Source organism: Lissotriton helveticus, chromosome 10, assembly GCF_964261635.1.
Source record: "Lissotriton helveticus chromosome 10, aLisHel1.1, whole genome shotgun sequence".
Taxonomy (NCBI): Eukaryota; Metazoa; Chordata; class Amphibia; order Caudata; family Salamandridae; genus Lissotriton; species Lissotriton helveticus.
Genome location: NC_136071.1, coordinates 38401766 through 38473854, shown reverse-complemented (window position 1 = coordinate 38473854; position 72089 = coordinate 38401766). Strand labels below are relative to the sequence as shown.

General features: G+C 42.9%; 1 protein-coding gene across 1 annotated transcript; it reads left to right on the top strand.

Annotated features, from left to right (window-relative positions):
- The first annotated feature begins 14313 nt into the window (after nt 1-14313).
- On the top strand, nt 14314-62201 carry LOC144785846 (myosin-4-like). The gene is made up of 40 exons (XM_078664691.1): nt 14314-14361; nt 24024-24242; nt 24353-24496; nt 29237-29393; nt 29480-29507; nt 29616-29736; nt 29827-29919; nt 30018-30081; nt 30200-30298; nt 30797-30900; nt 31040-31178; nt 36749-36867; nt 36993-37142; nt 37229-37399; nt 37481-37787; nt 37901-37980; nt 38140-38227; nt 38333-38450; nt 38755-38878; nt 38964-39100; nt 39195-39450; nt 39538-39780; nt 39866-40042; nt 45553-45698; nt 46167-46257; nt 46370-46759; nt 46840-46966; nt 48020-48138; nt 49855-50051; nt 50141-50324; nt 50414-50579; nt 50892-51016; nt 51139-51447; nt 54111-54314; nt 54409-54534; nt 57157-57327; nt 57408-57512; nt 57734-57829; nt 61273-61407; nt 62051-62201. The coding sequence occupies exons 2-40, from the start codon at nt 24039-24041 to the stop codon at nt 62069-62071; spliced, it is 5835 nt and encodes a 1944-aa protein (XP_078520817.1). The 5' UTR covers nt 14314-14361; nt 24024-24038; the 3' UTR covers nt 62072-62201.
- Nucleotides 62202-72089: the final 9888 nt, after the last annotated feature.

Sequence of the window (72089 nt, the reverse complement as noted above, 5' to 3'; positions counted from 1 at the left end):
GAGTGGGTGTTGTATTGCGTTTTAGATTCCGAATGAATTTTCCCGATTCATGCCCTTATATGGGTACAATTTGCGTTGCCCTTAAATAGGCATAGAAAACAAGCCCTTATTTGGGCTTAGCCCATGCTACCCAAATACAGGCATGGCTACTTTCATCCGTTCATCAATGTCACAACTATTTCTTGGAAAACTAGACTCTTAAGGAGAAGGGACTTCCCCTAGCCTGGATATTGATTTCTCCATGAAACTCTTTTATTATGCATGAACAACTATTCCTTAGGGGTTCATCCATGACGTTCATATGCCCGACTTTACGTCAAAGCTGGCATTCCTAAACACCTTCAAGGTATAAATATACCTTCACTTGCTATAGCAAAGCAGGGTGTGGTTCGGTGCAGTTTGACTACCCACTTGCCCAACGCAGCTCGCTACAGCAAGTGCCGAAGGAAGCCGACTCTCCAGCTGACGCACTGATCAGAAGCTGTCCTCCTCTGCCGAGAATCTAGCTCCAGTGTTTCTGACCCCCCCTTGCGGGGTTTTGGGAAATCGAGTCTAAGACAAAGATCCCAACCTCGTTCATTCTAAAGGTATGGAGCTGATTAGAACCTAGAGAAACCTTTGGCAATTCCTGGCAGAACTAAAACCTATGCTAAAGACCACACTTACTTCTTCCCTAGAACTAGATCTAGGTTAGGTACATTGGGGTAGGCATATTTTAGAAGCACCAGTTGAGCATTTCAGCATGTGTTATTTATGTATGTATTTTTATATGTCATAGCACTAGACAATGTTATTACAGTATTATTTCATAATACTATTCTCACTGTACACATTATACTTTGCATTCTGTCTAACGATTGTAGCAGTTCACCTCTCTTGCATGAGAAAGAAGACTGTTCAATAAACCTTTTATGGAAAACGCCCGTCCCACTATTTCTCTGCAACTCTGTAGAAACGAAGCATGCACGATTGACTGAGTAAAATAGTTATCTATTGTTTCCACGACTCTGAAGATATTTGTTCCAGTCCTAGGGAAACAAAGTTGTCATGTTTATGCGGTTTTCAGAAACTAATCCCTTCTTGTGTATTCGAGAAAGTTTCTAGTGACATCTGAGCTAGCTGGCACTCACAATTAAGTTTAGCATATTCGATAGAGACATACTGACCTCAGTCCTATGTCACATCTATAGGATATATTATTCCAATGCGCAGAGCCTATTGGGAATATAGGAACTACACTACAGTATATCATGGTAGGAGTGGATTCATGCTCAAGATTCCTATGGGTATGTCCTCAGCGTTCTGCTGACACTTGAACTGTTATAAAAGATTTGCCAGTGTTTATCAGTACATACGCAGTCAGCATGTTACACTCAGACTGCGTTTAGCTCTCTGACTTACAAAGAGGCCATGGAATGAATGGGTGTAGCACTGCGGTTCTCATCTCCATACCATCCTGAGGGAGATTCGGTTAAGGAGAATAAAAAATTGGACTTAAAGCAATCTTTAACAGCTAGGGTATTAGGCAACGGCGGTATTTGGGTCACACACCTATATGGGGTACAGCAGGCTTTAAACAACCATCCAAGAATCTCTCTAGGGGGTGTCACTCCATATGAGGTCCTCTTTGGAACACAAATAAGGGTACCTGATCTTGATTGTGAAGGTGCAGTGGCGGATGAAAAACCATTTGATATCCATGATCGTTTGACTGTTTTACAAGATCTAAATGAATCCAGGGCAAAACAAAGCAATGTCCATCTAAAGCAGACCACCACTGAAAAAGTCAAGATAGTCGCGGCAAGACCAGTCCGGATCCCAGAAGTCGGGGATCTGGTCAGAGAGAAAATAGCGGACAAAAAGGAATTTGGACCCTCTTACAGAAAACCTGAACCAGTCCATACAGTACATGGAACACGCACTGTGCTGCTCTCGCCTCTTACTGGAAAAAAGATTTGTCTCAATTCACTTAATCAAACCACACTATGTGGCCGATACTAAACAGTAGGCCAAGTGGACTCCGCTGTAGCAGACGTCTGCCTCTATCTACAATCCAAGAAGTTCACACAGAAAGACTCATCACGTTTGAGGAGCAATCTGTAAGGATTGAAGGACTAAGCAGCAATGCTATGAAACTTGTTCCACTTCAACCAGACATTCAAAACGAAAAGGAAAATCTGAAAAATTCACATGGTGCAATTAGACCGAATACAGACTTCTACATCAACATGCCTCGTCAAGAGGAAAATAACATTTCAACCAATCCCGACGCAATTCCAACAACTGATCGAACAGCTTCTGGCTATTTCATTAACTTTGATACATTTTCTCTGGATCCAAGTGAGCCGGAAACACCGCCACCCAAAACACCATTCAAGCAAGAACTAAAGAACTTTCTTCTCTTTCTTCAAAAGACATATTTGGTATCACCTTGGATTGAACTCTGGGTAATTTCTGGGATATTGTTTTTTTCTTTTCTGGTTAGGCTTAGTATTGACTTTAGTATGATTTCAACATATTCGGACCGACCGGACTTTTAAAAATGAATCATGTATTTAAAATCTCATTAAGTGATTTCATTACCTCCAGTACATTCTCTGATGAGTGGGACACTGAAACAGTAAATAATATGTTGTCTAGTTTAGAGAAAACTGCTGCATTTTCTAATAATGAAATATTAAAGGGTTCTTCAAACTATGACAAATTGTACTGTTATCAACATTTTGGTAATCATTTCCTGCACAAATCCACTTCACCTAGGAGTATATTTGAGTACGATCAGTGGGAACATTGCCCAACACCACCAAAAAGTAGTTCTCAAATGTTTGCACAGGAATGTGCATACTTTTCAGGGTTCAACACCACAGATCCAGACTCATTTTATTATAAGGTTGTACCAAAATCAGCACTGAAAATTATGTTGACAAACACCAAACAGATTTACTCTGCTTCCTTTTTAGCCCAATTATCTGTACAGGGTTTCAACCTATGGAAAGACGAAATTGACTCAAAATCGATTTGGGGTTCAAGGAACTGGCAAGTCCAGGGTACAGAGGCACTATTTAGAGCATGCCTCATTCCACAGCAGGTGATCTTTTTAAATGATACTGTGCAACAGACATCCGGTCTTGGAATAGCCAAGATAAAGGACCTGAACACTCCAAAGTTTACTACACTATCACAGGGGTGGCAGAATTCTTCTTCAAGGGAAGGGGCAACAATTGTTGACGTACTAAAGTACAATAGATCAGACCCACATCGGAAGGAGTGGGTGGTTTGGCCCTTAGACACTAATACATGTCATAAACGGTTCCTGCACATCACTGACGGACTCATTATGCATAGGCCAGATCCAGGTTATGTACAGAGAGAACATCCAGGGGTAGTGACATCCAATAGTCTTGGGAAGTTGTGCCTAGAATGGCTAGAAACCTTAAAATTTGCAGAAGTGAAACAACACTTATCTTTACTCTCACAAGACATGGATCTTAGGGACTTTTTACTAGGACCTAGGAAACAACGTCAAAAACGTTTCATATATGCAGGCATTTACGCTTCCTATAATGAAATCTGGAAGATTTCCCAACAAGAAGCCGCAGATAAGAATGGTGTCAGCCACATATTTCGCTGTTCTGATGATTAGAATTAACCAGTCACGCGTACAGCACCGCGCTATTAATGACCAGTCTTTCAGAAACGTTTTGTCTTGGAGGAAAAGCCATTCTTATTGAGATTCAACATTTGGAATCACAGATTAAGGCTACCATTACAGCTACCTCTTTAAAAAAGAACCAGGAGGAATCGAATAAAACTAATAAAGAATTCAAGGATACGATCTTATTTGCCAAGATTGAGAAATTTAAGAAAGACTTGGCACGGTTCACCCATGAGAGGGTGTATCCGTATAAAAGTGATAATTATATTCCCCCTGAATTCAATAGTAAAAGACGGGAACATGGCTCCTCCTATGGAACATCTAGTTCGGAGGAAGGATCAAGTGACTCCGATTCCTCAACAAGAAGTGGCCAACAGAACAGAGGTCGTGGGAGAAACTATCAAACTAAGTGGATGGGAGGACTGCCGAACCAGTACCAACCATGGTGGCAACACAATCCGTAGGGCTTTGCTGCCCCTCCTTTCCAACCACCCATGGGACCATTTCCACAGGCACAATTTCCTACTAATTTCAATAACCAGCCTTTTTTAGGGTTTGGCCGAGGGCGCTTCAGAGGAAGACGGCAAAACCAACAGGCCCAAGTACATTGGAGCCCCCCTCCGTCTCCTAGGAGTCTGCACAGCAGCAAGAAGAAAACCCCACTACAAGCAGGGACCAGCGAAGAGACGGACTAGTGGTAAATTTGAGCTCTCGATCAATATCTACGGATGGACAACTAGTTCTGAATAGAGGCTTAGGGTTTGTCTATACTTTTAGAGGCGATCCCTTTCAGACCCAATGCGAACTTGCTAAATTCTTTCGCAAAATCCGTTTACACTTTTTCTTTGAGAAAGAACAACAAGAGCTCTCAGATGCAGGTGACATGAATACTGGTTTAAAGAAACACTCAACCTGCAATCTACCAGCTCATCTAATACCAGCACAAGTTTTAACCTTCGAAAAAGCAATGAGTGAAGATTTAACAGCACTCTGCAAAAGAGAGAACAATCCTTACTGCAACCTTCCCAAGCAGGAACAGATGACATTATGGAAGCTCACTACAGACGACCGGATTACAATAAAACCAGCGGATAAAGGCGGTGCAATCGTTGTGCTTGACACTGACACCTATCGCACAGAATGCTTACAACAACTAGGTGACAGAAGACCTATCGCCCATTAAAAGTCGATCCGACTGAGAAAATAAAAAACACCATCTCAAACATGGTAGAAGAAGCAGTGAATGAAGGTTGGATAACCACCCAGGAGGCAGCCTTTTTACAAACTGAACATCCAGTTATACCCTATTTTTATGTACTACCCAAGGTGCATAAACCACAAAGGCCACTGACTAGGCGACCTATTATTTCTGGACTGGGCTCAGTTCTGGAACCTCTGTCTACTTTTGTGGATCATTTCCTGAGACCGATGGTCAAGGAAATGCCCACATTTTTGCAACACACAAAGGAAGTGTCCCGTTTATTGCCACAGGTGAATTTCGACATGGAAACTGATGTTTTAGTTTCATTCAATGTAGAGTCTCTCTATACTTCAATTTCTCAGGATGAGACGCTTGGTGCCATTGCATTATTACTGACTGAGAGAGATTTGGACTCCATCACCCCGGTGCAGTTTATCATGGCCTGCGCCCAACTTGCAATGAAGGAGAACTTTTTTAAGTTTGAAGATACTATTTATTTACAAGTCTCCGTTACCAGCATGGGAAGCGTTTTCGCTCCCATTCTGGCTAAATGGTATGTTCATGGATTCGAGCAGGAACATGTGTTGGCACAGACTAACCCCTTCCGGTCCTCAATAAGTCTATGGAAGCGCTATATGGACGATGTCCTTGTGATTTGGCGAGGCAATACAGAGTCTATCGGACTATTCCAAAGATGGCTCAACAGCAGGAATGAATTTCTTAAATTCATGGTGGAATAGGATAAAAACAAATTAGCCTTTTTGGATCTATTAATCGTAGCTACAACATCAAGCATCGAGATAAAGTTATACAGAAAGCCGATGGCCAGAAACTCGTTACTGTGCTACGACAGCCATCATCCAAAGTCACTTTGTGACAATTTCCCATTTGGCCAATTTCTTCGGGTTCGGAGAAACTGTTCGACCAAGGAGAAATTTGTGAATCATGCAATTACACTGTCATCCCAACTGTGTGCTAGGAAATATCCCAAAAAACTTGTGCACCGCTCACTTAAACGGGACATGAATAACAATAGAGTGGCCCTGTTGGACCTATCAGGACCCAGACCAGAATTGACTATGCTAACATTATGGCGATCCATTTGGGCAAAACCAGAAACGTTGTTTACACAACAAATAATAAGAGATTGTCTAAAACTTGATTACTTTCTCCATATACCATGGTTGAAATATATTCACCATTGGTACCGTATTTTATTTAACAACGACATTCTGTTAAACCCAGACTTTGCCACCTCTATCTCCAAGAAGGAATTAAAGGAGAAATTTCTATTATACAAGAGAGAGAACAGAGTAAGGCAGTCTAGGACGCTATCAACGGTTGTTTTTTATCAAGAGCTTGATTTAAATAAAGGCTTCCAGTCTTACTTGTCTATGGTTACACATAATTCACATCGATTTGTTTTAACGCGTCTTAGATTGGGTACTGTACATCATCTGGTGGCATTTCCTGTTATGCGAACTGGCTCAAACTCTGTTTGCCCCTGTGATCGAATCTCACGACAAAGCAGCTGCCATTTTTTTACTGTTTTGTAAATTTTACGATTTCTTAAGGCTTTTTTATCATAAACCAATTTTTATAAAATTTAACGCTCAATCCACAAAATTTGCAATGAAATTAACTATGCGCCTAGAAAATCCAGATGTCTGTTTTTCTGTTGCTATGTATATAATGAAATGCATAGACGCCAGGAAATCTATTATTGTTTAACTTGGCAATCAGTATATAGTCGAAACACATAAACTATACATTTACCATGCTGGCATATTCTTCCCTTCTTAGAAGGGTTTTAATATTTATATCTGTATACAGTTGTTTGTTTTAATTGTTGATTTGGCAACATGATTTTATATATTGATGGTACATTTCTATTACAGTGTATTAAGGCCTTATATCTCTGAATAATATGTAGCACTTTTGCACTTTATGGACATACCTTTTGCACAAGAAATTTAAGTATCCTTTTTAGGGGACTTAATTTGTACATATGTGTAACACGTCGCCAGTTGTTATGTGCTATTGTGATTAATTATTATCGTAATTTGCTGTTTTAATTCTTGTCTGTGCTTACATGGATTGTTATGACAACCTGAATAAAAGCTTTTGAAACGAAACGACTATGCTTACCTTTGTCAACACTTTTAGCACCATGTCTAACAACATCCAAAAGAGTGTACGTAAACATTGGTGCATACTAAACATTGGTAACAAACAAATCCCACCCCCTCTCTGGTCTTTTAAAAGGAGCACAAATATTTGGGACCAACTAATCCATACCAGACCCAAAACCAAACCCCCACGAGGTGTACGGGCCCTCTGAGACCTACCTGCTGTTCGGGGCCACTTTCGCTGAGGGTCCTGTGCAGCCTGTCCCCAAACACAACAATCCAAATCTGTGGACATAGGGACTAATAGAAGGTGTGTACAAAATAAGGTTACCGACTGTAATAGTGATAAACTTATTTATCTCATCACATGTCCATGTAACTTACAATATGTGGGCATGACCACTCGCAGGATCAAGTTGAGGATCTTGGAACACAAGAGTATGGTGAGATGTAAGAAACAAGCGACAAGACTGACAAGACATTTCCTTGAAGCAAACCACCGACCTGATGACTTTAGGTGGACTGTTTTGGAACAACCATTCATTCCCGAACACATTACAGATATCTCCAGGTTCCTATTTGTTAGAGAACAAAATGGGTTTATAAATTACTGAGTGCCAAATTAGGGTTGAACGATGCAATACCATGGATTGCACTGTAATCTGAACCCGAGGTTTTACAACCATATGCGTTATTTTGCTTGATATGAGGAGAGGGGCTATACATATTTTTGGGCCATGAGATATAACCATATCAGAGAAAGGGGCTATACATTTCTTTTAGCCATGAGATACATCCATACGAGTGATGAGGACCCGTTTTCCAGGAAGATGCCTGATAAAACTAGTCTTCATGGGTGTCTATATGTAAGAGGTGTGTATCTAATAATGTCTAGCGTCACACCCGAAAAGAGCCTTAGTGAACATGGTGCATTTCAGGTAACCTGTGTCATCAAACTGTGCATAAATATTGCACACTTCCCTCAGTCAGCTGACCACATCACTGAGCCAGAACCCACCTGTCAACACCCCCGACGCCAACGACGCAGCACACAATCTCGCACAGTGGATCACCTACTGCGCCGACGACCTCGCTCCTCTGAAGAAATCCCCAGGCAAGACGAGCAACAGAAAAAAACCCTGGTTCACAGACGCCCTCAAAATCGCAAAGAAATCATGTCGAACCCTCGAAAAAGCTTGGCGCCACAAACGGACATCAGAATACATGACAGCCCTCAAGATCGCCACCCGAGAATACCACCAGATGATCCGCACCACCAAAAGGACATCATTCATAGAGCGGCTGGACAACAACGCCCACAACAGCAAGGAACTCTTCAGCATTGTCAAAGAGCTCTCCAACCCCAACGCCAGCAACAACGACATCACACCGTCGCAAGACCTCTGTAACTCCCTCGCCACATTCTTCCACCGCAAGATCGCAGATATACACAACAGCTTCGGACCCCAGACTCCGCCTCCAACCACCAAACCAACGACCCCCACCACACGCCTCAGCGCATGGACACCCGTCAGCACTGAAGACACCACCCGTATCATGAACACCATCCACTCCGGCTCCCCCTCCGACCTATGCTCTCATCATATCTTTAACAAAGTCAACACCATCATCGCAACCCACCTCTGGTACGTCATTAACAGCTCCATCACATCAGCCACCTTCCCGGGAAGCTGGAAACACGCAGAAATCAACGCCCTTCTGAAAAAAACAACAGCGGACCCCAAAGACCTCAAGAACTTCCGCCCCATCTCTCTTCTCCCCTTCCCGGCTAAAGTCATCGAGAAGATCGTCAATAAACAGCTCACTGCATTCCTCGAAAAAAACAACTTGCTCGACCCATCCCAGTCAACATTTCGAGCCAACCACAGCACCGAGACCGCCCTCATCGCAGCCACCGATGACATTAGGCCTCTAATGGACAACGGAGAGACGGCTGCTCTCATCCTCCTGGACCTCTCGGCGGCCTACGACACCGTCTGCCACCGTACCCTAATAACCCGCCTCTACAACACTGGGATCCAAGGAAAGGCCCTGGACTGGATCACATCGTTCCTCTCCGACAGAACCCAGAGAGTCCGCCTCCCTCCCTTCCGCTCCGAGGCCACCAAGATCATCTGCGGCGTACCCCAGGGCTCCTCACTCAGCCCAACTCTCTTCAATATCTACATGAGCCCCCTCGCCACCATCGCCCACAAACACAACATCAACATCATCTCCTACGCCGACGACACCCAACTCATACTCTCCAACACCAAAGACCCTCTCACCGCCAAAGCCAACTCCCAGGACGGAATGAAAGAGGTCGCGGAATGGATGAGGCACAGCCGCCTGAAGCTCAACTCAGACAAGACGGAGGTCCTCATCCTCGGACAATCCCCTTCTGCGTGGGACGACTCCTGGTGGCCCACGTCGCTGGGCACCGCACCGACACCCACTGACCGCGCAGGCAACCTGGGATTCATCCTCGACTCCTCTCTCACGGTGACCAAGCAAGTCAACGCAGTCTCGTCCTCGTGTTTCAACACCCTGCGCATGCTCCGAAAGATCTTCTGGTGGATCCCCACCGAAACCAGAAAGACGGTCACCCAGGCCCTCGTCACCAGCCGACTGGACTACGAGAACGCCCTATACGCAGGAACCACAGCCAAACTTCAGAAACGCCTTCAGCGCATACAGAACGCCTCCGCACGACTCATCCTCGACATCCCCCGCCACAGCGACATATCCGCCCACCTCAGCGCCTTGAGACCCTCACGGGTGAGTAGCGCGCTCTACAAATGTATTGATTGATTGATTGATTGAGTCACATTTATAGGCATAGACGTGGTACTATAATACAAATTAAGGGTTTTGCACCATTAGGCATATATCATCTAACCATGTCTCAACTATATGGTATGCAGAGAAATAGCAACTGCAATGACTGCTGTAACCACATATACTACAGCTGTAAAGATATGATCATACGGCTCAGTTCCGGTATGGAGGCTATGTAGAGACATCCCCTGTATAAATGAGTGATTGCGCACCTGAATTAACTGTGGTTATTCAGCAGATGTTTGTTGAGCTCCAGAGATGGGCAGAGCACTTGTATTTCTAAATAAAGAATAAATTAAGCCAGACGAAGGTATTTCGCATTGCTATTTGACAACAAGAAAATTTAGTAAATTTAGACATAATACCATCTGGTGTCCTTGATATTTATGGCAAAATACAAATTGTGGAAATAATAAGAGCAGTTTGGGAGTCTTTCTCCCTGTTTCATTCATCACCCCGAATTTAGGAACTACAATTCCCATGATTCCTAGCGCGCTAGTTTTGGGCAAGTCATATGACTTGGGCGGGCCCAAACACTGCGTGTGACGCACTAGGACTGCGGTTCTTTTAAAGATGGCGTCTCCCTACGTTCGGTAGCTCCCCAGATGGCTTAATGAACCACCAGAGGTACCGACAGACAGGTGAGCAAGCAGCATTTGTGTGCAGACACGGCGTGTTTTCTGCGTTTCTCCGTTTAAATTTGAGTTTGTACGTGGGAACTGGACTCGTGCATTAGCGTAGTTATTAACCCTTTGCGTGCTGGTGACGGAACCACTCCGTCACCAGCCACGGACGCGCTGTGCTAATGACGGAGTAGTTCCGTCACGGCCCGGCCGCCGCGCCTGCGCGACATCAATTCTGCGCCTGCGCTGAGCATTCTATTGAGCAGGCGGGGACGTGACGGAACCACACCGTCACAAGCACAGCGCGCACGTGGCTCGTGACGGAGTGGTTCCATCATGAGCATGGCGGCGCCGCGCGGCCCCCCTACTCCCCATCGCCGCGGATGAATTACCGCCGCAGCCAAGGGGTTAAGGAAAAGCCACTTCGGCGTCGTTTGTTTCGAGGGTGGTATCCCGGGATTTCCCAGCTCCTAATCAGTTTGATCTGAAACGTTGTATCAGCGTATTCAGCACAGCTCTGTAATCGGGCTCCAAAATAGATGACTCGTCTTCCGGACACATAGGAACGCATCCGGTGAATGTACAGCTCTGTTTTATAGGGTATGAGCTCTGTTCTGTCGTGGATGAGCGCGATCAGATCGGTAGCCTGTGGTAATTGTTTGAAGTAATACACGAGAGAGGGCTTGGGCCGTGTGGTCTTCATATTGCCTCTCCGCTAATCAAGCATGTCATATCAGGCCAGTAAGCCCATGTGTTAACAGGTGTTAAAAACTAACCGAGAATATGAGTATACATTAGGAGGCTGCTAGTACAATGACAATACTATTAATATAGAGAAAGAGAGTAGTGGAATGGTACCCCCTATTCATAAAAAGTGTGTTGCAGTACAGACTTAGCACTGGAGAGTATGCGTGCATACTCTCATATAGAAATAGCTTTAACCCGAGTATATATCATGGTAGAATTCAACAGACCAGTGTATAAGTCAGCATTTTTAGTCCTGGGTCCAGTTGTCGTTTGTGTGCATGGTGCTCCTTTTAAACATGAAATAAATGAGGGTAAAGAGGCAATAAGGTTACCATGAACATTTTGTGTTCTTTCCTATGTTCTCTCATAGAGTAGTGCCTGTTTTTTCCTGAGCCGTGGCCAGGTAAGGTGAGGTCTTTTCCTTGTGTAACACGGGTAAGCATGAAAAACATGCAATTATGAATTATCATAGATGATGATGAAATATGTCACTATCTAATGTTTCAGTGTCTTGAGCTCATGAATCCCATTGTAAGTTGTGTCAACCTTTACAATTGGATCGTTCTTTCACTCTTTTACAGATTCTAACAGTATTCCGTCACTTGCAGAGGACTTGCTAATCCCTGAACACAGGTGACTAGGTTGTTTCTGTTCCAACCTTTTCTTATTTATATTTGGTTTTTCACTATTGCAGTAGCAACATTTTTGTGGTCTTGAAGAAGGCATAGGATGAATATATCCTTTTTTGCTGAAACTTGTTGACCCCTATTTTCTATTCACAGACAGTCATTTGTTGAAAACTGTCATTTGCACTGTTTTTAAGCTTGAGCTTTGAGAGATGTTAATGAAAGGTTTCTTCTCTCACTGTTCAGTTTTAACTCACTATCTTTCATTATTTTGCACTGCACTCATCACCCCTACACGCATTGATTGCTCACATCTGTAGGACCAACCACAGCGTGTTTTATCGCTACCACCTGAATAGCATAAAAACATCTGCGAGCTCCCCTTTCCTTTTGAAAGGGTTGTAGCACTTAGTAACACTAGTGTGTTACAAGGAGGAGACCCAGACGATGAAGCATGTCACCAATGGTGAGTGATGGGAATCCGTTCTTTTAAAGGATATTTCTTTTTAGCCTGCAAGAGGTGAATAGGTTAGTGGTTACGGATTATTTAGGTCTCACTTGGCTCCAAAACATAGAAATGTAATATGTCTTTATGAATAGACACGTTGATACTGTGGTTTGTATCTAGCTTGTGACTGGGGAGTATATCCACGCCAGGTCTTAAAACATTCCCTTGGACTCTTTACATGTCTAAGTTTTTCTCGCATTGATTATGCCACCGCCGTGCCACAAAAAAGTGATGCAACGCCGGCGTAAGGCCTCACAAATAAGGCCAAAGTTCTAAGCTGTACTATCAGCAGCTCTTTAACCCGTTGACCGCGGCCCAATTCCTTCGTAGTGCGGTGAAATGATGGGTGGGCATGGTTCGGACGACCCCCCCCCCCCCGCCGTCCTCCGCACCGAAAGGGTTAATGGCAGTTTCTAGATTAGTGTGCTGTATTAGGATAGTCAATTTATGAACTGAAAGTAAAAATAGGACCTCTACGGAAAAAGCAGTGGATCGCTGAGCTATCCACATATAAAAAAGTTTTGGGATCTGCATGGTACATGTTCTTTGCAACAGACATATTAACCCTTTGCACTACTTTATGGTGAGCCAAAACTGCCACAAGACAAAACACCCGAACTCTCTCCCTTAGGAACATCACTCACCAGAGGCATCTGGACATTGTTACTGTTCACTGAAAACTGCTAAACACACAAGGAACTCTGCAGAAGGTGTTTTAAACCCATATTTGTATCCCAATCAGGGGGAAAAGAACTGATGAGAGGCCTGGTAGGACGATCCAGGAGAAGTGATAGGGAAGCCTCGGATGAGACTATACGAGAGGTCCTGGAGAAAGACTTTCCAGCTCCCCCACATTCACCCTGACCGAAGCTTCAAACAGAGGAAAGCTGTGCTTCTGGTTAATGAGTTTGGCTTTCGGCGGGAAGAAATCAAAACCTTATTAAAGAGTTCATTTAATATTGCTTGGATGGATTTGTTTCCCAATAGAGTGCTTAATTTGCGCCAGCGCTTTCCGGTGCTTAATTGTTGGCACAGACACTTAATTGTAGACACAAGCGCTTATGACAGCTGCCTCATGGTGACCCTGTTTGGATAATTCAGAGATGAGCAGAACAACAATTGTTTATTTATTCAGTATGAATTAAAAACAGCTAATACCTGTCGCCCAAGCTAGTTTTATAGCTCTGGGGCCTGAAATAGTCTGAATTGTCGCACTCGTAGCAATGCTGGTTAGTAGTTGTGCAGGTAATGTCATTAGCAGCGCTGCCAGGGGCGAGGGGTAGCGCAAGCTGCAGTGGCCTCCCTATTAGAACACTGGCACTTACTTTTTTGTTTTGTTTTGTTTACAAATTAAGCCCTAGTTTCCCTCGAGCGCACAGCAGCGGTCTTGGGTGGCTCGCCTCCTCCATCAGCTGCATTTAGAGGGATGCTGGAGACGCCTCAGATTCCTGGCATAGGCAGGCTCCTGAGCTCCATACGTGCACACATAGCTCCGGCATCACTAATGTTCTATCTATATTATGGCCGCCGCCACTTGCCATCCACGATCATGTTTAATTGCTGCCGTTATTTATAGAATTAAGTGTACATTTGATTTTGTCGCATTCGGTTTCTGATTTCCACCAGTAGAAGGTCACCCGTGCTGAATCAGCAGATGGGCCTGTATATAAGAAGGGATGGCGTCCCACTGCTGCAGCTTCAGACTTTACGGTAAGTGCAGCAGCTCTGGGCGCACATGTAAGTCGTTTTACAGCTCGTTTGAGGGTGTGCGGCAAAGGGACCCCTCAAGAACTCCCACACCTAAGGATCCCTTCATCCCCTCAGGCACCCTTTCCCCTCACACCGAGTCCGAGCAAAACTAAGCATTGTGACAAAAATGAAGCATTCCTAACTTAAAGTGTCAATGCGTGCACGTAGCTTAAGTTGCAAAAAAGCAAACTGTGATGTGATGTTTGATCGGAATGACTTATGTGCTGTGCTTTTTTCCAGGGGCTCCGTGAAGGTTTTGGTTTCTGAAGCTAAAGGCATTGGGAGGTAAGACTCAAGTCCACTGAGGGGGACATTAAAGCATGAATCAATCCTAATCCAACAGAAGCGCGTAGAAGTGAGCGAGGCTGGAGGGCAGAGAAGCCTCTCTGAGCCTGTGTGCGGGTGCACTCCCCCCTCCCCTCTCCCCAGGATGCTGCCCCCCCCCCCCTTCCGACGCTTCACCCTAAATGAACAGGGTACCACCGACAGAGCCTTCAGACTCAGGTGAGGCCTCCCATCCATGGTGTGAGGAGCGACAGATAACGTGCCAATGTTCCCACCAAGAAAAGATCTTCGTAGCTTCGCCTTCCGTCATTTGAAAGAAGCACCCACAATGATTAGGACACAGTTTGCACTCCAAGTCCAGGCTTCCTGCGCTTCGGGCCAAGAGGCCATTCCCATGGGTCTGGGATGTAGTCACTCCCACAAAACTCCACTATTTCCAAACCTCTGACGTTTAGACTTTAATAGCAGAAGGAAAATGGGGGTTGGAAAGAAGTTTAATCGAGAAAAACTGGGCCGCACACTGTCACCCTTATAGTGCACTCTTGAACAAAACAGAACACACCCACGACTAGCTGTGAGATCTGTGGATACCTTTTCTTCGCTTTTTGAACTTGTGGAAGAGCTGACAAGAGAAGAATATACTCTACCATTACTTTAGAGTAATGGATCGGGAAGAATATACTCTAGCATTACTTTAGAGTAATGGAAAGAGAAGAATATACTCTACCATTACTTTAGAGTAATGGAAAGTGAAGAATATACTCTAGCATTACTTTAGAGTAATGGAAGGGGAAGAATATACTCTAGCATTACTTTAGAGTAATGTAGCGGGAAGAATATACTTTACCATTACTTTAGAGTAATGGAGCGGGAAGAATATACTCTACCATTACTTTAGAGTAATGGATCGGGAAGAATATACTCTAGCATTACTTTAGAGTAATGGAAAGGGAAGAATATACTCTAGCATTACTTTAGAGTAATGGAGCGGGAAGAATATACTCTAGCATTACTTTAGAGTAATGGAGCGGGAAGAATATACTCTACCATTACTTTAGAGTAATGGATCGGGAAGAATATACTCTAGCATTACTTTAGAGTAATGGAAAGAGAAGAATATACTCTACCATTACTTTAGAGTAATGGAAAGTGAAGAATATACTCTAGCATTACTTTAGAGTAATGGAAGGGGAAGAATATACTCTAGCATTACTTTAGAGTAATGTAGCGGGAAGAATATACTTTACCATTACTTTAGAGTAATGGAGCGGGAAGAATATACTCTACCATTACTTTAGAGTAATGGATCGGGAAGAATATACTCTAGCATTACTTTAGAGTAATGGAGCGGGAAGAATATACTCTAGCATTACTTTAGAGTAATGGAGCAGGAAGAATATACTCTAGCATTACTTTAGAGTAATGGAATGGGAAGAATATACTCTAGCATTACTTTAGAGTAATGGAATGGGAAGAATATACTCTAGCATTACTTTAGAGTAATGGAGCGGGAAGAATATACTCTAGCATTACTTTAGAGTAATGGAGCGGGAAGAATATACTCTAGCATTACTTTAGAGTAATGGAAGGGGAAGAATATACTCTACCATTACTTTAGAGTCATGGAAAGGGAAGAATATACTCTAGCATTACTTTAGAGTAATGGAAAGAGAAGAATATACTCTACCATTACTTTAGAGTAATGGAGCGGGAAGAATATACTCTAGCATTACTTTAGAGTAATGGAGCGGTAAGAATATACTCTACCATTACTTTAGAGTAATGGAAAGGGAAGAATATACTCTACCATTACTTTAGAGTAATGGAGCGGTAAGAATATACTCTACCATTACTTTAGAGTAATGGATCGGGAAGAATATACTCTAGCATTACTTTAGAGTAATGGAGCGGGAAGAATATACTCTAGCATTACTTTAGAGTAATGGAAAGGGAAGAATATACTCTAGCATTACTTTAGAGTAATGGAAAGAGAAGAATATACTCTAGCATTACTTTAGAGTAATGGAGCGGGAAGAATATACTCTAGCATTACTTTAGAGTAATGGAGCGGGAAGAATATACTCTAGCATTACTTTAGAGTAATGGAAAGGGAAGAATATACTCTAGCATTACTTTAGAGTAAAGGAAAGGGAAGAATATACTCTAGCATTACTTTAGAGTAATGGAAAGGGAAGAATATACTCTACCATTACTTTAGAGTAATGGAGCGGGAAGAATATACTCTAGCATTACTTTAGAGTAATGGAAAGGGAAGAATATACTCTACCATTACTTTAGAGTAATGGAGCGGGAAGAATATACTCTAGCATTACTTTAGAGTAATGGAGCGGGAAGAATATACTCTAGCATTACTTTAGAGTAAAGGAAAGGGAAGAATATACTCTAGCATTACTTTAGAGTAATGGAAAGGGAAGAATATACTCTACCATTACTTTAGAGTAATGGAAAGGGAAGAATATACTCTACCATTACTTTAGAGTAATGGAAAGGGAAGAATATACTCTAGCATTACTTTAGAGTAATGGAAAGGGAAGAATATACTCTACCATTACTTTAGAGTAATGGAAAGGGAAGAATATACTCTAGCATTACTTTAGAGTAATGGAAAGGGAAGAATATACTCTACCATTACTTTAGAGTAATGGATTGGGAAGAATATACTCTAGCATTACTTTAGAGTAATGGAGCGGGAAGAATATACTCTAGCATTACTTTAGAGTAATGGAGCGGGAAGAATATACTCTAGCATTACTTTAGAGTAATGGAAAGGGAAGAATATACTCTAGCATTACTTTGGAGTAATGGAAAGGGAAGAATATACTCTAGCATTACTTTAGAGTAATGGAGCGGTAAGAATATACTCTACCATTACTTTAGAGTAATGGAAAGGGAAGAATATACTCTACCATTACTTTAGAGTAATGGAAAGGGAAGAATATACTCTAGCATTACTTTAGAGTAATGATGTTACTAAACTGCTATGCATGTACCAAATGCACATCCAGGAAACGCAAATAACACATATTAAGAGGATAACTTCTAAAACCGACCTGGAACACCTCAGAATCTCAAAAATGCAACAACTCTGTATGACACGAATCATAAAATCCGTGTTTATTTTAATTGAAAAAACAACGTCCGTATGAAAGTAAAGGTTATTCCTTGTTTCCTGCCACTGGAATGTCACATTTCTCAAGAGCTTTAGATGAAGTAGGAATAATAGGGTTAAACAAGGGAGGGGCACAAAGGCCCCTCTAACAAGCTACTGTAGTGCACCTTCCAGGAGCCTGGACTGAGATTAACCCCTTCCTGGCACCTGTTGAGTGTGAGACAAATTGTCATTTGCTTCCCAGTTGGGTCTCTGAGGCTGGATCAGCCGTCATCCCTCCAGGGGGCTGAAGGCGACTCTCGCCTTATTAAGAGGGCTTTATTACAGCGCTTAGATGCCACTGCTAGTTAAATAGCTGCTCGTGGGTCGTTAACTATTTATTTATGGAACCTGGCCGACTTTCATGGGGCCGTAACTTTGAGACTTTAATGGCCTCAGTTGGGTGAGGCAGATTGGTGTAACTCTTGGGCGGGGGTCAGTCTTTGCGATGCCGCTGTCCCATATTTAACAGAATGCGCTTAAAGACACTCTTCCTTCGAACAGATGCACCGGGAGGAGAGCCTTCTCTGCAGCTTCCAGACCCCCCCCCCCCCCCAGCAGTGAAACACATGGAGGGGACGCAGGGACATCTTAAGAATTTGGGGGGCCCTGGGCCAAAGTATTTTGGGGGTCTTGCTCGGATCAGCTTTGAATTTATGATCCCATGTCAGCTCTTTTATGCCCCCTGTGGGACACTGGTCCAAATTATAATTGTGTTTAACATCTAATATTCATGGGTAGTGGCATGTGTTTTCAATTTTATAATACATAATCAGCTTACTAATATTATTGCAAATAATCTCTGTGACCCCCCTCCAATTTCTCACATGTGAGGTTCTCTTATGATCTAAAAGAAAAGAATCAGATGTTGCATGGTGTGGAAAAACGTAAACATTTCTCTGCAAAATGTCTGTAATAGCCTCCCATACACCACCCACATTATAACTAAATTAAAGGATCATCGTACTTAAAACAATGTTTAAGAATGATTCAAGGTCATCAGGGCAAGACACTGCAGAATGGCGCTAGCTCTTCCAGGGGGGCCCGTGGAAGACTGGGGCTGTGGCCAGGGCCCACTTTGGCAATGCCTTAAAACGTCTCTTGGGGGACGCCCTTAGAATTGTTGTAACACTGCACTGGGCCTTCAGCCCCATCAGGCGGAGGCTGCACTGACACTCGCCTGTAGTGGGAGATCATTCCCCAGGCACTCAGTACTCCAGCCTGGACACAGGCAGGGGGTGACTGCCACCAACTGCACGCGCGGCCCTGCCCCATCACCTGGGAGATCAAAATGCGATATCTATCAGTCCATGACGCGTGATCCTCTAGGACCATCTCATCCCAGATGATGAACACCTTCTGGGAGGGGCTGTGAGGACACCCAGCCGAGCCCTTTATGGAACTTCGAATTAGCCTCTGTAGTCCAAGGGGGGGAACCAGGTACCTCATGGGGCATACAACCCACAATCAATGTGCCATTCTGCAAAGCTGCATTTGACTTGATACTGTGAAGGTTATCAATAAAGGGGATGAAAATTGTAGACAGGTGCATTTTATGTATAGTCTACAAGATCACATGGTGCCTGCGGGGTCGCCAGCATGGTGCCTGCGTGGTCGCCAGCAGCACTTCTCTGCCTAGAGGCACTTACCATAAAATATATGGCACACACCACCTTGTTGCAGGACAGCACTGAACAGTCAATGACCAGGCACAGTACAGTACCCTACAAAATGCATGCATAAATTAAGGAATGAAGTGAAAATATGTTTAATGTGCACCATTCAACTGAGGGATAGGTCTGCGTTCTAAAGCAGTGATTCTGACATCTGTGTTTTTTTCTAATTCAGCCCCTTTCAATGTATTGAATGTATGATAATCCACCTGGTAGGAGCGGGGTGACAGAAGGAAATTACTTACATATAGGTGGCTGAAAAGACCGAAGATGGTATTTATGTTTTGCAAAATTACAGGAGTTACTTTGAGAGCGTATATCCAAATTAATTAAACTCCCTCTACAATCTATAGTTTTTATTCCATTTATTTAAAGATTCTTGCACCTGATGCACATTTTAGTCTGATTTCCTTGGAAGATTAATTTGCTTAGTGTGCTGGATAGTTACACTAAGGCCAACCTTTATCAAAGTTCACCAGCCGCCACTGAGTCAACACACAGTAAGGATTGAACCCTTTCTGGGACAGTGTGAGCTTTCAGTGTGGTGCAAGGTGCAGGGCGGAGAGCGCTGGAAACGCGTCAGGTCTTTCAAGCGCAGCAGGCTTCACGCATGCTGCAGCACAGCAAAGGTGATGATTGCTCTGCAGAGCCCCATTCAGGTCCAGCTAGATCAATGCTGGCCTCTCTGCACTGACTACCACAGGGGTCCAATCAGAGGGAATTGTGGGGGTGGCTTTGGTGAATTGGACCCCTACCCAGCGCTTTAAATGGGAAAAAATAAGTGCAGGTACTCATTAAAATGAGCTAGAGGTGTTGAGAGGGGGCGGGGCTAAGGCAAGACATGATGATACTTCATGACCAGCCGCGGTCGGTAGTGGGAGTACCTGCCGGGCGGTGACGTGGGGAGGGGGAGGGGCAGTGTGGGGGTAGTAATCTATGGATTACGGAGCTTTACAGGCAAGTAAACATATTAATAAATTTAAAAAATTCCGTTCCGCGCACTGCATCGCATTTGGGGATGCAGTGCATGCAACAAAATGTATTTTATTTATTAATATGTTTACTTACCTGTAAAGCTCCGTAATCCATAGATTACTACCCCCCACCCTGCCCCTCCCCCTCCCCACCTCACCACCCGGCAGGTACTCCCACTACCGACCGCGGCTGTTCATGACTTCTATATTAGGTGCAGCACACACCAAAACACATGAGAAATGTGTTTATATAAACAAAGCGAGTTAACTCATTACACAAAATGAAAGAGAAATTCTATAATATGTTAACATTTCCTTTTTTTGCAATAGATGCACCTTCTTAATGCCATACTGTTAATTGCTGTTGTTTGGCCCAAAACCCTACATTTTTCAGCACATGAGTAGGAAGAAACTGAAAATACCCCCACGTCGCACCAAAGCTCTTATGGCACCAAGCAAATGAAGCAAATCACCATGACCCTCCTCAGACGACATCTCTTGTCTCTTCCATAGAGCTATCCATTCATCCTACCCTTTACCTGCTGATGGCCACAGTTTAACCGTTACATTCCGTTGTCTATTCTGTCTTTCATTCATCATTCAGTTTTCACCAATGTTCCCTCTAATTTTTTTCCTCTGTTTCCGGCAGTGGAGGGTCTCTGTGCGCTGCAACCATGGCTATGTGCGCCAGGAACAAAACTGCGTGTGTCTGCGGCACTAAATGGCACTCAAAACGTTTACTTTAAAAAGTGAAAAGATGGTGCATTTTCACACATACAGCGCCACAATAAGGGTCTTAAGGGCAGTTTGCAAATTTATTGTATTGCCAGTATTTTCATTGTTGTGTCTGTGACTGCTGTTGTCTGTCTTCCCCGCTGCCTGTACGTGGTCCGTGCCCCTTTTTCTTCTCTCTGTTCCCCTCGCTGTCCCCGTGCTCTCTCTGCCCGGTCATTCCTTCTGTACCCCTCGCTGCCCGTGTCTCTGCCCAGTTTTCCCTTCTGTTCCCCTTGCTGCCCCGTGCCTCTCTGCCCGTTCTGCCTTCTGTTCTTAGCTGCCCCTATATTTCTGTATTCTGTATTTTGCCTCTGTGCCATTAGTTTATTGTGCCTGTCTGCCCTCTGTGCCACTCGTTTTTTGTGCCTTTCTGCCCTCTGTTCCACTCGTTTTCCCTCGCTTTTTGTGCCCTTCTGCCCTCTGTTCCACTCGTTTTTTGTGCCTTTCTGCCCTCCGTCCCACTCGTTTTTGTGCCTTTCTGTCCTCTGTGCCACTCATTTTTCCCTCGTTTTTTGTGCGTTTCTGCCCTCTGTTCCACTCGTTTTTCCCTCGTTTTTTGTGCCCTTCTGCCCTATGTTCCACTCGTTTTTTGTGCCTTTCTGCCCTCTGTTCCACTTGTATTTTGTGCCCTTCTGCCCTCTGTTCCACTCGTTTTTTGTGCCTTTTAGCTCTCTGTGCCACTTGTTTTTCCCTCGTTTTTTGTACCTTTCTGCCCTCTGTGCCACTCGTTTTTCCCTCGTTTTTTGTGCCCTTCTGCCCTCTGTTCCGTGCCTTTCTGCCCTCTGTTCCACTCGTTTTTTGTGCCTTTCTGCCCTCTGTTCCACTTCATTTTCCCCTCATTTATTGTGCCCTTCTGCCCTCTGTTCCACTCGTTTTTTGTGCCCTTCTGCTCTCTGTTCCACTCGTTTTTTTGTGCCCTTTGTGCCTCTCGTTTTTGTGCCTTTTAGCCCTCTGTTCCACTCGTTTTCTGTGCCCTTCTGCCCTCTGTTCCACTCGTATTTGGTGCCTTTCTGCCCTCTCTTCCACTTCGTTTTCCCTTCGTTTTTTGTGCTCTTCTGCCCTCTGTTCCATTCGTTTTTTGTGCCCTTCTGCCCTCTGTTCCACTCATTTTTTGTTCCCTTCTGCCCTCTGTTCCACTCGTTTTTGTGCCCTTCTGCCCTCTGTTCCACTTGTTTTTTGTTCCTTTCTTTCCATTCGTTTTTTGTTCCTTTCTGCCCTCTGTTCCACTCGTTTTTTGTGTCCTTCTGCCCTGTGTTCCACTGGTTTTTTGTGCCCTCCTGCGCCACTCGTATTTTCCTTGTTTTTGTGCCCCTTTTGCCTTCTGTTCCGCTCATTTCCCCAGCCGCTGTGCCCCCTGCGGCCCCGCCCCCCTGACTGCCCACTGTGGCATTTTGTTTAAGTATTGCTGTTAATCAGAGCCCATTCAGGGCTACAATTAACAACAATACTTAAACAAAAGGCCACAGTCTGCCTCGCGCTTTACTAACAAAAGCTTAGAGACAGTTTCCAAACACAGCGTGGGCTAAAGTACGCGATGTGTTTGGAAACTGACTAAGCTTTTGTTAGTAAAGCGCGGGGCAGGCTGTGGCCTTTTGTTTAAGTATTGTTGTTAATCGGAGCCCGTGAAAGGGCTCTGATTAACAGCAATACTTAAACAAAAGGCCACAGTCTGCCCCGCGCTCCCACATAGCCACAAGCACCACCAGCCCCCCCGCCTCCTTACCAGCACTCCCCACGACCGCTCCGCCGCCACCGCAAGGAAAAGTGCCTCATGTTAACCTCGCTCGCTTCTTTAATGCGGCCGGCGGCGCGACTCCCTCGCGCGACGTCCTGTGTGCGCGCTTCACGCAAGGCGTTGCGCGCTGACCTCAGGGGAGGTGCGTGAGCGCTCTAGAGGGAACGATGGTTTTCACCATTGCGTCTGTCCACCCTTCATATTCAAACCTAGCCATCCATTCATCCATCTCCAAACCTAACCATTCATCTCTTTATCCACCCTTTCGCTTATTTATCCACCCTTTCGCTTATTTATTCATCCTTTCACTCATCTATCCATCAACCCTTTCACTCCTTTATTCCATCCACCCTTTCAATCCATTCACCCTTTCACCTATCCTCCCTCCCTTTCATTCATCCATCCAATCTTTCATTTATCCACCTATCATCCGCCCTTTTATTCAATAATCCACCCTCTTTCACCCAGCCATCCATGCTTTCACTCACTCATCCATTCATCTATTCATTCATCCATCCATCCATCCATCCATACATCCACCCTTGTTCACTCATCCATCCATAACATTTACACTATCAATACAACGGTTATTGCCTCATCAGGTTCTCCATGAAAGTTGTGACTGATGTATCATGCTCTTTTTGACCACTCCTCGGAAACCTCTGTCATCTGACATTTGTTTGCACAAATGCACAGGATAGTGTGACTGTGATTGACAGCACAGGGCCTGAACAGACCCTGCTCTGTCAAGTACAGCATGATTGTGAGTACCCGGACATTATTCAAATGAGCCCTGCCGAAGAGCTTAGCAGGGGCTCAGATGGGGGGCTGGAGAAGTGTTGCCTTGGCTGCCAGACACACGTTCCACTCCGGCTCACCAGCATAGGCAAGGAGCCTTACTTTTCATGAGTACCGGTACACTCTACGGCAGTAAAGAAGTGCCGGTATTCAGAGTGATAAATCTGAGAAGTGCTGGTACTCAGTACCGGTGAGTTCCGGCCCATTTAAAGCACTGCTCCTACCCCCAGAGAAGTGGACAGAAACCATTAGCTCATCCCACACAGGCCTCTGAACAGACTGGAAATGACAACAAGCGTTTACCTTTACCTGAGCAGAGTCCGACTCAACCACCAACCCTGAAGTACCACCTTGCACTGAGCTGCCCAATTGATCTGGGATAGGATATTGTTGATATTTCGAGCTCCATCCAATATACATAATAAGCAAAGGTTGAAAGGCCAATCCTATATCCCATTCACCAAATTTAAAGATACGCAGAGGTATGTTTGCAGACGTAAAATGTATTCTTTATAACCAACTTGTTTTTTTTACCCTAGTAACTGTCGGCAGTCATGTCGTCGGACTCAGAAATGGCGGTGTTTGGGGAGGCTGCGCAGTACTTGCGTAAGTCTGAAAAGGAAAGGTTGGAAGCCCAAAACAGGCCATTTGATGCCAAGAACACCTGCTTTGTAGATGACGATAAAGAGCTCTTCGTCAAAGGAACCATCACAGCCCGCGAGGGTGGCAAAGTCACCGTGAAGACCGATGATGGAAGGGTAAAAATAATCTTATATCAACAACGGCGTAAACAAGCCTAGCACAGAATGCAGCCAGACATCTCTGCTCAACTCCAACTTCATCTTTGCCTGTCTTTCTTTCTTTCTAGACTGTAACAGTCAAAGACACCCAAGTCTACCCTCAGAATCCTCCCAAGTACGACAAGATTGAAGACATGGTCATAATGACCCATCTGAATGAAGCCTCCGTGCTGTTTAACCTCGCCGAGCGGTATGCAGCCTGGATGATCTACGTAAGTAAGAATGGAGAAGTTTGACAGGTCAACAGACATATCCCAGAACACCCACAAAGAATGTCCAGCCAATGAGCGCAGCCTGTGCCTTACCACCCGAAAAGCAAACCTATCAGCATCTACCATGTCTGAAATGTAGAGCCAATGAGCGCAGCCTGTGCTTTCCACCCGAAAAGCAAACCTATGAGCAGCGGCCGTGTCTGAAATGTACATCTTTGATACTTATCACACTCTTTAACATGAGGCGTGCCGATGGTCCCCTCTAAATCAGACAATTTAGCTCCACAAACTAAATGGAGCAGCCATTTGCTCGCCACAGGTTAAGCTTGTGTTTAACCAGAGGGGGTTTAGTTTACATAAATTAGCTTACTGAACAGTAGCAACACACAAAATAGCTTCAAATTGCAGAGCACGTTGTTAGTATTTATAGAAGACATATACGCAAACGAAGCTTTATGTAAAAGAGTATGTCCCATACATTCTTTGAAGCCAAGCACAGAATATCACACTCTTACTTATGTACAGGACTTCACTGGAGGGAACATACCCACCATTAGTACCAGAAGCAAAAGCTAAATACAGAGAGTGGACCTCTGACCAATCCCAACCACCAACCACTGAGCCCCAGTAGGTATGATGCCTGCCCCAAGCAGACGCTAGATACTGAGGGTGGACCGCTGACCAATACCAACCACCAACCACCAACCACAGAGCCCCAGTAGGCATGATGCCTGCCCGAAGCAAAAGCTAAATACAGAGTGTGGACCTCTGACCAATCCCAACCACCAACCACCGAGTCCCTGTAGGTATGATGCCTGCCCCAAGCAGAAGCTAAATACAGAGAGTGGACCTCTGCGACCAATCCCAACCACCAACCACTGAGTCCCGAAGGTATGATGCCTGCCCCAAGCACAGGCTAAATACAGAGTGGACCTCTGTGACCAATCCCAACCACCGACCACTGCGTCCCAGTAGGTATGATGCCTTCCCCAAGCAGAGGCTAAATACAGAGAGTGGACCTCTGACCAATCCAAACCACTAACCACCGAGTCCCAGTAGGTATGATGCCTACCCCAAGCAGAGGCTAAATACAGAGAGTAGACCTCTGTGACCAATCCCAACCACCGAGTCCCAGTAGGTACGATGCCTACCCCAAGCAGAGGCAAAATACAGAGTGGACCTCTGTGACCAATCCCAACCACCAACCACCGAGTCCCAGTAGGTATGATGCGTGCCCCAAGCAGAAGCTAAATACAGAGAGTGGACCTCTGCGACCAATCCCAACCACCAACCACTGAGTCCCAAAGGTATGATGCCTTTCCCAAGCAGAGGCTAAATACAGAGAGTGGACCTCTGACCAATACCGACCACCAACCACAGAGTCCCAGAGGTATGATGCCTGCCCCAAGCAGAGGCTAAATACAGAGAGTGGACCTCTGACCAATCCCAACCACTGAGTCACAGTATGTATGAGGCTTGCCCCAAGCAGAGGCTAAATACTGAGAGTGGACCTCTGACCAATCCCAACCACCAACCACAGAGACCCAGTAGGCATGATGCCTGCCCCAAGCAGAGGCTAAATACAGAGAGTGGGCCTCTGACCAATCCCAACCACCAACCACCGAGTCCCAGTAGGCATGATGCCTGCCCAAAGCAGGAGCCTGTGCAAAACAATGGTTCTGGTAATGAAAAAAGGGCCGCAGATAGCAACAATAAGCATTGATAAACTCAACAGACCTGGCACAGGTCTAGTGCATACACACAAAGTTACAATATGCAGGCTCCCTGCATACACAGGCACACACAGGTATGAGTACACACAGTCACGTGCACACACACACACCCCAAGTCGAAGTGCAGATGCATAGCAAAAACTTGCAGGTATCCTCAAATCACAACAAATATGACATACACAGGCACCAATACATTTATAACTACACACATAAATACACACATATATACCTAACAGCACTGGTGCAGGTATACTATCAAGTATTTATTTAAGCACAGTTTTAATAATGCAGCATTAGAAATGTCAGAGCAGACCTGGGCATTGGTTGTGCGGAAGAGATTGGCCTAATAATAGCTTTTCATTGGTGCCTGACTTTAACAGGGCCGCCATCAGTAAAGCGGTTGCACTCACAAGTCTCCAACTTGTGCAACGCATCACAGAGATAAATGAAGGACTTGCAATGCATTGGATAACCCAGTATGTGCTGGAAATTCTGCTCCTGTAGTTTGTGATATTTATTTATCGACACTATCTCACATCCTTCAGGAAGGCTGGGCCAGGGGTGTGGCGGTGTTGTGAAATGCCCTATTCTTTGTCTGGGTGTGTTTGAGCTGGGGAGGGGGAGACGAGATGTCTTCAGAGAATGTACTACTTCCCCTATTGATACTTACCCCTGCCTATGTGCAGAATAATATAAACAAACATTATACCTTAACTCACACTGTCTCACAAGCCAAACACAGAATGGCTATTCGTTGCACTCATACAAAATGTGACTGCCATTGCCTAGTAGATGAAGGGTTCAGGACCAGCCTTCAACTCTACACATACTGTCTATTGGACTGAAGCAAAGTGAGAATGACACTCTGATAGGCAAATGGCTGAAGATGACATACCAAAAGCCACTTTCTATAGTTAGTATCACTAAGGCTATGATGCGGTTATCTGTGAGTGTATAATAGACTGCAGAAACAGACAAAGCTGTCCCTAGTCCACTCCCAATGAATAAATCAGTGCCCAACTTTACACTAACCAACACACATACAAATATTGATTATATGGGTACTATATACTGAATGATACTATACAATAGCTTGTGCAAAGCTACAGTTTAACAAACCTAGGAGAATGCGGCAAACATGGTAGGAGGTAAGAAAGCACTCAGAGGGCAAGCAGGTTAGTTGGAGCTTAAGAAGGCCAGACACAGCGGCGGCTCCTCCGTTATGGTGGAGGAGCGACACCCCACTGCTTTCAGCTTAAGGAATAATAAAACGATAACAAAGCATGTTATTATCATTTAAGTTTTCCTTGCTATGTTCGGTATGCCGATCCAAGGGCGGGGTTCCGCCATCCTGATTGACAGTGGAAGACTGGGAGGAGGAGTGGTGCGTAAGTGCACTTGTCTGTTTGGCCGGCCGTCTTAGGCTGGCCAAACAGACATGCGCACTTAGGTTTCTCCAACCCAGCTATATTCCGCAGCCGGGTGGAGAAACATCACATACTCTCAGTGCCTGAGCGAGCATGAAACCAACCCACTCAGGCCAAATCCTCTTGCTGCTCTCATGCTAGGTATAGCATGAGAGCAGCATCTGGATTAGATGGGGAGCCTGTGATGTTTCCCAGGGATTACTGGGAGCAGGAGAGCAGAGATGCAAGGGGGCCGGCAGCATCAGGGAAGTATTTTATTTATTTATGTTTAACCACCACCCCTGTGCTCCCCTCCCATGCTCCAACTGCGCTCCCTCCACCCACTCGCCACTTTTTACTTGTATCAGCTGCCACTGCCAGACATCCTTTGGTACATCACCACTCTGTTCCACCAATTCAAGAGACTAAACCTGTGCTCCCAAAGCAAACCAGCAAACTCAGCCCAAAATGGTAATATCCACATATCTGGGCAGTGATTGATGCCACGTTTAGGGTCTCTCACAATACAAAAGATAACCTAGTATTTCCACAATGCAGAGAAGCACCCAAAATGATTTACGTAGATTAAAACCTGTGGTTATAACTGCGTGGCAGTCACCACTTTGTAGTTATGAGTCAGGACAGTTTTCCATTGAAAAGGCATTTTATGAGATGCTGATAGCTTTTAACCCCATAGACATATATGCATCGTCTTTGGCCATTGCATGCGTAGTCTGGTGAGACCCGGCGTGACAATTTTCATGCAGATCCTTGCAGGGGAAAAGTTCTGCTTGCGTGTACGGTCAATAGTGCTTAAGAGATTTACATCAAACTTCACCTGAACCTACAACCCTACTCAGAAAGTGCTTCCTTTGGTGTAGTATCATTCCCTTTCGTATTTTTGGAGGTATAAGCCTGTAAAAATGGTGCAGAGCTGGCTGGAAAGTTTAACACTTTTTTTTATTTCTGTGCTCTTTTGATTTGAGCCTCTTGTCAATCACATTTTGATTTTTTCACATTAGCTGGTGAAGGTCTCTGGAGATCTTTTTTTGCCATCTTGAATACATAAGTCAAGTTTGATTTAGGACTTCTGAGCTGTAGGGGGGGGGGGGATACACAGTAATGGGCAGACCCCAGGTGTTCCACCCCAGGGGAGTGCTAAGGGGCACCCAGTTATGTGGAAAAACTCAAGTAAAACAAGAATAAAATGCGAACAGAGTAAGTCGCAATTTCAAGTACTGGATTTGATTTTCATTTTGAGGATAAATTGCGAACTGGATTCAATTAATAATTTTTAAGACAGTATAAAAATACAGAAAACGGGTGGCTCGGGGAGACAAAGAGAGATAGAGAGGAAGAGAACAAAGTAAGAGGAGGGATAGGGCACACGTGCCAGGTGATGTGGAGTGCCTGGCTGTGGGCCAAGCCCGTTGTACACTATCAAAGACCATGCACAGTGGGAGCCGGTGTTTGTAAAGTGTATTATAAAAAAAACGTACAATTCACTGACGAAGTTGAAAATAGATGGATGCCTTAAATTGTTTTGCTTTGGCCAGCCAGATATTTCTACATTTAATTAAAATCCCTTTCTTTAATTTCAGACGTACTCTGGACTTTTCTGTGCCACTGTGAACCCCTACAAGTGGCTGCCAGTGTACAACCCCGAGGTAGTGGCTGCTTACAGAGGCAAGAAGCGCCAGGAAGCCCCACCTCACATCTTCTCCATCTCTGATAACGCCTATCAGTTCATGTTGACAGGTAATGGTTTACTTGATTTAACAGTTATCATTGTTACTCAAATATAGCATTTCTTAACACAATCTTTTCTGACGTTCCTTGAACAGATCGTGAAAATCAGTCTGTCCTGATCACGTAAGTAATACATCATTAGTAGAAAATTGATGTGCTTAATTTACATCACTAGCTTTATGTGGCCGAGGCACTTGAATGAATTGTTCTGAATTTCCTATTTCTGTACAGCGGAGAATCTGGTGCAGGAAAGACTGTGAACACCAAGCGTGTCATCCAGTACTTTGCAACAATTGCTGTTGGTGGTGGTGACAAGAAAAAAGAAGCCGCCGGCACAGGCAACAAGATGCAGGTTTGTTTCTCTGTTCAATTCATTTTAACACCACGCACTATATGTATGTCAGACAACTTAATTGATGATGAAACCTTGGTTCTCCAATAGGGAACTCTCGAAGATCAAATCATCCAGGCTAACCCTCTGCTGGAAGCCTTTGGTAACGCCAAGACTGTGAGGAATGACAACTCATCCCGTTTTGTAAGACTTCCAATTACTTCCAATTCACGGGTTTGAAGAACCATTTGCTGTCTCTTAACAAACACCTGAATTCATTCTACCCTCTATTTACTTTTTAGGGTAAATTTATCAGAATTCACTTTGGAACCACAGGAAAACTGGCTTCTGCAGATATTGAAACATGTAAGACAGACATATATATATATATATATACACCTATACATATATATACACACACACATATCCCAAACGAAAAAGATGTATATTGAGCAATTTATCATAAATTATGTTTGTATTACAGACCTGCTGGAAAAGTCCAGAGTCACATTCCAGCTGTCAGCAGAGAGGAGCTACCACATCTTCTACCAGATCATGACCAATAAGAAGCCAGAGCTGGTCGGTTAGTATCTAACATTATTCAAATCTTCCTTTCTCTGCACTCAATAGAAGTATGTGTTAAAAGATGATATTTTAGTAGCGTAAAAAAAAAGAAAAAACATTGTGGTTCACTGAGTCCTGTTTGCTAGTGTAACAATCACAGAGAGAATAATGTGTAACTTAGTGAATGATTAATATGATTTAATCAAATTGTCTAGGAAGCAAAGTATTGCATAATTGATATTAAATTGTAGTAAATAAAACATGTGGACAGAAATCTAAATTCTGCATTAGTGGCTTTCACTAACAAGATCAAAGTGTAAAAGGATGAATTAGCATTTGCTCTCATTATTGACATATTTTCCATTTTTATAATGGAAATGCAGCACACATTGATACCTGCAAGAGTTTTAGATAAAAGTGCAGCAAACACATGGAATTCATGAAGAGGTAGTTATTTAGGCGTTTGCCTAGTGTCTTACTGCATTATTTAATGCATTCTATTTTTTCTCTTCAACAGAAATGCTGCTCATTACCACGAACCCATATGACTACCCAACCGTCAGCCAGGGTGAGATTGCCGTGAAGAGCATTGATGACGAAGAAGAACTTCTGGCTACAGATGTAAGTGACAATGAACTGGGGCTTCCTCGCCTACTCACCCAAACCTGCTACAAGAAAGGGGTGTAAAAGTTACCATACATGGTCATTCCATTAGGTAGATTCTCCCATTCATAAAAGGATCCCCCTTGTTTCATGACAGAGTGCCATTGATATCCTGGGGTTCAACCAAGATGAGAAGATCGCCATCTACAAGCTGACAGGAGCAGTCATGCACCACGGAAACATGAAGTTCAAGCAGAAACAGCGTGAGGAGCAGGCCGAGCCCGATGGCACAGAAGGTAGGGCATGCTATAACCCTCATCTTAGATAATAGCATCAGACTTTAAAATGCATCAATTTTAAGGGGATTAATCTCTTTATTCAAAGTGAAACTGACCTTACCGCAGAAAGGTCAAAATTAGAGGGGTAAGGAGAAACAACTGCATAACTTATGATGAGTGTGAACTGCAGAAATACACTCATTTTACCCTATGCTGAAAGGGTATCCTGCTACAACATTACGCATTCTGGGCCCGATGTACAGATAATTTTTACTGTTGTAAAAATCCCAATTCACTGTTTGCGACCTTAAAAATGCTTTTTAGGTCGAACCAGACAGGGAGTGAGCTTACAGTGGGCTTACAGCGTGCCCATTCCCCACCATTTATCGACTTTAGTGTCACTCTCATCTGCTTGTTACTTCCTCAATGGTTTTCCTTCTTCTTCTTGTGTTTTTCCTCCCCGTGGAGCATGGCCTCTTTGTGATCCTTTGGACTAGATGACGATTATCCTGCAACTTCTCACATATAACGAGCTACCTTTTCCATTTTCTTTCAACACTAGGCTTGGGTGGAAAATTCTGTTCTGCTTGCGGAATTTGTGTAATTTCACGTTCCGCGGAGAATACAGAATTGCCAAAAATTCTGCGATCCACGGCTTCGCGGAATTTTTTGCTTGTTCGCGCTTTCAAAATGCGTGTTCGCAAGATATTTCTCCCCGAGCACACAGACAGCATTCGCAAACAGGAAAAAACATCGCGAACGGGTGGAACAAACAATTCCGCATGTTCACGGAACTTTTGCGTGCTTGCAGAGGTTTTTTACCTTTTCTCAGAGCTTTGCATCGCGTGACTACGCAAATTTCACCCACCCATATTCAACACCCCATGAAAGTGCATGTATTTACTAGCTCTCTCCCTCTTGTGTTGCTTCATTCCTCCCAACCCCCTGCACTGTGATTCTCCTCACCCCTCCCAGATTGTCTGTAAAAGGACAAAAAGAATATTTTTGCTGGGGTATAGCTGAATAGCAGCTTCAAGGATTCTTTTTATTTTATCTCCTGCATTCTACATATGGCATGAAAGCACTAAAGGACAGGCTCTTTGCAGCACCCAGTCAGCAGGTGTCTGAGGCAGAATGTGTACTTAGCAGGACACATCTCCTGGAGCCCCTAAATGTATCCCGTTTTCCTTTAAGGAAAATGGGCGGCATTAAAAAAAAAAATCCTGCTTTATTGAAAAGTAGTCCCAGACATGAAGGTCTGCTGAGCCCAGCAGGCCACAATACATGGGAGGGCCAGCCGCTATTCCTAATGGGGTCGCAAATTGCTAGTCCCTCATGAATATTGATGAGGCATGCAATGTGCAACCCCATTGGGAATCGCAAACATTATCTTTAACTCTATTGTACATGGCATTTAGCGCCTCACAATTGAGCACATTTTGCGAGTTGCTAAATGCCCCGGTCGTTCATCTGACCCATTCCATTAACAAAATGTAAAACACTACATTCAATATACAGTTTTTTGATACCATAAGACAATTATTTGCCTTTCAGTCAGAATTTTTAAATTTTTCTTTGCTTTTACAGTTTTTAAACAACACTTTATAGACACATGTTGGCAAAGCCAACAGTTTGGCACACACATTTTAAAGGCGAGATTTATTACTTTTGCCAGTGCTTGTTTAAATGTACTAATTCCATTTTTATAATCTGTCAACTTTTACTGATTCTTAAAATGGGATTGCGAACCCATACTCAATTGGTATTTGAAAGGCACTTGTTGTAGGTGTTTCTTCGGAGTACCAAATCGTTGTGTGACGTACCAATGTTTTGTGTCTGTAGTAACACCGAAGAATTGTTGGCTTCCAAATTGGGGTGGTAATACATTTGCTGACAGGAATTAAAAATATCATTTGTTGGGTAGAAGGGAGTGGTCCTTTGGACCTCTGCCAACTCTCAAGCAAACTTTTCAAAAAACGAAATCTTGTCTTTTTAAATGCAGCAGTTTCCTTTAATGAAAACAGGTTGCATTTAAAAACTGCCTCTCATTGAAATGCAATCACGGACATGATGGTCTGCTCACCCTACTAGACTACCATACCTTTGATGGCCACCAATTGGAGTAAATTGCCTACCTTACTAAAACATCCGACCCACTCTGATTTGGATTGTAACAAGTGGGCCTATTAGTACATTGATCGATCATTAAATTATTTCCTGGTTGCAAAAATACTGGTTGCAGATTGTGACTAGATTTTTACGGCCAGCAATTAGTACATCTGGTCTACTGTGCCCTTAGTTTGCACAATATTAACATACTCACCCGCCCAAAAATGGTATGATTCTAAATGCACGAGAGCAAATAGGCAATTGAGCCTTAATGGCATTTCCCACGGTTCCTGCTGAGGAGGCACATGCGCATTGATTTTATAAGGTAATATTGGTTAATAGGAGGCAAGAGGTTAATGTAGCAAATGGAGAGCAATTGGTAGCAGTGGATGAACTAAGGGATTCACAGGAATTTTAGACTATTGCCAAGATGTGTAAGCTAGGCTTTTGTCAAGAAATCCTAATTAGCTGTCACATAAACACTGCAGCGTGGGTTAACCATTTCTCAGATGTTTATAGTACAATGGAGCATGGATCATCAGCTATCCTGTCCGAGCCTAGGATATTTCATCCATTTACGTTGGACTTAAAATTAGAAGAGGTTAAGGAAGGCATCAAACTTAGACCAGGCCATAAGGTTCCCGGACCAGATGGACTGCCAATTGATTTAAAGAAGTGTAATGTGGAATTATGGGCTCCTTTATTGACCAGCGCTTACAATATCCTGGTTAGCAATAACCCCCCCAAGCTGTTCTTTCTCGATAATAGTACCAGATTTTGAAAAAGGTAATCTAATCAGGATATCCCAAGTGCTACTGCCAGATATCACTCATTGATACCACAGTCAAGATAATTAATTTTCAATTGGGTGTGTGCCTTGGCTCGTAGTAATAATATTTTACATTCGCCCAATACGGATTTAAGAAGTGACTTTATACAGTCGAGCAGTGCCTTAAACTCCACCTTATTTTGGGCAAATACACCATTGACCTTTGATTCAGTTAAGCACTCTAAACAGTGTCAGATCTTACTGAAACGGGGCTTTGACCATACATTGGTTCATTTTTTGGACTAGTTCCATGCAAACTTCATAGCAACGTTTAGATATGGGGCCCGAGGGAAGCTCACAGAGCCTTTTTCATTAGGTAGAGGGGGATACTAGGGCTGCGTGCTTTCCTCATTGATATTTATTTTATATATTAACAATCTCACCCTGTCCTTGGCAAATCGCTTGTGTGATTTCTCCATTGCCAATAACATACCACCACCACCCCCTCTGCTGTATGCAGACGAGGCTGTGTTCATATCATTAACACCTAATGCTTGACATTCGTTGGTCGACGAATTTGTGGAATTCGTGTCCAGTTGAGATCCCTTGATGAATTTTGGGAAGTCACACATTTTGGTCAGCGGCCACAAACGAAAAAGTATTTCAGGCATCATTCATGGTTCCAGCCATTCAAATTTTGTTAATAATTTTTCATATTTAGCCATTTGTTGTGATTCATCAGAGTCATGGGCTACTCACATCACCATTACCTAGCTAAAGTCCATCAGACACATATGCAAGTAATTAAGGGCCTGTTTACGAGTTAGGCAGTCTTGGAGCGGACCAACACGCCAGCGCCCCGCTCTAAGACTCCAAACCTCTAGTCAGTCCGCCCGCCAGGTTATGAGTTGTAATCCTGGCAGGCGGTCCTGCGGCAGTGCCTTTCTATGGCTCATAGGAGAGCCTTAGAAAGGCTCCGCCATAGGAGCACCACAGCCCGTTCCTGCACAGATAGAAATGCATAATGTTGTGCATTTCGGTCCTTGCAAGAACAGGGGATGCTAAAATATTTGGGGACACAACATGTTCCCCTCTGCATGCACTCCACATGCACAGAGAAAACAGGGGGCCCTGTAGGGCCCCAATAGAATTCTCACCACACCACCCAAGCAGGATTAGGATTCCCCGACGGTTGCAGCAGTCCTGTGGTGGTCCCAAAGCCGTAGTTGTAATGTTACGGTTGGACCGCCAATCTGGCAGTCCAGGGACGGCCACCACGGGTTCAGCAGTCCGATGGACCACCAAACTCATAATTCGGCCCTAAATCTACCACGCCTTTCTGAGCATATGGGCCTAATCCCACATTTTGAGATCTACAAATGACAGTGAGTTCCAACTGTAGCCCATGGCACTGGGGTGTGGAGATTTGCAAACTGCGCCAATTTATTGATAGGGGAGAACGATTTTTGTAAGAGGGTGTTAGATATCCTCTTCAGATATTGCCCAAGGGGAAGTAGGTCTCAGCTACATGGAAGATCACATTAAATTGGCACCTTTGGCTTTGTGGTTTCAGTATAGAATAATCCAGAGAAAACCCTTAATCATATCATCCAAAAGAACTGTATAAGCCTAGAAAAAGCTTCTAGTATTCTCTGGTTGGTTGATGTATCAGAAACCTTAAGTAGAATAGGCTTTTCCCATCTATTTGATAATCCATCTTTAATATTTGTACAAGATAAGAAGGCAGTGAATGCATGGTATATAATGAGTAATCACCCCAGAAGGAAAAAGGCTGAAATCATGAAACCAGCTTTAAAAGAATTAATTTCCCTGAAGATGGACATGGAAATGTTTTTTTAACAGTGTTTGGTGCTTGTAGACAGATAGGTCATTACTGTTTATTTTCTGGTCAGGGACGATTGTTTATCTACTTTGTTTTCCTTTTGGCCATCAACATTCTCTGTCGTCTCAAATTTGTCAATGTGATGGGGTAGGCACTGAATTCATCCTACATTTAATTTTTTTCTCAGTTCTATGTAGTCTTTAATTATAAAGTTTTTATATTTCATATTTAAAAAATGTAATTATGGACAATGTAGAGCAACCTGTTAGCATGTCCAATTATTAAATAATGCAGAGATTTGTTTTAAAGGTAATATTTATATTAAACCTGCAGTTTTTTCTTGGAAAAGTATGCTATGGTAATTTTATATTTTTTATATTTTTATTCTTTAATTAATGCCATTCTCTAAATTTCCATGAATTGACTTTTAACTATATGTTTACTTCTATGTGTGTGTTTAACATGCAAATAAAGTTTGTTTGCCTGACTCACTCACTAAACATAGCCACATAGGTGAAAATGTCATATTAAATGTGTAAAAAAGCTCCTATAGGGGATTTATTTAAGAAAATATGCACTTAACCAGTCTAATAATACCGATGCAGCTACTACACAGACAGGGCCACAGGCACATTAATGTCACATAATCTCATTGCCTATAAGGGAGCAGGAATGTAATGGAAGTGAAGAACCAAATAAAAAAAACAAATTTAAGTGGAATGGGAGATAATATGTGTAGCTAAAATCATATCAATTATTATGTGAAACAGTTTAAAAGGTCGACATAAAATAAAAAGTAGCAGAAGTGGCATAGAAAATTTGAAATATACAGAGCAGAAATATAATACTCATCTGTTCTACCTTTAGTTGCTGACAAAATTGCTTACCTGATGGGTTTGAATTCAGCGGATTTGCTCAAAGCACTGTGCTACCCAAGAGTCAAGGTCGGCAATGAATTTGTCACCAAGGGGCAGACGGTTAATCAGGTAAATATGTTTTTTTTGCATGTGTTTATCAGGAATACTGATTGCTTTTTATGAAGAAAAATATCAGCAAATATTTTATTGAGTACATTGTTTCAAGATCACATAGGTAATCTTTCCTCCATCAGGTCTATAACTCCATTGGCGCACTCTCTAAGTCTGTCTATGAGAAACTCTTCTTGTGGATGGTGATCCGTATCAACCAGCAGCTGGACACCAAGCAAGCCAGGCAGTACTTCATTGGAGTCCTGGATATTGCAGGCTTTGAGATTTTTGATGTGAGTTTAACATATTTAGATGTAGAAGCATTTTGATACTATAATCATAATGAATATCTACTCACTGAATGACTGTTCTGGTTTAGTTCAACACCTTGGAACAGCTGTGTATCAACTTCACCAATGAAAAACTGCAACAGTTCTTCAACCACCACATGTTCGTCTTGGAACAAGAGGAATACAAGAAGGAAGGCATTGACTGGGAGTTCATTGACTTTGGTATGGATCTCGCGGCCTGCATTGAACTTATTGAGAAGGTGGGTCATATTGTGAATAATGTTTTAGTAATACTGGTTACAAATATGTAAGTGCTCACCCATAACATCTATTCTTTTCAGCCCATGGGAATTTTCTCCATCCTTGAAGAGGAGTGCATGTTTCCCAAGTCTACAGACACCTCCTTCAAGAACAAGCTGTACGACCAGCATCTGGGCAAGTGCAAGAACTTTGAGAAACCGAAGCCAGGCAAAGGAAAGGCTGAAGCTCACTTCTCTCTGGTGCATTACGCTGGTACTGTGGATTACAACATCACTGGCTGGCTGGAGAAGAACAAGGATCCATTAAATGAATCTGTCATCCAGCTGTACCAAAAGTCATCCCTTAAAGTTCTGTCCATGCTTTACAGCGCTACTGCAGCAGAAATCGGTAAATATCATGCTATATTGTATGCAAATAGTAAAAGATGCAACAACAATAAAACCAAGTCATCTTGACAGAATGCCTGATACATGTAATATTTTGTTACTTTCAAATCTTAGAAGCTGCAGCTGCTGCTGGTGGAAAAGGAGGAAAGAAGAAGAAGGGCGGGTCCTTCCAGACCGTGTCTGCTTTGTTCAGAGTAAGTGTAACAGATAACTGTAGGTCACTGTGGTACATTTAGTCCTGTGACACAATATATCAGACAATACTGCTTGAGAGGTGTTTGTTTTACTCGATATTTCCAAAGTGGGCTTCTATGTGTTTACTGTGTTAAACACTTGTATTTCCCCTATTACAGGAAAACTTGGGCAAGCTGATGACTAACCTGAGGAGCACTCATCCCCACTTTGTGCGTTGCCTGATTCCCAATGAGACAAAGACTCCAGGTAGAGTGTCATTTTGATGATTACCCATTCATAAAGTGTTGGAGTATCACTGTGTTGCATGAGAGTATTACCTGAACTGATATGATCTCTACTCTCTGACCGTAGGTGTAATGGACAATCATCTGCTGATCCATCAGTTGAGATGTAATGGTGTGTTAGAAGGCATCAGAATTTGTAGGAAGGGATTTCCAAGCAGGATCCTCTATGGTGACTTTAAGCAGAGGTAAAAAGATTGCAAGTAACACCTGTGTGAAATATAGTTCAATATACCCTGTCTTATAGATAAAACATGATTTTACACTAAAGCTGCAAAAAAGCAAGGTTTCACTGTTTGTGAATTTCTTATCTTTCATTATATTCTTTAGATTTTAAATCATGTATTAACGTTATCCAATACATCAGTTACATACAACTGTAGTATAACACAGTAGCATTAATCCCAGAAATATGTTAAGTAAAACAATGTAGCAACACATTTTTCATCTCTGAACTGACCGTAAAACTAAGTTTAATCATAATTTTTTAAGGTACAAAGTGCTAAATGCCAGTGCTATCCCTGACGGTGCCTTCATTGACAGCAAGAAGGCTAGTGAGAAACTTTTAGGTTCCATAGATGTTGACCATACTCAGTACAAGTTTGGCCACACAAAGGTAGGACATTATATATATATATTTAATTATTAATATAAGGAACATTAAGAATGCCAAGTGTTCATCATCCACTTCTTCATTGAAGGTGTTCTTCAAAGCCGGCCTCCTAGGTACCCTAGAAGAGATGAGAGATGAAAAGCTAGCAGAGCTTATCACCCGAACCCAGGCTGCCTGCAGGGGATTCCTCATGAGAGTAGAATTCAGGAAGATGATGGAAAGAAGGTATTTATTAAAATGCACAGTTCACTAAAATCTATAATAATAATAACTCAAACTGAACCTTTCATAATATATTTGTTGTTTTTACCCCATACAGAGAATCCATTATGACCATCCAATACAATATCAGATCATTCATGAATGTCAAAACCTGGCCATGGATGAAGCTTTACTTTAAGATAAAGCCACTTCTGCAGAGCGCTGAGACAGAAAAGGAAATGGCAAACATGAAAGAAGAGTTTGAAAAGACAAAGGAAGCGCTGGTAAAATCTGAAGCAAGAAAGAAGGAATTGGAGGAGAAAATGGTTGTCCTTCTTCAGGAGAAGAATGATCTTGCATTACAGGTTCAAGCGGTAGGTGACAGTTCATAAGTCAAAGACAACTAACTATACTTTTACTAAATAAATATTAAACACATTCTGTATTCACTATTCTATTAGGAAAGTGAAAACATGGCAGATGCAGAAGAAAGATGCGAAGGTCTCATTAAAAATAAGATCCAAATGGAAGCTAAAGTGAAAGAGCTGACAGAAAGACTTGAAGATGAGGAGGAAAGTAATGCAGAGTTGACAGCAAAGAAGAGGAAACTGGAGGATGAATGCTCTGAGCTCAAGAAAGATATTGATGACCTTGAGCTAACTCTTGCCAAAGTAGAGAAGGAAAAGCATGCCACAGAAAATAAGGTAAATGTAGACAGATTGTTTACATTAACAAAAATATAGAGAATAACTGCATCCTAAATTATTTGTATTCATCTGAATATTTTAGGTGAAGAATCTTACAGAGGAAATGGCTGTACTTGATGAAAACATTGCAAAAGTTTCAAAAGAGAAAAAATCTCTCCAGGAGGCCCATCAGCAAACCCTGGATGACCTACAGGCAGAGGAAGATAAAGTCAGCACTCTGACCAAAGCCAAAACCAAGCTGGAACAGCAAGTGGATGATGTAAGTATACATTTAAAAGGAAAGTGTTTCAAAGACCATGAAAGGAAACCTTAGGTGGACGTTTCACATTATTTTATGGCATACAGTCCTTTACAAAGACTTTCTTTAATACTATTTACCACTATTTGCAATACGATTCTGTCACATTGTTACATGTAATACATGTACTACCTTAAGGTACATAAAAGACACATCATTCTACAAATGCTTTTATACCCCTCGGTACAAAAGGGGGTGGTTATGTTATGTTATGTTATATTTATGCTTCTATAGCGCACGGCCACTCCGTTTGGAGCATCCCGGCGCTTTTTCGAAGGTACACACCAGAAGAGGGAGAAACATAACACTGAAGGGACATGCAACACACCTATAAAACAGCAGCAGCGGACTATGGAAAAAGCCACGTTTTAAGGGCCTTTCGGAAGGACAGCAGGCTAGAAGCCTGTCTTAAAGAGATCGGGAGGTCATTCCAGGCACGAGGAGCTAGATAACGGAAGGACCGACCTCCAGCTCTGGCGCGCTTGACAATGGGAACCTGCACTTTGGATAGCGCAGCAGATCTAAGAGATCTAGAGGGCTGATACCAAGACACACGTTTAGAGATGTATTTAGGACCAATACCATGTAAGGCCTTGAAAGTCGTAGTCAGAGTTTTAAAAAGAATCCTTTTATCAATCGGGAGCCAATGTAAGGTAGAGAGAAGAACAGTGGCTCTGGCTCTTCTTGGGAGGCCGAAGACCGCTCGGGCTGCAGAGTTCTGAGCAACTTGAAGACGCCTGACCAGGTATTTGGGAAGCCCCAAAAATAAAACATTGGCGTAATCCAATGTTGTGGTGATGGACGGAGCATCTGAACCAATCAAACACTCACACCCAGTCAACAGATCTGGGTTTAATCCATCACCGTTCTTTAGCCCACCTTGCCACCCCAGTTCAGACATGGCCATATGCAAATCAGTCTGACCCTGTGCCTCATGGGAACAGTCCAGCACAAACTGCCAAGCCATGCCTTCCCTGGACCGAAAACAAGCTTCCGAGGACCGGTTTCTGGCATTACAGCCGTCTTCAGCCCGGCTTGCTTGATTCTAGTGGCAAAGTGAGCAAGGGACTCACGTCTGAGCATACCCTGCCAACTTATGGCGAACAAAGTGGTACAAAAGGGGGTGGTGATGGACGGAGCATCTGAACCAATCAAACACTCACACCCAGTCAACAGATCTGGGTTTAATCCACACCGTTCTTTAGCCCACTCTGCCACCCCAGTTCAGACATGGCCATATGCAAATCAGTCTGACCCTGTGCCTCATGGGAACAGTCCAGCACAAACTGCCAAGCCATGCCTTCCCTGGACCGAAAACAAGCTTCCGAGGACCAGTTTCTGGCATTACAGCCGGCTTCAGCCCGGCTTGCTTGAATCCAGTGGCAAAGTGAGCAAGGGACTCACGTCTGAGCATACCCTGCCAACTTATGGCGAACAAAGTGGTACAAAAGGGGGTGGTGATGGACAGAGCATCTGAACCAATCAAACACTCACACCCAGTCAACAGATCTGGGTTTATACCACTTGAGCAACATTGAGATAGTCTATTTGTGCAGCAGTCCACATATTATTTCAGGGAGAAATAGCTAAGCGCAGTGTATGACATTGTGTGTTAGAGTAAAATATATTTAAAACTCTTACATATGGATTCCAATTATAGGCAGCCAGAAGAAGCAGCTGTAGGTTTTCTGTGTTGTCCTTTGGTACTCCTGCTACTGTCCTTGCTGCTCCTAGTCTCACTGGCCATGAAGGAGCAGCATGAAATGTAGGCAAACAAGGCTCTAGGAGACTTCTATTCTGTGATCTTTCCACAGCTACTCAATGGAGGCGCTGAGGAGCTTTGTATTGAAAAGTGGGTCAATCCTTGATGGCAGAGAGGATCAAATAGTGTGTGAAACCTGTACATATTGCTTAAAATTTGGTGAACAGAAGATCATGTGCTCATACAAGGTTGAATTGGTTCAAAAGGCTGTAAGGTCCTAAAAGACAGATTTCTCCCACAGGTGGCACCTCTTTCGAGGTTGAAAGAGCATCTGACTTAGTACTAACTGATAGGAAACAATCGTCTGTTAGTATGGTATATAGCAGGACTCATACACCCCTGTACACAAGAAGGTTCTGCTGTGTTGTCAAACAGATTCAGTGAGAAGTATTCAATTATTTATTTGGGCATGAGAATGAATCAAAAGTAATCCTTTACAAGCTTCATAAATAATGTATTTATTAAACAGACTTTACATTTATTATTGATATATAATGAAAATAAAACACCTTTCTCGATCCAAGAAGTGTTGTGATGGAGGGAGGAGCCTAGCTCGCGACCGAGATGGCCGCGCTTTAGCTCGGCTCCGTTCGCCCGCCTGGGTTTTCACATTTATCCTGCTGTAATCCTGCCCCGGGAAGCCCTGTTTGCTGAGTGGTGGTGCTGCGACGCTTTGCAGGCACTTACCTCTTGTTCCGGTTATCCTGGCTGCAGTAGATCCGGTGCAGTGCCCCCGATTGTGTTTGGGTGTCGGAGGCGGACTGGCCTGGATCTTCTTGCCGGCTCCCGGGCCAGACGGAGCCTGCGGATCTGCCCTCCGGGGCGCGGAGGAGGTGGTCGAAGGGCCGTTGTTCGTATGGGCCGGAGGTCCTTCCTGGCCGATTCCTGTGGGGAGGAGGCCTATGGTGGAGGCGCTGCCTTCCGTGGTCGAAGCTCATCGTGTGTCTGGCTTGCTCTCCCTTTGTCCTCCGGTCCGGCCATTTTGTTCTTGCCGCCCGGACTCGGAGAACGGGACCGGCGGCGTTGGGTGGCCGGCGAATCCCTTTCTTCTGGTGGCCCCCCTTCCTGCCCGGGGTGCTCTGTTGCCGGTCAGCGGGACTTTGTTTGCCTTACTGCCGCCTCGGCTGAGATTTACTGCCGCGCTGCCTTGTCGGACTCTCAAAATGGCGGCCGACCCCGAGTGTCTTGACCGGGCCGGGGCGAGCGCTGGGGGCCCGCCGCATGGCCCGGGTGCCCGATACTGTGAATGTTTCCCTACACTTAAGGAGTTACTGGTCACCCTGCTCTCCTGGCGGTTCTGTGTGACCGCGCCTATCCTAGCTTCGGAGATGGTTCCTCACGGCGGGCCTCCTGAGCCCCCACGGCCAGACGTGATTGTGCCGCCGCGGGGTGCGGCTGGAATTATCCTGGCGGAATTGGCCCCGGCTCCGACCGCGTCTGCTGCTGTACGGAACTTGATGGCGCCTCCTCCTCCTGCGCTACCTTCGTTCTCTCGGGCCCGGGAGCTGGATTTTACTTGGCCTGGCCTTCATGACTCTCCCGCTTCCTTTCGGTCGCTGCTGCCCGGCGATGTCTCCTGTGCTGGCCCAGATGGGTCGGCTCTTCTGGACATATCCTTGGATTTGTGCCTGCTTCGTTTGCTACACTTCGTGACTTTCCTGGATCGTCCGTGTTCCACTTTACGTGCCTTTTCCGGACTGCCGTTGGATCTTCCTGCTGTCTGTCTCCTGTTCTTCGTAACCTGGTCCTCGCTGGATCGGACCGTTTCCACTTTGGACAAACAAGGACAGGGCTAATGTATATTGGCATCTGTGTGCGGTAGTCTTGCACTGGTTTGGATGGTCAACCTGTCCCGGTATGGTTCTGTGTGATTGACTGGTGACCCTGGACTCTAACCCGATGTTCTTTGGCTTCCCGGGGACTTGGCTCCTCGACTCAGGCGGGTGGCTGGGTACGTTTACTCCTGTCTCCCGGCCCTCCCCCATGTATGTCTGTGTGTGTTTCCTGTCCCTCGTTTCCTTCTCTTCCCTTCCCATTTTTGTCTTTGTTTCCGACTTAACTTTGCTCCGCTATATTTCGGGTTCTAATTAGGGCGACAGGCACGCTGCGGGGGGGTAGGCCGTAGCCTTCTGCAGGGGTGCAGGGTGGGCTTTAGGGGTGGGTTGGGGGGGGTCTGTCCGTATTGGGGGGTCTTTTTCCTCCCTTATTTCCTCTCTTTTTTGTTCTATGGCTCTTGTGTGTTCACTTTTTCCGGGACTCCGTCTCCTCCTGTATCCCCCTGGGGAGTTTCTGTGACTTTCGTATTCCGGTATGTATCTGATTGTAGCTCGCTGGGTAATTCGGTATCGTTCCCTTTTTCCCTCTCCCCCTTTTTCCTCCTTTATGGGGGTCCTTTTATTTTGTTGGGATGCGTATCGTATTGTCTTTTATTATGTGGGCCTTTTTGATCATGTCTCCTCATTTTGGGTGGGGGCGGCGACGGGTAGGTGCGGTTTGATTGATGCCATTGTCGTTTCTTTATATTCTGATTACGTTTATACTCTTTGATAGCTATGTTGGTATGGCCTCTTTTGTCATTCTGTGACCGTAAGATGGCGGCTTGCCGCGGCCCCTCCCTGGTTGTTTTTTTGCACGGCCCATGATTCTTCTGTTTCCCCACCCCGCATTAGAAAATTAACCTTTTATTGTCCTGTTCTTGCTGATTGTTCGAAGCTCCTATTGTTTCTCCTGTGCTCCTGGTGACATATCCTGTTGAAAATTTGTTTTTCATTTACTACGTTGTCTACCATGTGGTGGCCAGCCCTCGTGGGTTGTAGGCCCGTATTTGTGAGCTTTCTTTGTACAATAAAGGTTTTCAAAAAAAAAAAAAAAAAAAAAAAAAAAAAACACCTTTCTCTGTAGTTAGGTAAAATATCTTTCAGTTGTACAATACCTCTCTGTAACTTATTACCACCCAATGTCATGCTCCAGTATGAAATTACTCCATATGAGCAAAGTATTATTGAATCCATGATAGGCAGAGTAAGTCTGACACCATGGTAACCTGAAGCCATTATTTCAATTTACCATTACATATGATGCAGTCCACTTTTGGCCTACGCTATGCTGAAAACCTCAACAATGGATATTTGAGATAAAAACTAACATTTTTACAGCATTTTAGCTAAATCATTTGTGTTCATACTTACACACATGCAAACACCCACCCACATAGAAACAAACCTCTACCACCTTCCACAAATCTAACAAATAGTTTCTTTCATTTTGTGTAATTTAGCAATGCCTTAAAATCTCCTGGGTGAAACATTTTAACCAATAATAGTCTATTTCTGACATAGTTCGTGTCATTATGGATCCTGACATCACATAAAAGAGATAAACTTATCACATTCACACAATATTACGCCTGCTCAATCGGTGTACCTGGGATTACTGCATTCCAGATAAGCCTGATACCACAGATATTAATAAGCAGATGTTAAAAACTGGAGCGCAAAACATTGGATTAAGCAAACTCTTTTTGTAAGCACCGATGAAGATGAAAACAACTACATTTTTCAAAAGCACGTCTGCCAAAATAGTACACAATGTACTTTTGGTCAATATAGCAGTATGCCATCACTTTGTCAAAAATCACCGTATTAATGTGCATAAAAAACTGAACCCTATTCATCATCATGGCATTTAAGATATTAATTTAAATACTCAGCTTGAAGGATCTTTGGAACAAGAGAAGAAACTTCGCATGGACCTTGAGAGGGCCAAGAGAAAGCTTGAAGGTGACCTGAAGCTGTCCCAGGAAACTGTGATGGATCTTGAGAATGATAAACAGCAAAGCGATGAAAAACTGAAGAAGTAAGTACATGTAAGGGGGATATAAAGCTATATAGTTGCAATGTTTCAATTCAAATGCAGGAAATTTACAAGACTGGGGATTAGAACAAGCATGAACTACATAATTTCCATAGCTTTCTAATAACATTTGTGGTAAATTCCTCTACTGCAAAATGCTTAATTCAAAGATAGACATCACTGTCAAAGGGTAGTAACATTGTGAAGGTTGATATTGACAACGATTTCTGTTTTTCCTCTTCTCTGTCTACAACACTTTTCTTGCATAAAATTATTTTTTAATAGAATTTGTTATTTGTAAAGAAAATCAGGCGCATTTGATTTAAGTATGAATTTGTCTATTGTAACTTTTTATTGTGTGATTCGTATTAAAGTTTTTAAATGGCTAAACTAGCAACTCTGAAGCAGGTCAGCATTACATGCAGACAAGAACCTTACATTTACTAACATGCATTTTTTTGTGAAATTCAGGAAAGACTTTGAATTAAGCCAAGTTCAGAGCAAGATTGAAGATGAACAATCTCTGGCAGCCCAGCTGCAGAAAAAAATCAAAGAACTCCAGGTACTAACTTTAATGTATCAATTATCAGCTTAGTTAGTGAAGTTAGTATAGCAGAAGTGCGAAATGTTATCATTAGAATGTCATTCTCAGAATGTGATATTTCATTCATCAGGCGCGCATTGAAGAGCTGGAGGAGGAAATTGAAGCTGAGCGTGCAGCTCGAGCAAAGGTTGAGAAACAAAGGGCTGATCTCTCCAGGGAACTTGAAGAAATCAGTGAACGACTGGAAGAAGCTGGTGGAGCCACTTCCGCCCAGATTGAAATGAACAAGAAACGTGAAGCAGAGTTCCAGAAACTGAGGCGAGACCTGGAAGAGTCCACTCTACAGCATGAAGCTACTGCTGCTGCCCTTCGTAAGAAGCATGCAGACAGTGTTGCAGAACTTGGAGAACAGATCGACAATCTGCAGCGTGTCAAGCAAAAGCTGGAGAAAGAAAAGAGTGAATACAAAATGGAAATAGATGACCTTGCCAGCAACATGGAGAATGTATCCAAATCCAAGGTATGCCAATGACAAGCAATCTTCTAATCAGTAAATACTGTTCTCTAAAGACTTCTAATTCAATTTCTCCTATTCTAAAGGCAAACCTGGAGAAGGTGAGCCGTGTACTTGAGGATCAGCTCAGCGAGATTAAGGCGAAAAATGATGAGCATCAGCGTCTTATTAATGACCTCAGTACACAGAAGGCACGCTTTCAGACAGAAAACGGTAGGAATTTTTAGTTATACCTTGCGTAGGAGATTCCAGTTTGTTCAAGTACAGCACACACATGTTCATATTTACACCATGATTGTACTTACTAAGAACAATTCAGAGCTGTGCAGAGTCACTCTGTTTAGAGTAAAAACCCTGTCTGTAACCACACGTGACACTAAAGACTAGCCACTGGATCACAGTCAAGTAAAGCATTGTCTTGCTAGCATTCAACAAGGGACATCTGCCTGACTTTTGTAACAGGTTCCATATATAAACCAAAATGTGACACTCTACTATCAATCAACATTAGCCCCATCAGAAAATGGCCACTAGTGCATGTACACTCTATAGGTGCAGTTTTGGAATTAATACTGAAATTAATCTAAAACCCTGAAGGGTCCCAATAGGTTATTAATATTCTATGCACAAGGCATGCAAGGTTGAAACCCCCCAAGTACCTCACAATGCCAGGAGTTGATTTGGTCCGCAGAATGCACAGTGTAAATACCTTAATTAATTAATCAACACATCGGTAGCATGCACCTACTACAGGTTTACACATGAGTATTTCATTCATATTAATGGATATGGTACCAGAATATCAAGGCATAACTATTGTCTTAGAAAAATAGTGCATTCTACATATTATCTGCAAAAATAGCACCACACTGGAGGTAATAATAGTAACTCAACACTCAACAGAGCAATACTTTTAAAAATGTTTTTTATAAACCAGACAATATTTTCGATTATAGTAGTCTGACCTACAAGCTATTATTGTTCTATTTCAAGAATGAGAGAATGTAATGGGCTAAGGGGTGAAATTCAGGTATGTGTAACAGTACTGAAGCTAATTTGGCAAAAGTTTATTTTCTGTCACACCACAGAGTTCCTATCTAAAGGTCTCTCAAACATATTAAACACAGCATTCCAGAGGCCATTTTATTTCTAAGGATATACATTAATTTACAGTTTATACTCTGAAGTGATTAAAAAAGATAAAGAATTGCACACAAATCAGTCAAATATTCAAATACTTACATGGTTAGCTCTTTTTGATAAAAGGTGAACTCTCTCGCCAAGTGGAAGAAAAAGAATCTTTGGTCTCTCAGCTCACAAGAGGCAAGCAAGCCTTTACTCAGCAGACAGAAGAACTGAAGAGGCAGCTGGAAGAAGAGACAAAGGTATCTTTCTTTCTGACTTTATTATTAACTGTGTTCCATGGAAATATTCCTGCTATAGTTAACATCTTACATATCACAAACACATTCACTTAGGCACAATTGGGCATAACTGTCAAAAACAGCACAATACATCCTTACAAATCTTCCCTTCTGGCAGAGTGCTTAATAGGAAACCTAAAAACAGAGAGCAGCAGACACTCTTAGATTCATCTTAAACCTACACCCTTTGGAGCATTCCAGAAGTGTAAAAGTAAATATTTGATCTTGAACTGCTGTCTATAGGTCTGAGATAGGATATACGTACAAGATGCTAATGTTTAAAAACGGTGCATCACTCTCCCTTCATCCTCAAACCTGAGTTCCAGATTAGAGTTGGTTCATCAATTTCCAAGCTTCCAGGATGACTGTTATTCAAAACAGCTGGAAACATATGCAGCACACAATTGTAATTGGTCATTTTCACAATAACAATCCATGAAGAATATTTAATGTTCGAATAGTGAAATCCCTTTACTTCAGATGTGCCAGAAGGGCAGCCCAAATTGAACGCTAGGGATAGACAACTACTACTTGTGGAGTAGGTTTGCGTTTGGGTCTGTTGTCTTGTCACAATGTTACCCAGTAAGTCTTAGAGGATGCCATAGATTACAGATCACATGTGTACAACAGAATCGATGCTTAAGTCCAGGATCACAACAGAGCTAAGCGTGGTATTGAGGCTCATTTGCAGTTCAGTGTGGGTAAGCTTTCTGATATCCTGGTACATGGAAACAGGATAGGGACCATTGCTACACAAACAAGGGTTCCCTAGGAATTTTCTTGAAACACCCCACTGTGGATTACTATTAGATATTCTGCACAATCACAAGTGTAGGAGGCCCGGCGTAAATCAGCAGATCTCCTGCACTGCAAAACATGTAGTTTCCCCACCTCATTTAGAGGTTTGAGAAGCTCCAGGCTTACACCGGCAGAGCCCCAGCAGTTTCGATTAGCATGAACCTCTGACTTGGCAGCACATCTAAACCCGGACCGCCAGGTCATAGTGACAGTTACCCTGCCCAATTTAGGGTGGGGCAATTATCTTTAGACTTCCCTGTCTACGACAGCCGTGCATGACAGGGCCGTTAAATCAAATAATGACCCCAACGCACTTTGTTTTGGCAAAGTTTAGTGGCTTCAGTAGAGCTGCAACTCTAGTGGCTTCACTGAATAACAGAGATCAGTGCCTCTCCGAAAGGGATCTTTAAATCATGCGAGAGGTCCTCCTCTAGTGGAGCGTAAACTACAGCTTGTGCTGTACTAATGGGACAAATGCCCCTGACAACCATTAAAAAATGATGTCTAGGGAACATATCTTTGCTTACTATCTTACTTATCCAGACTCCTTATCACAAAATAAAGGGTAGCACTTGTGTTGATGATAACTTAAAGAACCTCAAGATGACTTGATTTCTAAATGGAACCGGCATAATATACCTACTAAGAAGAAATTACATCTGGACACATTGCTTCCCCAGTCTGGCTTTGCAGGATAGATCTGGGGTTTGTGTGTGCAAACCCTGTGGTTTGCAAAGGCAGATTTGCAGGCAAGAACCATCCTCAGAGCATTTATGTTACCTTCTTGAAACCACTAGATTAAATTGGGAGGCTTTTTGACAGTGTTGACTGAACCGGGGTATGTGTGAATGTGTGTTTACCTTTTTTATCTGATTAAAGGCAAAGAACGCCCTGGCACACGCCTTGCAATCTGCTCGACATGACTGTGATCTGCTCCGTGAACAATATGAGGAGGAACAGGAAGCCAAGGCTGAGCTCCAGCGCGCTCTGTCCAAAGCCAATGGGGAAGTCGCCCAATGGAGGACCAAGTATGAAACTGATGCCATTCAGCGCACAGAAGAACTGGAAGAGGCCAAGTATGTTCAATTCAGTAAGAAGGTGCAAGAATGTGATTGGCTGTTTTTTTTATGTACTACAGTATTCTTGTTTTCTTCCAAAACTGCAGAAAGAAGCTTGCTCAGAGACTACAGGATGCAGAGGAGCAGGTTGAGGCTGTGAACTCCAAGTGCGCCTCTCTAGAAAAGACCAAGCAGAGACTACAGGCTGAAGTAGAGGACTTCATGGTTGATGTTGAGAGAGCCAACAGTGCTGCTGCAGCTCTCGACAAGAAACAGAGGAACTTTGATAAGGTAACTTCTGACACAAACCTTCAGAGAAAGCCTTAAAGGTCCCTTGCCAATCAGATTTGTAATATACACTATAAAACATATTTTACCAGGTCCTAGCAGACTGGAAACAGAAGTATGAGGAAGGTCAGGCTGAATTAGAAGCAGCGCTAAAGGATACCCGGTCCTTGAGCACTGAGGTGTTTAAAATGAAGAATGCCTATGAAGAGTCTCTGGATCACCTTGAAACCCTGAAACGTGAAAACAAGAACCTGCAACGTAAGATTCTCCATTCTGTATAATGGCAGCTTAAATTATACTAATTCTGATGATGATAAAGATAAGACATTGCCATGAAGTCGTACTGAAAATAAGGAGCTGTTAATGAGGCCCATTATGTCAATGAATGTTTCTATGTCTCTTAGGCATGAATACAGAAACCATGAACCTTTCCAGCCAGTAATGTTTTCTCATATTGTACATACAATGCTGTCATTTATAGGTTGCATAAAAATCTTTCTCGCCAATGAAGCACAATGCATACATTAAAGAATCAGCACTCTATGCTATTTAAATATATTTCTCTTGTAGAGGAGATCTCAGATCTTACTGAACAAATTGGGGAAACCGGAAAGTGCATCCATGAATTGGAAAAATCCAAGAAGCAAGTTGAACAAGAAAAGAGTGAATTCCAGGCTGCCCTAGAAGAAGCGGAAGTGAGTGAAGGCTATCATTTTGGCATTAACCAAACAACTCTAGTGACCTATTGTTCAATACAAATATCACATTTTTAATGTTCTTTACTTCACTCATTTTCTTTATTTTCATGTTCTAAAAGGGATCATTGGAACACGAAGAGGCCAAGATCCTGCGAATTCAGCTTGAGCTGAACCAGATCAAGGGTGAGGTCGACAGGAAGGTGGCAGAGAAAGATGAGGAGATTGAACAGCTGAAGAGGAACAACCAGAGAGCTGTAGATTCTCTGCAGGGTACACTGGACTCTGAGATCAGAAGCAGGAATGATGCTCTGAGGCTGAAGAAGAAAATGGAAGGAGATCTGAATGAAATAGAGATTCAGCTCAGCCATGCCAACCGCCAAGCCGCTGAATCGCAGAAGCAGCTCAGGAATGTACAGGGGCAACTCAAGGTGAACTATCTCACATTGTATTTCTGCATCTTTAGCTCTTCATTATTGTACTATACACATTTTCAGCAAAATACATATATTACTAATCAGGCTTTCAACTACAGATTGGTTTTCAATATTAATCACATTATATTTTATTAAAGGGGGAGCTCGACTTGCCAAGTATTTTTGTGAATAGATGTGGTTTACTCCTTACATATGTCACTTACTCCCTACTTTCTGTTAAGTTAAACATGCTGATAAAAAATGGTTGTGTGAGCCGGGCCATATGTTTCTACTATCGTTTTACTCCTGCTGTTATTTAATTTACTATTTAATGTGAACTCTGTGCGCATGTTTGCTGCAGTCAGCCATGAATTGTACATCAAAGATAAGGAATACATACCATGCAGGCAGAGGCATGAATACAGCCCGAGAATGTTCGTTACGCAAGAACTTGCTACTGCATCACTTGGAAGTGTACATTTGTAACATGCACGGGATAATAATACTCCCAGACTATAATAATAAGATATTGCTACTCAGTCAAAAGTTATTTCACTATATAAAGTTGCACGACCTCTGGGCAAATTAAATTGAAGTCCAAGATGTCTTGCAACATTCTTTGTAGGTATTTTAAAGTATATTATATTTCTTATAAGAAAGAGTGAACCTCGGACAAGCAACAAGACACTTCATAAATTCATTCACTCATTCAAAATGTATTGCTATCATTGATACAAGAATATTTTGCAACTAGGCAGATAGAAGGAATATTGAAATCCATTCTGTAGAAATTATATTAACAAACACACAGCCCCCAATTTGTGACAAATGTTTAAAGAACTTGATGGTTTCACGCATGCTTCTTACAAAGAAGGCTAGCTTTTTTAATTAACATTTATAGTCACTGGTTGATAAATTTATTCTCTTCTGCACTGACTTCCAACAATACACTTTAATCAACTAAGGATCATACATGTTTTGGTATCTGCTAATGGGTGTGGACTTAAAGACATACTTTTTTCAGTAAGGAGTATTAAAAAGAAGGCTTTCAGTAGACGTTTCTGGGTGATGGTCTAGCAAAAGGTATTGTGAAGTTAAAACTTAACTGTTATAAATTAATTCGAAAATGATATGCCATTTATTTTACTAGTTGTGGTCAGTGATGTCAGAACTGGAGTAATTGGAAAATTATCTACATTTTATGTAGATCGTTCTATAGGTTATGAGGCCCTTGTTCTCCTGGACCTGTCGGCCGCGTTCGACACGGTCGACCATAACATCTTGCTTCACCGTGTCGAGCAGGCCAGCATCCAGGACCCCGCCCTCAGTTGGATTCGATCTTTCCTGTCTGGTAGAACTCAAGCCGTCCGGCTGGGCCCCTGCACAGCACCCAAGACCCCCACTTGTGGAGTTCCCCAGGGCTCCTCCTTGTCACCCCTCCTGTTCAATCTTTACCTCCGGCCTTTACTCCACTCACTCCGCAACTGGGACATCACAGTTTATAACTACGCCGATGATCTGCAGATCATCTTCCCACTTAACTCCCCTAACGCGATAGACAACTTCCACGCCGTTATGCTTCACATCCAAGACTGGATGAATTTCAACCAATTGAAGTTGAACCCCGGAAAAACCGAGCTTCTTCTCCCGGGCTCCAGACCCTCTTTTTGGGGAACCCAGTCCTGGCCCACTGAACTGGGTCTTCCTCCGACCCCCTCGATCTCTGTAAAGAGCCTCGGCGTGACCATCGACGCCGAACTTTCCCTTCGACCCCATGTCGGCTCCGTGATCTCATCCTGCTCCTTCCAACTCTGAAAGATTCGGAAGGTTAGCCACCTGCTTCCCCCACCCGCGCTGATCCAAGTAGTCATATCTCTGGTGCTCTCCCGCTTGGAATTTTCCAACGGTATCTATCACGGACTTCCAAAAACACTTCTCCACCGCCTTCAGGTAATCCAAAACCAGGCAGCCCGCATCATCTTTAAATCCCCAAGATGGCAATCGGCCAAACCCATGATGCACAAATTGCACTAGTTGCCTATTGACCAGAGGGTGGCCTTCAAGTTGGGCTGCCTCACGTTCAAGGCTCTCCACTGCACCAGCCCCTCCTTCCTTACCTCTCTTATCACCCCCTATCGCCCAAATCGCAATCTACGCTCTGCCCATCTTCAGTCGCTGGTCATACCCAAAACCAAGACCAACAAATTCGGTGGTCGAAGGTTTGCCCTTTTGGCCCCGAAGCTTTGGAATTCCCTCCCTCTTACCATCAAATCAAGCAGCTCCCTTCTCCACTTTAGGAAACTGCTCAAAACTTTCCTCTTCCCCCCACCCTGGTAACACTGCATAACCTCCAGCCTGTGTATCACTTCTGTCCTATAGCGCCAGGAAACCCATGGTGTCAGTGCGCTTTACAAATCTCATTTAATAATAATAATAATAATGAGATCTTTCATGCCACAGAGATGAATCCAGTATTTCCCACACTACTGAAGTTACATTTTGGATGTGTTTCAGTGTAAAATCCGTTCTAGTACCACGCAGTTACTCACTTCATATTGCCAATATATTCATTGCTATCTTTGCTTTGAGTTCCTTATACTTCCAAATATTATTTTCCATATCAATCTTTCACTCAAGAATACGTGTCATTTATTTGAAGTGTGTTTATTTTCTGGTAGGATGCCCAACTTCATCTTGATGATGCTGTTAGAGGACAAGAGGACCTAAAGGAACAGGTGGCTGTCATTGAACGCAGAAACAACCTGCAGCAGGCGGAAATTGAAGAGATGAGGGCTGCTTTGGAACAGACAGAACGATCTCGCAAAGTCGCTGAACAAGAACTTCTTGATGCAAGTGAACGTTTGCAGCTCCTCCATTCTCAGGTACAACCTATTTTTTACATTAGCTACATGATATAGCAACATAAGGTGTTGCGTGTAACAGTAACAGTAAATTAATTGCGGAATTTATTTTTAGAACACAAGTCTCATCAACAGCAAGAAAAAGCTTGAGAGTGACAGCTCTCAGCTTCAAAGTGAAGTAGAGGAAGCCATCCAGGAAGCCAGGAATGCTGAGGAAAAAGCCAAGAAGGCCATAACTGATGTAGGTTTCTTCTTAACGTTCTTGATAAATAAAGCTTTGAGTATGTTTTATTAGTGGTTTCAAAGATCCTAATAACAATAGAGTTCTGATTACGAGCGTAGGTAGCATTTATCGTATATGATAAATAACGATACCGCAGGGCATATTATTTATTGATTTTAATAAATACCACCTATTACGAGTTGGTGGGGAATAATGTGGATTCTGGTGTTTAACACACCATAATGTGCATGATACAGCGAATTCCACATGTTTTTCCCAATTAAATTACAGCAGGCTTGACCTGCTGAAAATTAATGAAGGTTGAGGTATTAAATGTATTTAATAATTATTTGATGTGTTTAGTAAATACCAACTCTCGATTCCAACCCCTGCCTAAACATGGGTTTATGTACGGGTCGGAATACACCGATCCACTCCTAATCAGGGCATAGATGTCTATATTTTGGTGAGTTACAACACAAATACTAGCATTATTGTGACAGTACAATCAAGCTTTATTACCACAGCATCTTTATTATATTTCACAACCCAATGTAGCTGGCATGATTCGTCACTCACCAAAGGGAATCAAAACCCTTATACTTGATTTTAGTTGGAATGATAAACTTGAAAGCACACCAGACTATGGACTTCATTGGGAAACAATTGGTAGGAGGGAATATGGGTGAAAATGTCAGATTAAAGGTCTGATTCTCCTGTAACAAGTCTACTCTATTTAATATTAGGCGCATGGTAGAGGCCTCATTAGTAGAATTTCCTCGGCTCTGCCATCTTCTCTGCTAATATGCAGCAAAACCACTGCCAGAAATGGTTTTGGGTAAACCTTTTGAACTAAACTTGGTGCTCCACCAAAATATTTGTGGAACTTGTCTCTGTGAAGGACCAATATTGAGAGAGGTAGAACCTGCCATGCTATAATCCCTCGCCTCTCCTCAAAGACTGTTATCAAAAATTGTAAGTGGGTACTGACAACAGATGCACCACACTGAGGGTCTAAATGACAAAGGAGATGGCACATATTCCAATAGAGATTGCACGTAAACTGCGTCGTTCCCTGGAGGATATAGCCACTTGAAAATTCTCTTTCAATCTGGTAAAGAACTAAATGTGATAGGTTTTTCTCCATTTCCTTGAGGGATGTAGAAACGTTGCCTTAATAGTGGATGGAATGTCAGCCTTCTAAATTACATATCAAGCCCTATATGTCCATTCTGAAAGACCACCTTCCCCAATCTTAACACCATTATATAAGGCCACAGCTTGTAACAAAGTGGTGGTTTGTGAGTAATTTCTCTTGAGTGTTTGAAGTTATAGATCATTAATATTCAATATTTTCTGGTCACTAACTCATGTTTGCAGGTAATGCGGGTGAATGTCGCTTGCAGTTAACATCACTTTATTATGAGATATTTATATTACTGATGGAACCAAATATCACTTCCAATACTATTGCCTTTTTTGAGTGACACAATAGATTGTTTTCAGGCCTTTCCTTGTGTTCAGGAAAATACAGGACATTCACTCTGTCATCCGGTTTCACTCTTTACTGATATTCTGCAACAACAAAAAACTACCCAGACCACTGATTCCAGAAAGAAAGATGAGATCGTCCCCTCCTATTGGCAGTCTGTACATTTCACAAAAGCATTTATATTGATTGATGTTCTATCCGACTAGGGTCAATAGGGAGCTTTGTCACATGAAAACCCTGGAGGTTAGTCTATGCTCAACCATCTGAACCAACTTTCATGTGCAATTTCACACTTACAAATATGTTAACCAATGTTTAAAAACCTATTTTAACAAATGTTGTATACTTATGGCCCAAAAAGTATATTGGAAATTTTCGTATCCTGCCTAATGTAGGAGTAATGCCACTTTTTCTGATGTCTTGTGTGTCGAGTCACCCAACTTGTTTTGCTTCAGTGTACAAAGCTCCACAGCAATAATGAAGTAGAGGGTGTCCCTCATTCGTCTGATATCCAGAATCTCAGAGACCATTTCTTATCATTCCCCTTTTTCAGACTTTAACATCTACCAAAAGTTATTTTTTATAAATCTGCTGTTTTCTAGTTTACAAGCGAGATCATCAGGAAAGGAAACTTATAGGATTAATACTATTGCTGAAAAAGGCCTTTCTTTATCCAACTTTCTAAATTCAGTCCAGCTTTCCGCCTGCCATTTCTTTTTGTCTTCTTAGCATTCTGCTACAGCTGAGCAACAGCTTGAAGCAGATTCCTGTAATATCATGGACCCATTATAGGTGTGTTTGGATCCAGGCAGGAATATGAAAGTAATGGTGGTGTAGGTAGTAGATGAATGGCTCAAGTAGGCAAGTAATTATGGAGATTTGTAGTAGTGGTGCAGCTGACTGCCTCTTGTGACACCATTGAGAAAATCTATACCAAGATCTTTTGGAGTGAAAGAACACACCTACAATTCAATCAGGAAAGCTCTCAAGACCTGGTTTTATCTTCAGTAATTTGATAAATACATAATCCTGCCACATTAGTTTGGGTGTTAATGGACTAAAAAGTGTTTTAACTAAAAAACAAAAACGTGCTTGAAAGAAAAACATGTTCACTTCAATACTAAGCACAACCTTATGCTTCTATGTAGGCTGCTTTGATGGCAGAGGAGCTCAAGAAGGAGCAGGACACAAGCTCCCATCTTGAGAGGATGAAGAAGAACCTGGAGCAGACCGTGAAGGACCTGCAGCATCGCCTGGATGAGGCCGAGCAGCTCGCGATGAAGGGTGGAAAGAAGCAGCTCCAGAAACTGGAGAGCAGAGTGAGTTGCACAGCAGAGATTACAAATTGAATGTGGAGATCAGTGACAGAAGACTATAATCATATTAAATCCCTTATCAGGTCCATGAACTGGAGAACGAGCTGGAAGCTGAACAGAAACGTGGAGTGGAAGCCATCAAAGGTGTCCGCAAGTACGAGAGGAGGGTAAAGGAACTGACATACCAGGTATGTATAATTAATCACGATGGAGTTTAACCTTATTCATGAATAAATAGAACTCCGAAGAATGTATTTCTCTTTTATCATAACAGAATCAATATTTTTTAGAAGTATTTTATTCTGAAAAATAAAATGACTTACAAATATAAAGCATTTTCCATTTTACCAAAGCAGACGATGATAAGAATGGATCCTACTAATAAATCCAACACATTTTGTGATTATAGTCTGAGGAAGATAAGAAGAATGTCCTGAGACTGCAGGACCTGGCAGACAAGCTGCAGTTAAAGGTTAAAGCCTACAAGAGACAGGCTGAGGAAACGGTAAGTTTAACAGTATTTGTCTCTTACTCTTTTATACAGATATTTTCCAATCATACATTACAATTCTTTGGAGAATGGTGCCATAGCCAGAAATGTACTCGGCTTTTATTATTCTACACATCACTCACTATGCTGACAATCTAATGCACCTGACAAGCCATGAACAAGAGATACAAGTGTCACCGGTTTCCAATGACAACATGTTAGAATTGAAAGATTTCCCCCACTGCTCCCTGGATATTGGTGCAGTCTCTTGAATGATATGACAAACCAGAAGTTGGAAGGGCCACTAACGGACACACTGGTGAACTCTTGGATGCTTTGTTGGTAGCCTGAGAGAATGCCAACGTTTTAGATATGATTATGGCAGACTTGTGGCTAAAAATCACTTTACAGTCAAGGACGTCAACCCACCGAAATGCCAGGGTTAGCGGAAGTGGCATCCCACGCTCTTTCACCTCCACTTTCAGTCACACACACATGCACACAAACTCACACATATACACTCTCTCACATATAAACACATCTTACCCTCAAGCACGCACACAAAATACATTTAAAAGCATTTTTTACTTACCTCAGCTGCCATGGAAGAGGATATTCCAGCTTATTGTTCCCCATTTTTAATACACTATTAGTCAATAATTCATATTTATTTAATTCACCATTAGACTAATAAATAATTGACAGAAAATAAAGAGAGTGGAGCCCCAGCTGGCCAAGGGTTCCTGGCACTGAATTTGCCTCCTCTGATCCCCGGGGTGCAAAGGCAGCCCTAGGGGTAGCAGAGGGCAAGCCAGGGGTCGCAGCTGTGACCCCTGGTGACCTCTAAACGACGTCTATGCTTACAGCTGGTACATCTCTAGGTTTTCCTCATTGAAATTGGAGCTGTTGCCATCTGTCTAAACTGTTTGAATCACAAATCGTCACCCAGGATCATGTTTATGAATTCATAAGTGAATCAAATAAAGCTGAGACACAGAATTTAACAGCAGAAAATTAAGCGATAATCTTGGTAACTAAATTGCATACACTTAACTCAATTAAGGCTCTCATTATGAGCTGACAGGAAATTTACGACATGTTTGGTAGCTCCTGTCACCGCACATACTGGGATTATGAGCTGTACATTTCTTATAAGGGGTGTGATAAAATATGCATGCTCTGTTCAATTTTGGCAGGCTAAACCTTACAGAATTTGAAAGGGCAAAAGCCCCCTTGTTAATCTGGAACCTGCAGAGATTACTGAGGTAACCAAAAAAATCTGCACGTGATGCTCTATTTCAGGGGGAAGCTAGTAACTCGTGCTACTCATTGCACCTGATAAAAAATACGCCCTGTAGTGTTGGTATTTAGCGGGTACGATAAATATCACACTTAACACGAGCCACTTGGAATAAGGGCCTTATGGCAGACAGAGTATTGGCCATTGGGTTAGAAGAGGACATTACCTTCTCCATCTTGATGGTACTCTGCGTGCCAAAGCAGGTCCATCGGTCATCTCTGTACATGTAGAGAACTGCCATCAAAGCGGTTCCTTTCCATGTAGTAAAATTTGGCAGGGGGCCACCATTGACCTTGAGAGTTGTCCACCAAATCTTTTTTAGTTTTCAAAAACGTACTCCCAAAGTGAGAGTTTCTTTTTAAAAATCAAAACATTAATGACCCCACACCCTGGGTGTTTTCTCTCAGAGTGAGAGGGTTATTGTAGCCTTTTCCTGTCCCATCACCGTCAGGCTTTTTCCTGGGGTGACAGACAGGAAGAAAAGATATGACACCGTCCACCCTAAATAGGTGAGGCAGTGTAACATCCTTCCTCTTTTACCGCAGTTGAATTACAGCGGGCCCTCGATACAGTTCTTTTATGGCCAACCTGGACCTAAGCATTAACATTAAAAAAAACTTTGTTATGTCCTCGGGATCCAGTAAAAAAAGAACAAAGGATATCTTTCTGGAAAATGAAAAACTTGACAGTACTGAAAAATACCCATACCTAGGGATTACCATTGATCAGAAATTACTTGGAAACCGGCTATAGAGTCATGAAACTCCTCTTTATGAGAGCCACCACTGCTCTGGTAAACTTTTCACGAAATTTGGGAAGAAGGCCCCCCGTCGAACTCATAGAGATTTACAAGGCCAAATGTTTAACTGTAGTGACATACGGGACAGGTGTGTGGGGCTATGAAAATATAAATGTCCTACAAATGGTCGAAAACAGTTTCCTGAGGTATCTCCTTGCAGTTCCTCGGGGTACTGCGACCTTTTCGTGCCACGTGGAACTGGGTCTCTCTTATCTGGCTGATATTGTTAAAATACAACCGCTCCTTCTGTGGCACGGTATATGGACATCAGACAAAACCACTTTTTCCCAAGGGTTTATTCTGGATTGTATTTCCTTGGAAAATGCTCACAAGATCGGGTGGTTACGTTAGATCAAAAGCTTTTTGTACAACCTAGGCTTGGGAAAATATTTCCATTCACCCACTTCAATCCTAGAAATATCCAGAAAAGCATTTCGAGCGCAGTGCCTAATGCACTTAGACGAACTGCGACTGACCAAAGTGGCCAGCAAACTATCTACTAGACACATTCTGGCTATACAAACCACTTTTTCTATCCAACCCTACTTAACTTTACCACTAGTTATGAGAGATTTCTGTTGATTCGGTATAGGTAAAATTCTTTCCACCGATTGGTTACCTACCCAAAAAGAAACAATTGGGCAACAGTTTTACCACCATGTCCATGTGATGATCTCTCCACCCAGGCCACTATCCACACAATTTTATTCTGTAAGTTCTATAGTGAACCTAGAAAGACCTGGCTTATCCCGGTATTAAAATTCATGGGAATTAGAAAATGCCGTCCCGCACTGCTCCCTTTACAGTTCTTAGAGGAGTAATGGTTAATGAAGATCATAATCAAATTTTTAAAGTTTATTGTTCGGCATAGACCAAATTTAGAATAGGTCATTACTCTTTTGCCTTGGATTTACAGTATCTCCATGTAACCGTAAAACAATGTCCTTTTTAAAACTAGTCTTTTCTGTATATCATGAGATTTTAATACTTTTTAATTCAATTTTATTATATAATGGTTTTTAAATTAATGGAACTTTTATAATCTTGAGATGTAAAAAGAAAAATGTTATAATTGTACTTTTATGGTTTTGCATACGATGAAAACCGAATAAAGTTAATTTTGATTTGATTTGAGTCCTAATCGAATGTTGAAACCATAGCATATGTACAAAAGTTCTTTCTTCCCCCAAACCAAACGCAGAAGTGTGAAGGATTAGGCATGTGCCAATGTCCCTTATCTCCATTGTAACACATTTAAACATGTGGCTGTTGTGTGGATCCATTAAAAATTTAACTTTCTAATTTCTATGAAATATTCCATACTATATGCAAGTAAATTGTTGATTTTTTTTCAATTAGGAGGAACAAGCCAATGCTCATCTAAGCAGATTCCGAAAGGTGCAGCACGAGCTTGAAGAAGCTGAGGAAAGGGCTGACATTGCAGAATCCCAAGTCAATAAACTCAGGACAAAGAGTCGTGATGCTGGGAGCAAGGTAATATATATGAAGCATAAGGCATGTTGTTCTGATCTCAATTCTGTCTTCATTGCAAGGGTTATTCTATCAGTTTTACCTAAACTTAAATGTTGCCAAGACTAAGCTTGATCAAATCCTAACTGCAATGCTCCAGAATTAGCAACACTTTTCCTGACATCAAATGTAACACCGAAAGCCTTCAGTAACAAAGGGGTGGAGGTTCATAAAAGGGTTATACAAGGAGTAGTAAAATCCTGATTATTCCATAAAGGTATGGGAAAGGGTTATACCATCAACAGTCAAATCCGAATATAGCAAAAAAAAAAGCAAACCTTAATTAATATATAGGAACCCATGTGCCCAAAGTGTCGGTGTTCCTTGCTATACATGTGAGGATGTAGGTGCATTAGCGACTGAGAACATGATGATATCTATCTTTGATCATTTCTGATAAAAACATTTGAATCATGAAAGAGCATCAAACTGAATAAAGTGGGTTTTATTAATTAAAATGAAGATAAATCTGTACCACCATATTGTTTGAAGCATCAAAATGTATTCCTGCTTGATGTAATATAATCACATATCCTGCAGATTGTAATACTCTTTCTATGTGACTTTCACATAACTCTTTAAATAAACTTAATTTATTTTCCCCTAGAAAACAGAGAGTGAAGAGTGATCATGCTGCCCTCAACAAGCAAAGAAACTGAAATTTGCAAAATGTAAATTCCTCTGTTCTTTGAATGTTTCTATGTATTTTTTGTTTCTTTATGTCTACCTCTGTCACAATAAAAAACATTACGAAGCTGTCTGGCTGATTTATCTCTGCATCACCATTTTCCACTTTATCATCTCATGAGTACTTCTTTTGAGAGTTTTTTGATCATTTAGCAGCAATTAAATTTGGTCAACAAACACCTCTGTCGTTCCCAAGGAAATACACAAAGGATCTAAAGAATACACAGATAAAGGATATACATCCAAATTTAAGAAAGTGAGTGTGAGTGTGTGTGTGTGTGTGTCTGAGTGATATTTGTATTACATCTGAAGGCATTTGTTATGGAACTTTGAATGTCCAAGAACTATCCAATGAATAAAGCAGGCCATTGTTAGTCCTCAGTAGCCAACTGGGCCAAAGGGTAAGTTGCATGTGTCATCTTGGCTCAACGATTAGATGTCTATCTCTAAGTATCCAGTGTTTGTGTTTAATTACAATAGATATTTATGTTTACTACATTTTCAAAAGCAAACTGTTTATGTATTTGTTGTATTTGTGTACTAAACACATGTATAAGGTATTATTCTCTAAACGTCTATTTAAAAAAATATAGGGCCCCATTTTGATGAACGTCGACCGCACCCCAACAGGCGGTCTAACTGCTGACAGCCCATAGGTCTGATTGCCGAATTACAACCCACAGCGGTCAGGGGAAGATCGCCGTCTCTGCCACAATCACTGATCTCAATGGGCGGTCGCAAAGACCAAGGGGCATATTAACAAGGAACAGGGAAAATTAACGCTAAGGGCACTTAGCGTTAATTTTTTTAACGACCGCTATCGCTGGATAATATCGCCTGGTTATCACGTTATTAACAACGCTAACCGCCTAGGCGATAAAAAAGATCCAGCGATAGCGGCATTTTGGGAGGTTATTGCTGGTAATGCAGCGATAAAACTACAAGGATAGGGATATCCTTTTTGATAGCCCATGGTGGACTTAGCCATGTAATCCACCTCCCATTGGATTATATGGCTAAGTCTGAAAATTAGCAGACGTAAAAAAGCAGTGTTAACCGTGGTTAGCGCTTCTTTTTTTGTCTTTAACAGGGTTAGCGTGAAGCTTGAAAATACGAGAAAAGTCGCTTAGCGACATTTCTCCTATTATTTTGCTCTGGAACGCCCACTTTGCATCTCATTAGAGATGCAAAGGGAAGCGTAGTGAAAAAGGGTGCTAACATGCGATTTTGCATGTTAGCACCCTGTTGTTGATAGGTCGATATTTTTATCTCCGCTTCTTTGGCTTTTAAAGCCAAAAAAGCAGAGATAAAGGCCTTGTTAATATGCTCCTGAATGCCATGCATCTGGTGGGCTCCTTGAGACAGCCGGTGCGTAAGAGGCAACCATAACACCTACAATTGTGGCAGTGCCTGCCAGGCACCGACGTACGGATTATGATGTCCCTCCCTGCCAGACACTTTATGGCGGTTTACACGCCATGCAAAGGCTGGCGGAAAAGGACATTGAGGGCCCATAGCGGGCCCCCTTCTCCCTGGCCCTTGATTTTGGGTGTTGGGGGGCACCTATGGTTCCCCCCTACATAGCCCTGCACCATGTGGCAGGCACTGCATGATACCTGCCGCATAGTGCAGGGATATCTTTTATGTCTATGTTTTGCACTGCGACGTGTGCTGCAGCAGGCAGCACCTGCCGCAGTACAAAACATAGACATAGTGACTGCCTTGGAGGCAGTCGCATTGTAATTTCATTGGCGGGTCCGCCATCATCCTGCCGGCCGGTCCCACCTCCGATAGGGTGTCCGACCGCAATCCTAATCAGCCCCATAGTTACAATGATCCGACTGGTTACAGACTAGGTGGGTGCCTGATTGAACCCCAACATCTTAACTTGTCAATGTACTTGAACAGGCTCAATGAAGAGATGGGATGTTTGAAGAGGTAGACTGAATCATAGGCTTAGATGAGTTTGAATAATTACCAACTAATTTTAACATATATATAATGATACAACTGGAAAGCTTCAAAGAAGCAGAAAAGTGAAATCTAGTTGTCTCAGCTGTGTATGTAAATAAGTTGTCTAAAACCATGTATTTTATTCGTAACAAATAAAGCTAATACCAGCTAATACAACCGGCGCCGGCCATGCTGCCAGTTTTGGGCCAGTTATCTCCAGTCGAAACCAAGAATACAATACAGCCAAGACGCTCAAAACGGGCAGATAAAACATGTTCCGGACCACACATTGACCCCCATGTAGCTCAAGTCGGATTTCGGTGCATAAACTGCAGCCTAAGTATCCAGCATACCCCAATAGCTACACAAACCTACACCACTATTAAGGCACACGCCAGAGGAATATCTTGCCCTCCTATTAATGTGAGGTCGCTAATCAAGAACACTATTGCGTTCTGAAAATTCATGGAGGGTAACCAGATAGAAATAGCCTTTCTTACAGAGACTTGGGCAGACGCCTCCTCGAACCCGGATCTATTGTTGGCCTTACCTATAGGGTACAAAATTCATAAAATAGACCGGGTAGGGAAGAAAGGCGGGGGCATTGCCCTAATTCTCAAATCCAACTTCAAGTCCTATATTAAAGTGAATACAGACAATAAGAACTGTGAAGCCTTTGATTGTAAAATCAAACTGTACGGCCAACACTCCTTTAATGGAATTTTAATCTATTGCCCACTTAAATCCAAGGTCACTTTTTTAGATAATCTAGGTACCTTTTTAGCTCATAAAGTCGATCATCCCAATTCCATGGTGCTAGGGGATTTTAATTTCCATCTAGAAAAATTCGCCGATCCAGACACAAAAGCACTTTTGGATCAAATGGATAGCGCAGACATGAGACAACGTGTTAGATTCAACTCACATTGCGAAACTCGGTTTAGATGGTATTTTTACAGACAATCCCCTTTTAAACTGGACCGGAGCTCTGCCTATGGTCTGGTCCAATCATAAGGCTGTCCTATTCGATATTCAATTGGCGCATTAAAACCTAAAGCAACCAGAGAACTCTGTTTCAGTCGCCCTTGGAAGAAAGTTGAGGCTAGTTCTTCAAACTCAACTCTTCTAAAAACACTTTCTAATCTGTCCACTGATTACGACCAAGCAGCCGCTCAATACTACTCATGGCTTGCCTCAGCTATGATACAATTAGCTTCCCCTAAACGGTGTCATTGATTCAGAAGAACACGATTAGAACAATGGTTCAATGACACCCTGAGAGCCCAGAAACAACTTTTTTGCAAATTAGAGAGGAAGTGGCGACTTGAAGATAACCTAATTACTCCAACAGAACACAACTCAAAAAGTTTCTGTCAACCTCCCCTGTCAGGATCCCTCGGCATCAGCCCCCCAGACCTTTTCTTCCTTCACTACTTTAACCGTCGAACAAACCGCCAAACTTATTGCTGCTACTAAATCTGTCTCTCCTTCAGACCCATGCCCTCCTAATATTTTACACATCTCACCAGAAATTATAACCATTCCATTAAGAGTGATTTTTAACTCCATGTTCACGACAGGGCACTTTCCAATGGACTGGATAAAGGCGTCTATACTTTCTTTGCAAAAGAAAACCTAACTTGGATGCTAGGGAGCTCCTCACCTATAGACCAATATCAGACTTCCTTTTCCTGCAAAAGTAATTGAAAGGGTGATAGATACTGAACTATCAGTTTTTATTATTGACAATGCCATCTTGGATTCCTCCCAGTTTGGATTCCCCACTCAGCATAGCACAGAGCTGGCTTGTTTAACCGCCACGGAGGAGCTCAGTCAGATCTTAGACAGTGGGTGGAAAGCAGCTCTGAACCTCCTGGAGCTGTCAGCGGCCTTTGATACTGTTAATCATGGGCTACTGCAGGACCGGCTAAGTTCCATTGGGATCAGGGGCAAAGAGCTGTCCCTACTAAAATCTTTTCTGTCTGAGGGATCTCAGGAAGTTGCTTTGGGGAACATAGTGTCAGCCCCCTTCCCGCTGCCCTGCGTGGTTTCCCAGGGCTCTTCCTTGAGTCCAAAGCTTTTTAACCTCTATGCCACCCCTCTTGCCATCCTAGTAAGAAGCTATGGCTTTGCCATAGTGTCGTACGTGGATGACACTCAGATCATCATTTCGGGGAGCAGTTCTGCCAGCCAGACAGCATCCAGGTTCCGCGCTTGTATGAGTCATATAGCAAAATGGATGATAGACAACTGTCTGAAATTGAACTCTTCCGAGTCTTAGGTCTTGTTGCTGGGGAACATTCCATCTTTTTGGACAGACAACTGGTGGCCGGTCATACTTCGCTCCATAGCCAATCCAGTGTACAAAGACAAAAACCTAGGAGTCATCTTTGACACCAAGCTGTCCTTTGAGGCACAAATCAACTTGGTCACTTCTGCTTGTTTCTCTATCATGAAAATGTTGAGGAAAATCCTTCCTGCAATACCTCTGGATCTAAGGAAGACAGTGGCGTCAATGCTGATATTCTCAAGACTGGACTACTGCAACGTCCTCTACTCCAGTGCTCCGAAGCGTAGCATTAACAAACGTCACATGGCTCAGAATGCAGCAGTAAGAATAGTTTTGGGCATTTCTAAATTTGATTCAGTCTCCACAGCTTTAGTCCAACTCCACTGGCTACCTGTAGCCAAGAGAATTCTTTTTAATTCACCAAGTAATACTTTTAAATCTCGTAACAACATGGGGCCTACACAGCTGAAGAAACTTCTAAAACCATACACTCCAGCCAGAGCCCTTAGATCTGCCGAACTGGGAACTGTAATAGTTCCTAGCAGTCAACAAGGTTAGATGGGGAGGCAAGAGTTTCTTGGCTACAACTGCTAGCCTATGAAACTCTTTGCCTACCAGGCCGAAAAAAGAATCCAGTCTCCCCAAATTTAGAAAGCGCCTAAAAACGTGGTTGTTTACAGTGTAATTTCACTCTTCTGTTCCACTCTGTTCAGTATTTATCAAAGGCAGTGCCTAGGCACCCCGTGGTATATGTTGCGCTTTATAAATGTTTCATCATTTCATTATCATCATCATCATCAAGCTGTAGGAGGATTAACACACTTGAGAATTGGAGTACATGTTGAAGTAAGATAACAGAAATGCAAAAAAATTAAAAAAAAGGATCGTTTTTAATATTTTATTGAGGTTCAATCTTGATTCTGGCTAGATACAAGAAACAAATGTACTGACGCAGTGAACTAGTGCAGAAAGTTCATAAAATGAAATCTGCAAAATATATGCAATTATAAACACGGAATCACATTTTTAGAGGAGTCACAGCTGTGGATACATATCTAGAATTTTAAACTTCAATCTGGTAGGCATTTCCACCCCAACGCAAAATAGAGGGTGACTTCCTCAGAAGAAGAATCAATTTATAGAAGTCACCAACATAATTTCTATAACGCAAAGTCTTACTGAGGAAAATTAGAGGTACAATTAGTGTCCGATTTATTTGGTTCCATTTAACTCGGTCTGCAGCATGTAGTTACCATCCCGTCCTTACTAATTTGTCCCTCAACTTATCTTGTTAAATATTCTTACCTCTGATTGGAATAAGAGCCTGAAAAGACAGGGAAAACCGCAGACACAATGATCAACGGCAATTACATATAAGCAATGTCTTTTTGACTCAAGCTATGCAGATGGCGGACAGGACGTCAGCAATTGGGTGAGGTACGCCACGAGCAGATTTGGTGATGCCAATGCTCTCAAGTTTGGCTTTCCAGGGTCCTAGTGCCATCCTGTGGGCACGACATCTACCCTAGCGATATTGCCCACAGTTCTTCTTCAACGACTGCAAGCGTCTGACTCCCCTAGTGCTATGGGACAAGGATGTCAACTGTCACCTTGATACTAGACATCTAACACATGATGGATGCTCACTGGATGCAGCCGAGTCTGGTGGCTTAGTGGACTAATGCGGCCACTGTGAGGGACTGTGTTTGATCTTGTGGTCTGAGGTTCAAATCCCGGGGAGTTTACTCAGCCTTTCATCCTTCTGACGTTGATAAAATGAGTGCCATTGACTTGGGTAACAATAAATATCTATTATTCAGCACCAAGATACCCTTTGCGGTCCATGTGCGCTTTAGAAATACGTGTTATGCTATCTTAATAATTCCTACATTCAAGGTTTGCAGCAAAATTATTGTGGGGGAAAAGAGTAGGTAAAAGCAGTATCAAAAATATGAACTACTCCAAAACATAGAATAAACAAAGTTGTGATCACAAAAATAATTTGAAACATGTTGTGCCTTAAAGGCAAACGTTACGTGTAATGTGGCAGGGGGTTATCCTCCTACTTAAGTAGAGCGGAAGATTTAAACTGATATGGAGCAGGGGAGAACATGTAAGGGTTTCTTTAAGGATTCAGGGAAAGGTAATAAAGGGTTAGTGGGCTCCATGAACTCGTAGCATTAAGGGGTGTTATGTACTTTAAGGGTTCAGAGAAGGGTAGCATTAAGGGATAAAAAGGGTTTTAAGGGCTCATGAAAGTTTAGCATTAAAGGGGGGGTTTGAGGTTTTAATGGTTCAGGGATGGGTAGCATAAAAGGGTAGTAGGTGGTTTTTAGGGTTCAGTGAAGGGTCATATTATGGGATAGTAAGGGTTTATTCGTATTCAGAGAGGTGTAAGAACAAGGGGTAGATTCACGAAAGGTAGTGTTGAGTGATTGTAAAGGCATTTCAGGGTTCTTGGAAGGGTAGCATTAAAGGTTAGTAAAGGGTTTTTAGGATTCAGAATGCTTGCATAATAAGTTAGTATATGGTTTTTAGGATTAAGGGAAAGTTAGAGTTAAGCAATAGCAATGCTTTTTTATTGTTCAGGGAAGTGCCGCAATAAGAGGGAGTAATGGTTTCTTAGGTTCAGAAAAGAGTAGGGTTAAGGGACAATATGGGTTTTTAGGGTTCAGGAACGGGTATAATTAAGGGGTAGTAAGGGCTTTTTAGGGTTCAGGGAAGATTGCATAAAGGGATAGGTAGGGGTGGTTGGCTTAAGAGAAGGGTAGAGTTAAGAGGTAGTAAGGGGATGATAGGTTTCAGGGATTATTATCCTTAAGGGGTACTTTTAGGGTTCATGATGAGTAGCATTACGGGGTAATAATGGGTTTTAGAGTTCCAGGAAGTGTAGCTTTAAAGAGTCGTTTGGAGGTTTTACAGGTCAAAAATAGAAAGTTTTATGGTGTTATTATTAAGGCACAATTAGATACATTAAAGAATCGATGTGAAAACCGTTTTTTAAAATTTGACATTTTTGGAACTGTTATAGATAATAATGAAGGACACAACGTTAATACCTCAACAGTTCCGACTTGACTTTAATGTAGACGATATTTTAAAAGTCAGCTTTATTATGCACAACCACTGTCCCACCCACCCTCCAATGAACCAACATGCCATCCTCATTTCACTAGGGTGGAATACTGCAATCTTGTCAGTTATCCTCACTAATGCTTTCGTGCTTCGTTTATGCTCTTCAGCAACAATGCAAAATCTCTGATTGTTGGCAAAGGTTTTTATAATCTTATGGTAATTGGGCTATGATATAGGTTCATGCTAATTATTTGAGCAGGCAGAGGAATATCTACCATTTCTAATGTTCGAAGGAGAAGGCACTGTGCCATAGTAACTGCCCTAAAAATGCGTCTTGGCTTGGGAAACATCTGACAGAAAATACACTAATGACTGTCGTATGAGGGAACTGTAAAAGTATGGTCAAAATTGGGGGTACAATGTTAGTATCCACACATTAGAGGCTATTGACAAACGCATTTTGTAGTACATTTAGCTGTACAATAGTACTTCTAAAATACTACAAAATGCTATTAACAAACCTACAAATGTAAATCTCTACTTCCACTACGCCTATCTTTACTATGGGGAGGTCTTCTTACATGTACATTTACTACTTGGGGGCCAATTCCGATGTCGGACGGAAGGGCTCCAACCAAATGCTGGAGCCCTTTAGTCTGTATCGGAAGGTGCGGTTTGGATTCCTTTCCAACCGAGCCATTCCGATGGGTTCAGTCAGAAAGGAATCCGCCTCGGATTTCCAGACGGCTTCTTACGGGCTCTGAAAAGCCGTCCACCGCCTGGAAATCCTTCTGTACTCCCCCGGCTGCCTCTTTACGACAGAGGGAGTATGATGGCAGTTTTCCACTGCCTTTTCATGCCCGTCTTTCCGGCATGAAAAGGCAGTCAGAAACCTATCTTTGGGGGCCCCCCTTTAGGGCCCCCATGGGTGCGAGGCCACGGAGTGGTGGCCTAGGGGCACCTACGGTGCTCCTCTGTAGATTCCTGCGCCCGGTGCTTGCCACAGGGTGCAGGGATGACTGCACCCCTCCATTTCACAATGCGGACATGCATTCCATTTGGAATGCATGCTCCCGTTTGCAACATACGAGTGCAACCAAACAGGGTTCGGTCGCTTTGTACTTGCAGGGCCATAACCGATGACAGTAGGTCGGTTGTTCCGGTTCCTGACCAGTGTCGGACTGACTCTGGTCCGTTCGACATCGGAATCAGCCCTTAGTAGTAAAAGTGAAAGGACCAGGGGCAGTGGTTGAAAAACAACATACTTAGTACCACATGGGAGGGGTTTAGGGAGGAGTAAAATGGCATTTAGGGAGTGTTAGTGAGGGCTTTAGGGATGGATATATACCCTTCCACAACAGAGGAAGCCCATTGCTATTCACAAACTGCACTTATAAAGTCAGTACTTGTAAGAAATTGGGTTACTGAATGACTGGGGTGTGAGCCCTGGTAAAGGAGAAACTAAAATCCTAGTCAGGATAAGGCACAAGCAAACCCCAAATTAACCTGATCTCATCCCCCTGGATGCTTGGCCCAGAGATGTTAGGCTTAACTTAGAGGCAAAGTGTAAAGTATTTGTGCAACACTTCAAATATTAAAACAGTGGAAACACCACACAAAAGGATCCCACAGCAAATTGGAAAATTTGATATATAAAACAAGACCAAAGTGACAAAAATAAGATCAGTAGAACTGGAGATGAGAATTTTTAAAGAATAAAGTCTAAAGTAGTGCCTAGAAACAGAAATGCGGCTATGACGGCTATCTAGTCGTGCCAGACCGGGTCAAAGTCACACGCTGAGGCCGACATCAATGGAGCGGTCAGACACTGAAGGTTGAGCTTCTCAAGTTTTGTGTCAAGAATCCCATTTCCATTGGAGAGAGTTGCCAGAGCAAGCAGAGAGTCGCGGGATGGGCGGCAGTCAGCATGGTGCCAAGAGCAGGCCAGGTGTCGAGGAAGGGTGAGCTGGAGCTTCGCATTGGCAGTCCTCTGTGGGCTGACGGTGCTACTGTGTGAGGAGACAAGCTTGTGGCAGCTCGCACTGATTTCTATGTGAGCGGCGCAGTTCTGGTGCGGACATGCCAGTTCGCGAAGAGCCCAACAGTTTGATTGTACGAGCGCCACTAAAGGTACAAAACCTCAGGGGTGCCTCTTGCCTATCAGGAACTCACTGATGATCGGTCCAGGAGCTATTGGGCAGCCTGTTCAGTCCCTGAGGCTCAGATCAGGAAGCCTGCAGACTAGCCCTTTAAGCCACTCTGGGGTCTTAGGTTCAAGATAGAGTTGCAGGTCCATTCTTCTTCCTCAGACAAGAGGGCAGCAGGTCAGCACAGCGAGTCCTTATAAAACAGCAGTTCATCAGAGTGGCAGTCCTTGTAGAGGCACAGCAGTCCTTCTTCCTGGCAGAGTATCCACATGTCCATAAACGTACTGAAGAGTTTATGTCTGAGGTTCTTCGTTTATACACTGGTGCCCTGGTTCTGGAAGATAGGAGAAGCTTGTAGACAGTGGCTTTGAAGTGCAGTGAATTCCTTAGCTCCCCTTGCCTGGCTCCAAGCTGGGTGAAGTAACAATGCAGGGATGTTAGGCCACTTGTAACAAGACAGGGCACAGCCTATTCAGGTGTAAGTGAGGGTGGGC

What these genes read in the sequence shown, in the direction of transcription:
- LOC144785846 (XM_078664691.1), top strand. Translation starts at nt 24,039, where the DNA reads ATGTCGTCGGACTCAGAAATGGCGGTGTTTGGGGAGGCTGCGCAGTAC. An exon ending in CCGTGTCTGCTTTGTTCAGA is followed by an intron (nt 37,981 to 38,139) that starts GTAAGTGTAACA and finishes CCCCTATTACAG; the next exon opens with GAAAACTTGGGCAAGCTGAT. An exon ending in CTGCCCTAGAAGAAGCGGAA is followed by an intron (nt 51,017 to 51,138) that starts GTGAGTGAAGGC and finishes ATGTTCTAAAAG; the next exon opens with GGATCATTGGAACACGAAGA.